The sequence below is a fragment of the Chelon labrosus genome (assembly GCF_963514085.1).
Source record: "Chelon labrosus genome assembly, chromosome: 5".
In the NCBI taxonomy this organism is placed as follows: Eukaryota; Metazoa; Chordata; class Actinopteri; order Mugiliformes; family Mugilidae; genus Chelon; species Chelon labrosus.
Genome location: NC_140341.1, coordinates 26,746,494 through 26,818,582, shown reverse-complemented (window position 1 = coordinate 26,818,582; position 72,089 = coordinate 26,746,494). Strand labels below are relative to the sequence as shown.

General features: G+C 40.7%; 2 protein-coding genes and 1 long non-coding RNA gene across 3 annotated transcripts; 2 read left to right on the top strand and 1 right to left on the bottom strand.

Annotated features, from left to right (window-relative positions):
• Window positions 1-403: 403 nt before the first annotated feature.
• On the top strand, window positions 404-13,095 carry LOC311487851 (integrin beta-2-like; the record flags this gene model as incomplete). The annotated part of the gene is made up of 14 exons (XM_084544250.1): window positions 404-452; window positions 2,425-2,522; window positions 3,588-3,789; window positions 3,905-4,075; window positions 4,822-5,063; window positions 5,398-5,556; window positions 5,659-5,754; window positions 5,851-5,940; window positions 6,048-6,185; window positions 7,070-7,260; window positions 8,398-8,630; window positions 11,278-11,497; window positions 11,609-11,820; window positions 12,046-13,095. 14 exons carry the CDS (start codon window positions 404-406, stop codon window positions 12,285-12,287), a joined length of 2,343 nt encoding a protein of 780 aa, XP_084400376.1. The 3' UTR covers window positions 12,288-13,095.
• A 10,980-nt stretch (window positions 13,096-24,075) lies between these two features.
• On the top strand, window positions 24,076-56,958 carry LOC311488042 (integrin beta-2-like; the record flags this gene model as incomplete). Its single annotated transcript, XM_084544545.1, has 17 exons — window positions 24,076-24,229; window positions 24,443-24,609; window positions 29,202-29,489; window positions 29,575-30,006; window positions 46,505-46,706; window positions 46,822-46,992; window positions 47,737-47,978; window positions 48,286-48,444; window positions 48,547-48,642; window positions 48,733-48,822; window positions 48,930-49,067; window positions 49,914-50,104; window positions 51,337-51,569; window positions 53,620-53,839; window positions 53,962-54,173; window positions 54,390-54,556; window positions 56,182-56,958. 17 exons carry the CDS (start codon window positions 24,076-24,078, stop codon window positions 56,263-56,265), a joined length of 3,246 nt encoding a protein of 1,081 aa, XP_084400671.1. The 3' UTR covers window positions 56,266-56,958.
• A 2,971-nt stretch (window positions 56,959-59,929) lies between these two features.
• On the bottom strand, window positions 59,930-71,641 carry LOC311487852. Its single transcript, XR_014699059.1, has 3 exons — window positions 71,484-71,641; window positions 60,714-60,770; window positions 59,930-60,116 (listed from the first exon to the last, which is right to left on the bottom strand). It is a non-coding gene; the product is annotated as an uncharacterized lncRNA (long non-coding RNA).
• Window positions 71,642-72,089: the final 448 nt, after the last annotated feature.

Genomic DNA, 72,089 nt, shown 5'->3' with positions numbered 1-72,089 from the left:
GACAATTTTAAAAAAAATGTGTATATATATATATATACGGGTAGATCACTTTGACTTGGTCATTGTAAAAGTAGCTCGCAAGCCAGAAAAATGTGGGCAACCCTGATATAAGGGATACTGGAGCTTGGTTGGGGTGGTGGGACTGCTTGCGGCGGGCGCCGGAAAATTTCCCTTATTTTTAAATCCAAAACTTGACAGGTATGCCATCGACCGGTTCGTGGTACATTTAGATCGGTCCAGGGGCTTGTGTATCGATGCACTCACATCTTTTAAATCAAAACCGATTTCCGATTCATATCGGTAATTTGTTACATCCCTAGTATTTTCAGGAGTAGTATTTTAAAGTAGCTGTTTTGAAGTGATGGATAATGTTCGCAAAAATCTGTTGTTTTGTCACCAGGGCATGGATTGGTGTTTGCTGTTACTTCTGCTGCTGCTGATGGAGCAGAATGGTAAGCTTTAAAATGTAAAAATTAGATAATTCAATTGCAAATTAATAAGCCTGTATTTAGTTTGCTTTTGTAGATTGTAGATTCTCACTGAAGACATTAAAACTATGAATGAATACAAAGTACAAAGTAAACAAAAAAAGTGTGAAATAACTCCAAATATGATTCAAATGGTGGCTCCTCAAAGTAGCCACCCTTTGCTTTGTTGACAGCGCTGCAAACCCTTGGACTTCTCTCAATGAGCTTCATGATGGAGTCACCTGAAATGGTTTTCACTTCTCAGGTGTGCCTTGTCAGGGTTCATTTGTGGAATTTCTTGCCTTCTTAATGGGGTTGGGACCATCAGTTGTACTGTAGTCAGGTTGGTACACAGCTGACATTCCTATTTGACAACTGTTAGAATTCATATTATGGCAACAACCAATCAGCTAAGTAAAGAGAAATGACAGTCCATCATTACTTTAAGAACTGAAGGTCAGTCAGTCAATAAAGTGCACAATCTTTAAATGTGTCCCCAAGTGCAGTTGCAAAAACCATCAAGCGCTACGACAAAACTGGCTCACATAAGGACCGCCCCAGGAAAGGAAGACCAGGAGTCACCTCTGCTGCTGAGGATAAGTTCATCCGAGTCACCAGCCTCAGAAATCACAAGTTAACAGCGCCTCAGATTAGAGCCCAGATCAATGCCACACAGAGTTCTACTAACAGACACATCTCTACATCAGTTGTTCAGAGGAGACTGTGCCAATCAGGCCTTTATGGTAAAATAGCTGCTAGAAAACCACTACTAAGGAAAAGCAACAAGCAAACGAGATTTGTTTGGTCCAAGAACACAAGGAATGGACATTAGATCAGTGGAAATCTGTGCTTTGGTCTGATGAGTCCAAATTTGAGATCTTTGGGTCATTGTCAACAGGACAATGTCCTCAAACACACCTCCAGGCTGTGTAAGGGCTATTTGACCAAGAAGGAGAGTGATGGAGTGCTGCACCAGATGACCTGGCGTCCACAGTCACCTGACCTAAACCCAATCAAATTGTTTTGGGATGAGATGGACCACAGAGTGAAGGCAAAAGGGCCAACAAGTGCTCAGTATCTCTGGGAACTCCTTCAAAACTGTTGGAAAACCATTTCAGGTGACTACATCATGAAGCTCATCGAAAGAATTCCAAGAGTGTGCAAAGCAGTAATCAAAGCAAAGGGTGGCTATTTTGAAGAATCTAAACTATGAATCATATTTAGAGTTATTTCACACTTTTTTTGTTTACAACATAATTCCATATGTGTTAATTCATAGTGTTGATGTCTTCAGTGAGAATCTACAATGTAAATGGTCATGAAAATAAAGAAAAACCATTAAATGAGAGGGTGTGTCCAAACTTTTGACTGGTAGTGTACTGTCTAAAATATATACATTGGTATCACAATGACCACAGTCCAGTTGGTTCCTCACAGGCATTGTAGAGTCTGAGGGCCTGAGGGACAAACGACCTCTTCAACCTGTCCTGTTTTGTGTAACAAAACAATAAATTTTCATAATAAAGATGTTATTCACTTCTACTGCCAGTGGTCATAATGTTATGCCTCATTGCTGTATATCCCCCTATTATCCCCCTATCCCTACCCACTACATTTAATGTGTACTAGAGATATTTTAAAAAGACTTTATAGACAATATATTTTCTGTACCCGGCTGGCCGTAGGCAGATGGGTCCCTCCATATGAGCTGGGTTCTGCCCAAGGTTTCTTCCTGTTAAAAGGGAGTTTTTCCTTGCCACTGTCGCCTTCAGGCTTGCTCTGGGGGTTTCAGGCTGGGTTTTGTAAAGCGTCTTGAGAGGATTTGTATTGTTATTGACGCTATATAAATAAAATTGAATTGAATTGAATATGTCTTCATTGTCTATATTAAAGACATTTTAAAAAGATTTATTTAAATGTGTGATCATGTTGTACAAATTAGTGGTTTTCTTTGCAGGGCTGTGTCAACAACAAGACATTTGCACGAAGTCAGTCATCAAGTCCTGTAGCGACTGTATCAGATCTGGGCCATTCTGTTCATGGTGCCAACAGCTGGTGAGAGAGTTACAAAGTTTATGTAAAATCAAATACAAGAAGTGGGTACTGATTTGTCCAGTTTTGGTCAGTAACGTGGCTTCAGGCAATTTAAACACAACAAGCCACCATCAATTTCTTTATTACCTGATGCAACTCACCTCATCCTGCTGCAGGCTTCATATTAACAGAACTGTCTTTGACTATAAAGACACCATTCAGATACACTCAGTATAATCAGACTTTATTAGTTATATTTAGGTAATAATATTTAGATAGTATCTTCATAAATCAGTTTTTATTTCACAGTTAACTTTCAAGATATTTTGCTTTGTGAACTTTGTGAAACTTGGCTCATAACGCAACCACAACAATGTTCATTTTAGTCATAAACCCATAGAGTCATTCATTCATATTCTGTCTTCTGAAGGGTTGCGGGATGCTGGAGCCTATCCCAGCTGTCATTGGGTGAGAGGCGGGGTACGCCCTGGACAGGTCTCCAGTCCATCACAGGGCTAACACAGAGAGACAGACAACCATTCACACTCACATTCACACCTACGGCCAATTTAGAATCACCAGTTAACTTAATGAGCACGTCTTTGGATGGTGGGAGGAAGCCGGAGTACTCCACACATGCAAACTCCACACCGAAAGGCCCAGTGCTACATGCATATTAAAATGAATCTTCACAGAAAATTGACACTTGAATATGTATCAGCGTTATATTAACTACCTAAAATAACAGACAACATCCTTAAACAAAAATTATTTGGGGTGTATTTTAGTATTTTAGTTTGGCTCAAGTCCCATCTACTAACATGGAGGAGGTGGAGCTTATGACCCATACTGCAGCCAGACACGAGGGGGAGATCTAGTTGCTTTGGCTTCACTTTGAGGAGCTGTTCTATCCTCCATCTTTATACAGTCTATGGTTTGAATTAATTATTTTGCCTGCAGTTCTTGCTGATGTTCTGCATGCTTATTGAGCCGTTTGGTTTGAGAACATGGCAACATGTTAAAAGCACATTATATTTTTAGTTTGAAAGCCAATCCCAATCTATTATTGTCTTCATTTTTTTGCAGAATTTCACCAAACCAGGAGAGCAGGAAACAGTGCGGTGTGACACCATAGCCCAGTTGATAGCTAAAGGCTGCAGAGATAAAGACATCGTCTCTCCTAAGAACTCTAAAGTCATTACCAAGCGAGAACCTCTGTCTAACTCATTTGACAATAGAGAACCAGTCCAGATGAGTCCACAGAAAATTAGCCTGAAACTGCGACCGGGTTTGTGCAATCAGTTAATGCTAAACTTTGATCTACAGGCTGTGTTTGTTTCCATGTCACTGCCAGTCTCTACATTTCAATCAAACAATCAGAGTTTTCCCATCTGTGTGTACAGGGCTTCCGGAAACCTTCCGTGTTTCTTTCAAGAGAGTTGAGGGTTATCCAGTGGACCTCTACTACCTGATGGACCTGTCTTACTCCATGAAAGATGATTTGCAGAAAATCAAAGAACTAAGCAATGATCTTTTTGCCGCTCTGAAAAAAATCACTAAGCATGCTCAAATAGGTAATATGATGGCGATGTTATTCTAATAACATAAATCATCTATCTGATGCACTGTAGAATACAGACATAACTTACAGTGTTATTTTTTATATATCACTTAATATCTTTGGGATCTCAAAGTTTCCTATTAAAAGATTTAAAGATTATCTCAACCCAAGGAGCAGGACATCCTCATTAGTCTTTAGTTTAGGGCATATAATTAAAAAGTACTCTGTGGTGTGACAATAACTTAGACATGCAATTCGAGAATCACGAATCAAGAGTCTTTATTGTCATTATGAGAACATAACGAAATTTTGCGGAGACTCCCGTCTTTAGAGGCACACATATAAATAACACAACATTAAAAAAAAAAACACTTACGAAAAATGTAAAACACTCTTAAAAGAAGAAAAAATGTAAATTAAGTGCAGCTTAGTGTGAGTCCTGTTATGTCAAATGTTGAGTTACAGACTCTTCACTGACCAGGCTGAAGGTGGTATAGTAGACAGTGGATGCTGTGCAATTTTAACAATGGTTAGGCTAAAAAGTATGGGAGTAGCAAAGTCTTGTCTGCTGCAGGTTCCACTAATTTTTTTTCTCGTTCTCTCTCTCTCTCTCTCTCACCAACACATATTCCTGAGTTGTACAATTTACACAAAACGTGTGTGTTTTTACACATTTTATACATTTCATTTGTTTGAAATGTCTGACACATTAAAAAACTAAAATGTGACGAGTAAAGCTGTAGCTTATTATAATTACAGGATTTGGTGCCTTTGTTGATAAGACAGTCCTTCCTTACACCAACACCAAAAAGGAAAGACTGGAGAAGCCATGTGATGAGAATGACCAGCAGTGTCAGGCTGCCTTTGGCTACAGACATGTGCTTAGTATGACAGCAAAGGAGGAGGAGTTCCAACAAAAAGTGGCAGCTCAGTTCATTTCTGGGAACCTTGACTCTCCTGAAGGGAGTCTGGATGCCATGATGCAGGCTGCTGTATGTGGGGTAAGGACCCATTTGAAACAGATAAATATGTATTGTAAGCGAGACAAGGTACAAACTTGATGTTTTAAAGACTAATATTAATATTAATAGTAATATTTCTTCCAATGGCCTGACACAGTTTAGTAGGAATTGTGACTTTATGTCTAGAGTCAGAACTGTCTTCTCTGGGCTCCAAAATGTAAACTAAAGCATAGAATTGTGGTGCTTTTGCTGCTTGGTGGTGCAAACTCTTTTGATAGGTGATTTTACAATGCCACTGATAATGATCTGTTATGTAGTGTCCTTCACTTTGTTAAAGTGTTCCCATTAAAGAGTTGACCATATTTTTGTTTAGGACAAAATCGGTTGGAGAAACAGCAGCACTCGGCTTATTGTGCTGACCACTGACGCTGGATTCCACATGGCTGGGGATGGAAAACTGGCTGGCATACTGGAACCCAATGATGAACAGTGTCATGTGGAAGACAGTGTTTATGTCCAGAGCAGTGAGATGGTATGTGTGGAATCATGACAGTTTTGTTCAGTGATTTGACTCATCTGATTATGTAAGCGGTGTAAGCAATATTTGAAAGATTTTACTAATTATTATTTGCAGGACTACCCATCTGTTGGACAACTTGCTATGGTGTTGGAAAAGCACAATATTCAGCCAATATTTGCAGTGACAGAGAATGTCAAGAGTGTGTATACGGTAAATTAAATCAATTCCCTTTGGTACACCTTACAAAGGAAACATTGTATTACCGGTAATCAGATTCAAATTTAATTTCCATGTTTTATTTTCCAGGAACTCTCCAAATTGATTCCAAAATCTGAAGTGGGAGTCCTGTCATCAGATTCTAGAAATGTTGTTCCGTTGATTGAAAACGCCTACTATGTAAGTTGATCTTTCATTGTGCATCAGTTTGCCACCTTTGAGGGCACATGTATCTTTGAAATCTGTATTGTGACCAATACGTTCTTTCTTACTGATTTTTATGGCAGAAGTTGTCCTCTAAAGTAACCGTGACCCATGACAGTCTTCCTGACAATGTAAGAGTTGTCTATACCCCTGTATGCAGTGATCCAGGACCAACAGGAGACAGCAAAGGAGTTTGTAACAATGTGCATCCAGAACAAACGGTCAGTGTTGACAGTGTTGTTCACAAAGTATATAACGCTCACAGCTCTTATTACATTTCAGATTCGGATGCTTAATTGTATTAGGTGCTGCCCTTGTGTAATTGCAATTCTTATTAACTATCATGCATTCATTGTATAAATCTGTATATCCTGGTCCAGATCTGGTGGCCCCAGGCTAGATGATGTAGCTCAGACACCAGCTCTTCAGGAAAGATTCTAAACTATTCCAGTGCATGCTGTAGGCCAGGGTGTCAAACATATGGCCCGAGGCCTAAAACCAGCCCACCAGAAGGTCCAATCTGGCCTGTGGGATGAATTTGCAAAGTGCATTAATTATAATTGCAAATTTTCAATAAAAATAACTGCTATTTATAATTTGTCCACTAGGATCAGATTGTTTTAGTAAGATCTGTGGACATAACATGTCAATGTGGTCCAGAACTGAACTGTAGCAGCAGTGCACCAAAATTATTTTCCTAAAGAAATTTCAAGTTGTTCCTAAAATGTTTTGTAAAAGAATAGTTCATTAAATGTTAATATTGTCATCATGTACTTTTTTTGCACTGAAGCAAAGGGAAACGTTGTTGTTATTAGGTTATTATGTTTCTGGTCCAGCCCCCTTGAGATCAAATTGGACTTAATGTCCTGAACTAAAACAAGTTTGATACCCCTGCTGTAGGCCATAGTTTGCTAATGCAAGCAAAACCACACCTTGGCTGGTTTTGTCACAAAACAGAATAAATGAGGAGGCACACACCTTGTGGAAACCAGCACCAACTGAGAATGTGCAATCACAAAATGGGAATATTGTGCCTTTGGTTTTTCATGCCGTTTTTAATTCTTGCAAAAGTGTCTGACTCTCCAGTTTGAAATGCCCTTTCCAGATACATTTTGACGTTACTGTGACTGTAGACTCATGTATGGAGGACAAGTCTTTCACTGTCAGACCACTGGGCATTAAAGACACACTGACAGTGACTTTATCTACCAACTGTGAGTGTCCATGTGAAAACTCTGATGGCAAAAATCACCAAATTTGCGCTGACAGGGGAAGCATCATCTGTGGTATTTCCAGGTAAGCTTTTCCCTCCCACACAATGACTGTATGCGTATGGTTTGCGTATTTTTGGTAATTAGATTTTACTGTTATTACTAGAACTAATACTTCTTAGACCACTAATCTTGTGTCAAAGAAACTTCCTGAGAAACAAAATATGACTTTTTGCCTTACTTTGATTTGGAATACATTTTTTTGTTTGACGATTAGTTTGTGAGACTGAAAATAAGCCTTTTTCCACAGCCACTGGGTTACCAAATACTACACAGTAAAAGTAGTTCTTATTGTGCAAGTAGTGTCAGAAGTACTTATTCCAAAAATATTGGAATATTAAATTCTGAGACTGGAGTACTCTACAGAGTTATTAATAGTATTTCTGCAAAATGTGCCAATTTCATTGGCGTACTGTAAGTGACCTGTATTACTTCTGGCTGGCTAAATTCTTAAAGCCATTGGAATTAGTTTTGTTTTGATTTGTTTTTCTGTATTGAACTGTCATCTGTTGACTTGTCTTTCATTTTTAGTGAACATGCATTGTTGCGTTCCTTAATCCCGATCAACAAAAATAAAAACAAGCAATATCCTATTGATTTAACCTTGATTTGTCCATTAATGGAAATAACAAAAGTGAGACTATTGCTGTGACATGTGTCCCATACTGTATTTAAAAGTCACTTCCAACCGTGCCTCAGACTTATTTGATGGCAATTAATTTAAATCTTAGATTGGACTAAATGAAAGTGAGAGCTGACTTGACGGCAGTGTACTGCTCCATTTTGTTACATCAAGGTTGCATTTTTGGTGATACAGTTTAACATTTAACGACTTTACACAGGTCCATACTTTTTCAATATGTTTTTTCAATATATGTGGTTCAGAAAATACACCTCCTTTTCACATTTTCCTCTGGAATAATATTTAAACAATAATATCAAGATTCCTCATTATTCATGAAGGAATAGCAGGCCTGGCTCTTTCCAGCACTTTTAAAATGAGTTTGTTTTACCTGCACACAAAGAGAAATATCCAGTCCTCAAACAGTTTGTGGATGACTGAACAATTTTGAAAAAATATGATTGTATGTTCTATGAGAGGGTGCATCTCATAGAGAGTGTTCTAACAAACCATCCATCTTTTTATCTTGTCCTTATTCAGCTGCAAGGAGGGTTTCATTGGTCAGTTCTGCGAGTGTTCCATTGGCGATAAAGACGAAAACTCCCTGCGACCATCCTGTCAGAGGAATAACGGCACTGAGTGTGAGGGTCGAGGGGACTGTGTGTGTGGCAGGTGCCAATGCCACGACACGGAGAAGGGCACCAGTTACTATGGTGAATTCTGCGAGTGTGATGATGATAACTGTGAAAAGTTCCAGAATAAGCAATGTGGAGGTACGGTTGCAATCATTTTGTGTTACAGCTTTTTGTTTAATATTTTAAAACATTTCTCACCAGAGACATTGTTCGCTGATTTTCCAGTTCTTCCCTGCCTAATCAACCAAAGCCAAGGTCACTAGGAGGCTTTAAGGATTTGTTATTGCATAAAAATATAACTTAAATAACTTAATGTTTGATAAAAAGTTGTGACTGTATGTGGTGAGTTGGTTATTACAGTGTAACAACAATAATGGTTTATAAACTCACTATGGCATCCATATTCATCTCATAAGTGAACAGTAGCAGTCTACTGTACAATCACTGTGTTCTCACTGTTACAAGGTAAGCAGGTTGCAGTGGAGATTGTATTATTTGATGTGTTGTTGTCTTCACTATCAGCATTATCCAGAAAGTTGAAAAAAAGTAAAGGGAGACCAATCACAGCACTGTTCAGGTGGATGTAGGACGAACATGAGAAATCCTTTAATTAACTAATAATTTCACACTCCCTGACAGATGCAAATACATTTATTAACAGGACACGAGAGAATGGGGATGGATGGATTAAAGGAGTAGAGATGAGTGGAGACAAATGGATGGGATGAATGAGGTGGGATGGGGAGTTGGGTGATGGTCTTCAGATGTGAAGAAACCCAGGATGTGAGACTCTCTGCTCCTTGTTTTGTAAATGCCTTTCATTAGATGAACTTGTCTGATGTCATTGAGGTGGGTGAGACTATAACCTTGGCAGGCTTGGGAAATAAGCAAGCTGTTTTCAAGTATCATGAAGTCATGGAGGGAAGGACCACTGGCAGACTGTGATAGGAGTACAAAAGACAACCTCATGGGCAAATTGCGTAGCTGAGTTGATTGAGAAGGGAAAGCTGACTTAAAGAACTGTGATCTGGTAAGAGTGGGAAAATCATGATACAGTACATGGGATTAGTCCATTACTACTGTAAGACATGAACGTCAGTCAGTCCAGAAACCCGTCAAATGCAGGATAGGAAGACTTGGAGTGACCTCTGCTGTAGAGGATAAATTACCAGCCTCAGAAACCACAAATTAACAGTACCTCAAATTAGAGCTCATTTACATGCTTCACAGTTTGCAACATCAGCTGGGAGAACATGAAGAAGAAGAAGAAGAATAACAACAACAAGAGAATTGCTTGGGCCAAGAAACCCAAGGAAGACTCTGACTTTTTGAGAGACAGATTTCTACATGTGTGGATGAGGTGGTGTGATGGTGTTAGGGTCCTTTGCAGATGATTGTTGGTGATTTATTCAAAATTCAAGAAACACATGACCAGCATGGATCACAGCATTCTGCAGCAACAAGCCATACCATCTACCATCATTTGTTTTTCAACAGGACAATGAACACACCTCCAGGATTTGAAAGGGCTATTATACCGAGAAGGAGGGTGATGGGGTGCTACATTAGAAGACCTGGCCTTCACAGTCACCCAACCTAATTTTATATGGGATGGTTTGGGTGTAGCAAAGTGAAGTGAATGCAAAGCATTCAACAAGTGCTCCATGTCGAAAGACACATCCTGTGGTTGTGAAAAAGATGTTAGTCTGTATGAGAAGGGTCAAATCATTGGCATGCATCAAGCAGAGAAAACATCTAAGGAGATTGTAGAAACTATTACAATAGGGTTATGAACTGTACAACACATTATTACAAACTCGAAGGATAGTGGAGAACCATCGTCTTTGAGGAAGAAATGTGGTTGGAAAAAAATCCTGATTGATCGTGATTGGCGATCACTTAAACATTTGGTGAAATCAAATCGAAAAAAAGCAACAGTAGAACTCAGGGCTATGTTTAAGAGTGAGAGTAAGAGCATTTCCACATGTGCAATGTGAAGGGAACCCAAGGGATTGAGACTGAACAGCTGTGTAGCCTTAAGAAAACCACTAATCAGTGAGGCTAACCGAAAAAAAAGGCTTCAATTTTCTAGGGAGCATAAAGATTGGACTCTGGAGCAACGGAAGAAGGTCATGTGGTCTGATGAGTCCAGATTTATCCTGTTCCAGAGTGATGGGGGCATCAGGATAAGAAGAGAGGCAGATAAAGTGATGCACCCATCATGCCTAGTGTCTACTGTACAAGCCTGTGGGGGCAGTGCTATGATCTGGGGTTGCTGCAGTTGGTCAGGTCTAGGTTCAGCAACATTATGTGTCCAAAGAATGAGGTCAGCTGACTACCTGAATATACTGAATGACCAGGTTATTCCATCAATGGATTTTTTTTCTTCCCTGATGGCACGGGCACATTCCAAGATGACAATGCCAGGATTCATGGGGCTCAGATTGTGAAAGAGTGGTTCAGGGAGCATGAGACATCATTTTCACACATGGATTGGCCACCACAGAGTCCAGACCTTAACCCCATTGAGAATCTTTGGGATGTACTGGAGAAGGCTTTGCACAAAATCTGGTGACAGTGAAGAAGCTTATTGAAACAATGACACAGAGAATGCGTGCTGTGATCAAAGCTCAGGGTGGACCAAGGAAATATCAGAGTGTGTGACCTTTTTTTGGCCAGGCAGTGTATTTGGACACAACGACTCCACAGAGAAACTGCAAGATATACAGGGTAGAAATTATGTCAGTGCTCAGGAACTTTCCTCTCTGTTTGTCATTACTTGTAGGAAATGGTGACTGCAAATGTGGACAATGTAAATGTCATCCGGGCTTTGAGGGCACTGCCTGTCACTGCAGAAAGTCTGATAAGGCCTGTCATACCTCAAACAACAGTGTGTGCTATGGCAGAGGGTCCTGCGTGTGTAACCGCTGTGAATGTATAGAGGGATACCAGCCTCCACTATGCCATACATGTCTTGGCTGCCCAGACCCATGTCAGACCAAGCTGTAAGTTAACACATTCATTCTGCTATCACTTCACCAATTTACAAATACATAAATAAATAAAGTATCTCCACTGCAGACCTATAATGAAAACTCACTGAACTTTATTTTCAGGAATTGCATTGAATGTCTCGCCTTTGGCTCCGGTCCCTTTCAAAAAAACTGTAGCATCATGTGTATTAACACCACAGCAGAGATGGTAGACACATTCACCCTAGCAACCAAGGAGTGCCAGCAGAAGGACAGTGAGGGATGCTGGATCAAATTTAAGCTGGACCAGTTGGTTGGAGAAGATAACTACAAGGCTGAAATTTTGAAACAGAGAGGTAAGCTGCCAGTGAAATAACAGAAAACTCAGACTTGGCAAACTCTTTATATAAGAACACTCTTCTTGTCTCAGCACCCTGTAAACACATTATTTGACAAGTACTGTATGTGGTCACAAATCCAAAGTATTGGACACATTAACATATTAACCCCTTTCTTTCAAGTTCAGTGTGTTTGAATTGTGTGAAACCTTCTGCTATTTATAACTCCTACATACTGTCCAGAACCACCCAGTGTTATAGCTATTATCGCAGGCTCCATCGCTGGGGTGGCTCTCATTGGCATTCTGCTGCTGATGCTCCTCAAGATTCTCATCTACATGAAGGACCTGGAAGAATTCAAGAAATTTGAGAATGAAAAGAAGAAATCCAAGTGGGCAGAGGTGAGAGAGAGTTTGTGTGAAAGTCTTTTTTTTTTGTTATTGTTTCACAACAAGTTGTTGGTATTTTTGTTTCTGTATCTATAGTTTGTTGTTAAGCAAAATACAGTGAATCATGCCTCCTTTTAGATTTGAATACCTAATAGGCCTCAGATAAACATTCAGATTGTTCTGTCGTGACACATGTCTATTGCTTGATTGTGTTATTATGTGTCACAATGAATAAAAACTGTAGGAGTCAGGACTGGAAGTCAGGATTATGTCATTGTTAACTTTATAGCAGGAGACCAAGGTTCTGCATAAGGTTGGCTTGGTACTGATCCACCAGCACTCTAGTGCTCCAGTGTTACCCCCTGACTGGACAGATAGTCCATTTAGTTTCTCCTCTGCTCCACTGCTGTAGATAGTAAGTTGTATTCTTTATTTTGAAAAGGATCTCTGTGCTACCACAACACTCACTATGTGAACAGTAGCATGGCAGTGCAATCCTGTATGAACTCTGATATGTCTCTGATTGATCCGCAATAAGAAATTAGGGGTCGATTCTGCATTTGCAGATTTCTGTATTGAACTTCTGATGGAATCCTGGATGCATTAGTTCCAGAAGACAATGAGACAATTAGTCGTTGTAGCATAACACATTTGCAAAGGCAAATCTACCAGGGAATGTATTTGTTCAGTGTAAACAGGATGCAGGGATGGATGTGAACATGGTTGTTTTAGGAATGTAGAAATCCTGAATCTTTGTTTGAAATAGCAGGTATGATAATTCCAGAGGGTTGGTGTCGAGTAGTCCATTTTTCTTCTGATGTATTTCAGCTGTTAATGGCAGTATATTGAAATCTAGTTATCAGTGTTACATATCAGGGGAGCTAGATGGTGACACTTAAATGTTGTATTCAGAAAACTCACAAGTATTAGTCTTGTTCAACCGTCTTCTCCAACTATATGGTAAATGGTCTTGCTTTTATATAGCACTTTTCTACCAATTGGTACTCAAAGCGCTTTACAGTCACAGACACATCTACCCATTCACACACACACACACACACACACACACACACACACACACACACACACAAACACTAGTGCCATGCTCTGGGAGCAACTAGGGGCTTCAGTGTCATGCACTTCGGCATATGGCACGTTCCGGGGATCGAACCGCTAGCCCTCTGGTTTGTGGACAACCTACTCTACTGAGCCACAGCCGCCAATTATAACCTTTATTTAACCAGATAAAAACCCCATTGAGATCAAGACCTCTTTAATCTCATATTGTCCCTTTTTTTTGGTTGACATGTTGTGGTTTTCAATATTAATATATAATAATTTATATAATAAAATTCTCAGATGACTATGGAAAACCAAATTAATTAGATTATCATCACCAGAAATAGAATTAGACAGCTGAGCTTGGATCTTGTAAGTGACTTACAGAGAACACAGCCCATAACTTGTCAGCACTGATTTCATTGTAAAAGTGTACTGAATTGTACTGAATTAAGCAACAACAGTGTGTCTGGAATAGTGCTGTGGAAATATAAATGATTCAGAATATGTGGCCTTTGTAGTAGAGGTAGTAATCCTGATCCAGCCTTTTTAATAAACAAGGCTTTGCAGTTTCAACATGGCTGATGGAGAGATTACCTAGGCAGTATGTTAAAAAAAAAAAATAATAATTTTTTTTTTTTTGCGTTTAATACCGCCTTGATCAAGGTTCTAAGGGGGCAATGCATCCCACAGGACGGTGGTCAACGGTCTCGAATGACGGACAGCAGAACTTAAATAAATGCAGAAATGGCTGGGACACTTCCAAGACGACAGAACAGCTAGTCGAGTAGCTATATTTATTGACTGCAGGTTGGTTTGTGGAAAAATGCAATGAGTTAAAAGGATCTGACTTCTCCATCATCATTCTTTATTCATGTCACAGCAGTAAAGTCGGCCAGTCGACCACCCCTACTGGCCACTCGCTGAACAAATATGGCATGGCTGTGTTGTTTTTAATAACTGATTATTATCAGAGGCAGACAATATCACTGAATATATCTAGTATACACCGATCTGGCATAACATTATGAGCATTGTGGAGGTCTGAATCAGGCCTCCAAAACAGTTGTGACTCATCAGAGAATGGACATGGTCCTTCTGAGGGTGTCCTGTGGTGTCTTGCAACAGAATGTTTTTAGTAGGGGCCTTTGGGTCCTGTGGGTGGAGGGGAGGGGCCTCTGTGGATCATCCCACAGATACTTGATCAGTTTGGGATCTAGTGAATTTGGAGGCCTGGTCAACACCTTGTGCTGTTCTTCATGTTTTTTGAGTTGTTCCTAAAGCGTTTTTGTGTGTGTGTCTGTGTCAGGCTGCATCGTGCTGGGGATGGCTGCTGCCATCAAGGAGTGTCATTGCTATGGGGTGGGGGTGCCTGGTCTGGTCTAGGTGGGTGCTACATGTCTAAGTAACATCCACACGAATGAAAGGTCCAAAGGTTTCCCAGCAGAACATTGAATTGTCACAAGATGGTCAATGTTATTTACTTCACCTGTCAGTGGTTTTAATGTTGTGGCTGATCGTTGTATGATGACTATGTCTGAGGGTTACATCACGTTGTATATGTTACAACAATGATAGTTGTGGATGATATACTGACATCACAATACTGATTCACTGGGAGTGAACCACGGGTTGCTAACAACTTGTGGAGGTGAACACATGTGCAACACATAAGGATGTGCCTGAGAGCACCACTTATACCGAAAATTGTGTTATAATCTGAGTCTTCCGAGTGACGTGACATCTGAAATAAACTGATTCAAGACAAAAGGTACTCAAATCTTTAAACAAATCTTTCTAATCACTGGGCTTTATTTGTTAACAGGACGCCAACCCGCTGTACCAGAATGCCACTGTTGGGATCTGAACCTGGTGGTGCATAATCAGGTAACCACATGGCTGCTTTTGTCTTGGGAACAAAGGAGCCCTGGAAAAACTCTATTACCCACAATCCTCCAGGTGTGAAAAACTGACCAAGCAGTTCACTGGCTGACAGTGGCATGTGACCTATGAGGTCATCAGGTCATATAAAATGCACCGTTTGGCCTTTGTTCTCTCTCTTATTCTCTACTCTTCCACCTCTTCAACTCCACACCTCCACGTGGAGACCCCCAGCTGCTAAGCTGCAGCTGGGCGCCAGGTAGTCTGCTAACAAAGAGCAACTACTTGCAGGCCTGTTCTCCATACAGCAGCGAAGCGAGTTCCTGCTGAGGAATCTACACCAGCTTTTTAGCCAACAACAGAAGGTTTGCAGGCTAAACTCCCAAACAACAGGAGCCACACGGCTAGTTAGCACCGAGCTGCTAACAAGCCACTTCAAAGGACTTCAAGGAGCGGCCAGTTTCCCCTCCAACGTCTGCCATCAGGAAAACACAGCAAGGACTACAGCTTTTCCCAGTTTGGCCTTCCATCAGGAACTGCCAGCTAAAGGAGCAACACACCAGAAATTGACTTTTCCACCAAATCTGGTAGTATGACCTGGGCCTAGTTAAGCTAAGCAAAGCATAGAACTTAAACTTTGATTTGATGTGATATTTGTTTTATTGAGTGTTTAGTATAGTGATTTGATGTTAGTTTAGATTATGCAACACATAGACTCAGGGTCTCTTGCATGCTAAACTAACCATCCTTTCTCTAACCTGGCACTTCTTATCACATTCTCTTATCACATTCCACCAAGGCATTTGGCCAGCACACGGCACATGAGTGTCCCCACTCAGCAGCCATTGTTTCCTTTGTGTTCAAGACCTCAAGGCCCAGCGGCCATCTTGACACGCCCACAACCGGCGGCCATCTTGGCACGCCCACAACCGGCGGCCATCTTGACACGCCCACAACCGGCGGCCATCTTGACACGCCCACAACCGGCGGCCATTTTGGCTCACACACAACCAGCGGCCATTTTGGCTCACACACACACACACACACACACACCTGTATTGAGTACACTGTAGTTAGCTTGTATGTTTACTTTTATTCTTGTTAATAAATGTCTTTTAAACATACCTGTCTGTTTAATATTGCACAAGAGTGAATGTTGCCAACCTCTACACTGTCAAGAACTCCAAATTCCTTCAACTGTAACTAGTTGTTAACATGGTAATTTTGGTTATAGTTATTAAGTTAATTATTAATCCGAACTCCAAATTGACAATTTAGTATAATTTATGAGACTGTTTTGATTAATTGGCTATCTTTTCCCTTCCTAGAAGGGTGGTGCCCCGAGGTGATCTAGTAATTCAGATCCAATTATTTAATAATAAATAATTATTTTTGATAATTATTAATTATTCATGATAGCCAAACCCCAATACTGAGTGCCTTAGTACCAGGCCCAACAAATGGTGCCCCGTGTGAGGCAGAGTACTGTTGGCAATTATTCATAATTGTGCAATATTAATTTCAGCATAACTTTGGCCAAAGCCAAAAATATTTTTGAACAATTTTTAGACTTGCCAGTCTTAACGTTCAATCCCACTAGTCTACCACAGGAGTAGATGTCCAGTTGTACTTACAAACAGGTGCAGTGTGGTGATAATTTATGAAATTCATAAATTGATAAATTATTAATAATTCGTTATTAATAACTACCGTCTTAAGTCCCATTGTGCTACATTAAGAGTTGCTTTTGCTGCTAGCTAATTCAAGTTGAACCTACTTTTCGTAGTAAGAATTTCTGCATTCGAATACCACGTATTCATGCAATCCAGTCAAGCTGTTTCCTGTTAATTTAAGTGCTCCCCTGTTGAATTAAACCACAGCGTGCCACCGGCCCTGTGTGAAAGAACTTGTGCCGGCTGTTACTGCCATGCATTTCAGCCTAAGTAAGATAAGGAGTCTGAGATAGAGCCACAGTGTGCTACCAGCCCTGTGAAATATAAGTTATATACTTAGCTGCCACTAACACGTGTTACAGCCCAAGTTAACTTTAAGAATCACGCCTCTAACTGTCACTGCCCTGCATTTCAGTTACTGCATGTTGAGTTTTGGTGAGTAAATTTGCATTTACTGTTACCAAATTTGTTGTGCCCACTAGAGCCACTAGATGGTGCCATAGCTACCGTTCTAGCCTCTCTCTTAGAAGCTACATAGCTACTTAGCATAGCATTGCTAACCCCATTGCTTTGTTGTTGTTGTTTTTGACACCTCCTCCTCCACATAACAATGGAGAACCCCTGTGTAGAGCAATTCATTTCCTCCCTTGCACAGAGCCTAAACCCAGGCTACCCTGAATTCATTAACAAGTTGAATTTCAGTGAGTGCAGGGATGAGATAGATTCTCTACTGAAGGACAGGTGTGATGCACAGACTGCATCCAAAGGCCCATTGTTAAGATGTTTGCTTCTGAACTTCCACAGGCAATCCAGCCTTGCCTCTCAGAGCAAAGCAGCCTTAGGAAAGGAGGTAGAGTCCCTTAAAGCGCAAACTGCTTGTCTCCTCCATGAGGTACAAATGGCCAATAAGAAAGCTATGCGCTACTTAGCAGACCTGCACTCAGCAGAGTCCGATCTTTGTGCACACAAGGAAGAACTGCTAAGGCTTAAATCAGGTTGTCTTTCCCCACCACAGTCATTAAGCCAATGTGATTCTGGTTATTCCGATTCACACTCCTCCTGTAGTGAAAGGTTAACGCCCTCTACAGTTAGAAGATGGGAACAATTTCCAGCCGACCCTAAGTTCCTGGGAATGGAGTCAGGTCCTCAACCTCCTCTGAGAGACCGAGGTAACAGTTACCTGACGTCCCATCTCTCTGATATAGACCGTGAAGAGATGTGTAGTTTATCCTCCAGCAGATATTCTGCCCAATCTTCTTTTCAGTCTATGATGCATGAGACTTCCATCCGTGCCCATCTCTCCGAAAGGGGGACTACAACACCACAGGTTTGCCCAGCCCCCGCCTATCCACCAGAGATAACTTTTGCACGTGATGCACCTGCCCGGACACCACAGTGTCCCCGCTTTAAAGTGCTTGAGTTCCTTGCCAAGGACATTGAACATTTTGATCCAGACAGCTGTGATCATAACGTTGACAATTACGTTAGGGATTTAGACCATGCCCTAATTGATTTGCCCCATGCAACCCAAAGGGAGAAGGTTAAACTTGTATGGAAAACAAGCTCTAAAGCTGTCCATAAGTTTATCCAATCACAACCTCCCACAGTCAGAGATGACTACACAGAGCTCCGTCAAGCACTACTAGAAGAATTCTCTTCTACTGCTGATGAGATTGACTCAATGGTTGCAGCCCTCCAAATTAAACATACCCGTCATGAGCATCCTAGAGATTATTACAAACGTTTGAGAGATGTGTACTTTCAGGGCAAGAATGCACCAGGCTTAGAAGAGAACTCCACCTTCAAGTCTTTATTCTTGCAGAACCTTCACCCATGTGTACGCACTCACGTTGTACTCATGACGCGCCAAGGTGACCCCTCGATGCAGGACATCAGGAAGATGACACAGGTGGCTTGGGAAACTGTTGTCACTTCCAAAACAAGAGGGAAGACAGTTGAGCCCTCCAGCTCAACCACCAAGGCATCACCCCGATCTACCACCTTTAAACATCACCCTCACAACAGACCAAAGGGGGTTGATAAAGGGCCACACAGGGACACTGAGCGTAGCCGCCATGTCCGCCAGCTTCCCCGAGATAGGCATTCACACAGTCGGAGCTGTAGAAAGCCTTATTCTGAAATTATGGCCCAGCAGTATGATCAGCCAATAGACTGCTCAGACGATGATCGCAGCATCTCTGAGTGCAGTTTAGATGATCATAATTCAGCAGACAGTGACAATGCCTCTGAATACCTCTGTGCCTCTGGCTACACGGAGCGTTACAACCCTGAGCCACGAGTCCGGAAAAACTTAAGGCACCTCAGATTCAGAGTTCCTTCCTCACAGTTATAACAGCACGGTCCATCCCTGTACTGCCAGTAGGTACTAAGTACTTTACTTTTATGCAGTTAAGTAGGCAAACTTGTGATTTGTTAGCAACAGCCGCAAACTCCATAGTTTTCAACTCAATAATAGTCACACCTGCCACTATTAGTTGAGAAAAGCCTAAATTCTGATTAGACCCACTGTCTAACTTTGCAATTACACCTGAACCAACTCCTTGGTAGTATTTTGCAATTTATACATGTCCTTATTCAACACAAATTTTAGGACACATTCGAACAATGATACAGCCATTGACAACCAGGATTTTTAAATGTGATGACATCCTTCCGCAGCAACATCTGCATGAAGGACAAAATTGTTATTTCTGTTAAGATCAGACCGAGTACTGCATTGAATAATAATTATTCTAATAGGATCCAATGAGTGAACCACAAAACTCTTGGACATTTGGAAATGGTTTTATCATTGTAGGTGCCACTCTCTTTCTGTATCTTACCCTAACAATTTACATCACTGACATTCTTCTCTTTCTCACTAACACGGTTAGTAAATGTCAATGTGCTTATGTGTATTTCAGTTTTTCACCTGATGATTTTGTTTTGCTTAGCTAAGATAGTTAGCATTTACCACAGCCCAGTTGGTTAACAGACTGCCCAGACGTCATTACTATGAATGAACTTTTCCAACTTGGATTACGCACGGACACTTGTGCTCTCACGACCACACATCGAGTGAGATCGTGAGACCAAAGGGGGGAATGTTGGGATCTGAACCTGGTGGTGCATAATCAGGTAACCACATGGCTGCTTTTGTCTTGGGAACAAAGGAGCCCTGGAAAAACTCTATTACCCACAATCCTCCAGGTGTGAAAAACTGACCAAGCAGTTCACTGGCTGACAGTGGCATGTGACCTATGAGGTCATCAGGTCATATAAAATGCACCGTTTGGCCTTTGTTCTCTCTCTTATTCTCTACTCTTCCACCTCTTCAACTCCACACCTCCACGTGGAGACCCCCAGCTGCTAAGCTGCAGCTGGGCGCCAGGTAGTCTGCTAACAAAGAGCAACTACTTGCAGGCCTGTTCTCCATACAGCAGCGAAGCGAGTTCCTGCTGAGGAATCTACACCAGCTTTTTAGCCAACAACAGAAGGTTTGCAGGCTAAACTCCCAAACAACAGGAGCCACACGGCTAGTTAGCACCGAGCTGCTAACAAGCCACTTCAAAGGACTTCAAGGAGCGGCCAGTTTCCCCTCCAACGTCTGCCATCAGGAAAACACAGCAAGGACTACAGCTTTTCCCAGTTTGGCCTTCCATCAGGAACTGCCAGCTAAAGGAGCAACACACCAGAAATTGACTTTTCCACCAAATCTGGTAGTATGACCTGGGCCTAGTTAAGCTAAGCAAAGCATAGAACTTAAACTTTGATTTGATGTGATATTTGTTTTATTGAGTGTTTAGTATAGTGATTTGATGTTAGTTTAGATTATGCAACACATAGACTCAGGGTCTCTTGCATGCTAAACTAACCATCCTTTCTCTAACCTGGCACTTCTTATCACATTCTCTTATCACATTCCACCAAGGCATTTGGCCAGCACACGGCACATGAGTGTCCCCACTCAGCAGCCATTGTTTCCTTTGTGTTCAAGACCTCAAGGCCCAGCGGCCATCTTGACACGCCCACAACCGGCGGCCATCTTGGCACGCCCACAACCGGCGGCCATCTTGACACGCCCACAACCGGCGGCCATCTTGACACGCCCACAACCGGCGGCCATTTTGGCTCACACACAACCAGCGGCCATTTTGGCTCACACACACACACACACACACACACCTGTATTGAGTACACTGTAGTTAGCTTGTATGTTTACTTTTATTCTTGTTAATAAATGTCTTTTAAACATACCTGTCTGTTTAATATTGCACAAGAGTGAATGTTGCCAACCTCTACACTGTCAAGAACTCCAAATTCCTTCAACTGTAACTAGTTGTTAACATGGTAATTTTGGTTATAGTTATTAAGTTAATTATTAATCCGAACTCCAAATTGACAATTTAGTATAATTTATGAGACTGTTTTGATTAATTGGCTATCTTTTCCCTTCCTAGAAGGGTGGTGCCCCGAGGTGATCTAGTAATTCAGATCCAATTATTTAATAATAAATAATTATTTTTGATAATTATTAATTATTCATGATAGCCAAACCCCAATACTGAGTGCCTTAGTACCAGGCCCAACACCACCACCACTGTGGCCAACCCCACATTCACTGGAGAATGAAGGAAAAACAGCAGATAATTCAGTACATTTTATAGTGTCTGATTATTTGCAAATGTCTACATTCTCAGATGTTTTTACTGCGACTACTGCTCTCTTACTGGTGAATTAATATGTTAGTCTACACACAATATGGTAAATGGTAAATAGCCTTGCTTTTATATAGTTCTTTTCTACCTATTGGCACTCAAAGCGCTTTACAGTCACAGACACATCTACCAATTCGCTCACACAAGCACACACACATTTACACACCAGTGCCACGCACTGAGAACCGCTCTATCTACTGAGCCACAGCCAACACATAATTGCAGTTGCATTGTTTTGTCCATCAGCTATTCACTTATTAGCTCACTGCTTATAATATTTATACAGTAGAAATACAGTATTGCTTTAAATATTTACAGTAATACACTTTATATTGGTACCATATGTATAGAAAATGCAGACTATAGTGATGTATAAGCACAGCTTTTCTTTGGCATGTACTCTTCAGATAGAAAATGAATAAATAAAGACATTAAATTTACAATGTTTGTTTTTTAAATGGCACAGAGGAAAAGTGGGATTTAAACTACAAGGACTGATCTTCAGGCCAACAGGCCGCAACAAATACAATATTCACCTCTTTTTAGTTCTTGTTTGATCTCTGCCAACTCCTTGTAAAACATGGCTCTTTGTAAATTCTCAAGCTGTCATCTGTTTCAGAGTGACGCTGTAGGTGATTCAAGAGCAGCACATCTAATATGCTGTAATGTAGCCACCTACTGGTTACATAGTAGTCTAACAACACACAGGCATCACTGTTAAACCACAGAACTAATCTATCTTGAAGTTACACGAAAAAACAAAACAAAAACAACAAAACAAACAAAAAAAAACCCAGATAAAAACAGAATCCCTCAGCAGACTACACTCTTTCTACAATCAAAAAACGATCTATGAAAATCTGTACATCTGCATGGCACTCTGTAGAGTTCAGATTAGATTTCATCCATTCTAGATGATCTCATGTTGTGAAAATATTTGCGTACTGGAATGTTCAGATGAGATGAATATGCAAAGGGAGATGAGCCATGTGTGAGAGATCAGAGAATCAGATCTCTCTGACCAACCTGTTCCGCCTACCAACAGGACTAGGGTTGCAGGCACTAAATGATGGGCTGACACCAGCCAACCGTTGGCTTGGTGTCCTAAAGGGGAAAACGTTGCTGCTGAGATAGAGGTGCTGAGGCAGAGGAAGACGCTGAAGCTAAAGACATCGACTTCCATCTTGGAAGTGGATGAAGGGAGGGACAAGATGCAGGGATGAAATAAAAGAAGACAGCTGAGATGTAAGTATGTATATGGTCAGTTTGTACCCTGGAGCTATCAGGCTGCCTCATCTGCTGGCCCAACTATTCATGGACTAAGTGACTCCTGGCATATATCTGGACTCAACGACTCCACAGAGAAACTGCAGGATATGTGGGATATGTCAGTGCTCAGGAACGTTCCTCTGTTTCTCATTACTTGTAGGAAATGGTGACTGCAAATGTGGAAGATGTAAATGTCATCCAGGCTTTGAGGGCACTGCCTGTCACTGCAGAAAGTCTGAAGAGGGCTGTCGTACCCCAAACAACACTGTGTGCTATGGCAGAGGGTCCTGCGTGTGTAACCGCTGTGAATGTAAAGAGGGATACCAGCCTCCGCTATGCCAGACATGTCTTGGCTGCCCAGACCCATGTCAGACCAAGCTGTAAGTTAACACATTCATTCTGCTATCACTTCACCAATTTACAAATACATAAATAAATAAAGTATCTCCAGTGCAAACCTATATGAAAACCAGTAATGTGCAGTGAGGTCCATGGCTGGGTAGGCAGGATCAGCCAGAGCTTAAATCGCATACAAAAATATATATTATGTAGAACTCAATATTAAAACCACTGCAAAGTCAGTCAAATGCCGCTGTCAGAAATGTAGCTAATTACTGCCAATTAATTTTCAGAGACGTACATTCACCTGCATTTCTACAGGATTTACAGCGGAACATAGGAGCACCCAGTTAAAATGACTTTTTTCCCCCTCAAAAGTCAAGGTTGAAAATGTTCTCAGCTCAGAAATCTCCCATCTTCGCTAGCCGAAAACACTGCACAGCGGTGACGACAGCATCGCGAGACCTTTTGGGGGGTTCGGGACATGTCGGGATTCCCGCCGAGATTCCCGACATGTGCCGACTCGGACTGTGGAGGCAGAGAAGCGTTGTGCCTCAATGAAGCCCATTGAAGACGGCGTGACAGACTACGCATGCGCGAACCTCTTAAACTGTTTGCGTTCATTTCACACAGGGCAGAACAAGCTCTCCTGAGTAGTGGCATTCCTTATATCGTTAAAACAACACATTTCACGTTTTCATTTTTTAATTTTAAAACAATAAATCAACAATCAAAACAAAATTATAAAAAATATTAAAAAATATATATTATTTTTATTTCTTTTTCTTTTTTCTCATTAGCCTAGGTGAGGCACTGCCTACCCTGCCTCACCTGACTGCACACCTCTGATGAAAACTCTAAACTGCCTCACTTAACTTTATTTTCAGGAATTGCATGGAATGTCTCGCCTTTGGCTCCGGTCCCTTTAAAGAACACTGTAGCATCATGTGTATTAACACCACAGCAGAGCTGGTAGATACATTCACCCTAGCAGCCAAGGAGTGCCAGCAGAAGGACAGTGAGAGATGCTGGATCAAATTTAAGCTGGACCAGTTGGTTGGAGAAGATAACTACAAGGCTGAAATTTTGAAACAGAAAGGTAAGCTGCCAGTGAAATAACAGAAAACTCAGACTTGGCAAACTCTTTATATAAGAACACTCTTCTTGTCTCAGCACCCTGTTAACACATTATTTGACAAGTACTATATGTGGTCACAAATCCAAAGTATTAGACACAACATACTAACCCCTTTCTTTCAAGTTCAGTGTGTTTGAATTGTGTGAAACCTTCTGCTATTTATAACTCCCACAGACTGTCCAGAACCACCCAATGTTACAGCTATTATCGCAGGCTCCATCGTTGGGGTGGCTCTCATTGGCATTCTGCTGCTGATGCTCATCAAGATGCTCATCTACATGAAGGACCTGAAAGAATTCAAGAAATTTCAGAATGAAAAGAAGAAATCCAAGTGGTCAAAGGTGAGAGTGTGAAAGTCATTTATTTATTTTTGATGAATTTGTTATTGTGTTGTTGTGCATCACAATGAGTAAAGACTGTGGAACATAGCCGCAACATATATCCCTTGTTTACATTGATTTCATTGTGAGTTGAATTAGTAAGCCACAACAGTGTTTCTGGAATAGTGCTGTGGAAATATAAATGATTCAGAATATGCTGCCATTGTAGTAGAGGTAGTAATCCTGACTCAATATGGCTGATGGAGAGGTTACCTCGAACCTGAAGACTCTCACATATCTGCAAATCTAGACGACATACGTGAGTCCATGGCAACAATGAAAGAACAACTGCAAAAGTTAAACTTGTTGACGTCTGTGTGAGTTTCTTCAGAATTAGTGGAATGCCAAATTCTTTCCAGCTTTGGAAGTGACTGCTTGCTTTGAACTGCGCAACTGTGAATTATACCAGGGAGCAAGCCTTCCCGATTCATGACCTTCTTCTTCAGAGGGGCAACTAAGTTTACAGCTGTACTAAGCGACGCTGCAGTGTCATCAACAAAAATAAATAAATAAAAAATTGTGTAGCCCTGTCCAGGGTGTACCCCACCTCTTGCCCGATGACAGCTGGGATAGGCTCCAGCAGACCCTGTGACCCTTAACAGGAATAAGCGGTTACAGAAGATGAATGAATGAATGAAAAATTGTGTAGGTGTTAAATTGTGGTTGCTGTCCACACATCATTGGCACATGGCACTGAGGTAAATAATGAAGGAATTAACTCCTGATATCTAGTTACAGCGTCATCAGATAAGTGTCTACTGTAATGAAATGTCTTTCCAATTTCTCTGTAATCCATTATTGTAAATTGTGATAAGGAAATGATCGGGGGATCGAGGGTTATGAATAAATACTGTCAAACCTTCAGTTTCTATGCCTTATGTTAGTACAAGACCTAAGGTGTGATTAAAGGAATAAGGAGCAGGTGGGTGATACACCACAACAAAAAGAATCGGTTTATGTGTTTTCCAGTCTGGATGAGCAAGACTAAGAGTAAGACTTTCAAATGAATTAAAGCTGTGCTTAGGTCTAGGATTAACAGATAAATCAGAGAGGAAGATTGCTGCCACTCCTCCTCCTCTACCTATGCTTCAAGGAATGTGATAATTGCTATGACTGGGTGGTGTAGGCATATTCATCATCCTGCAGCCACGTTTCAGTCAAACTAAATAGATCAATCTGAAGATCAGTTATCAAACCATTCACTAAAAGAGATTTAGATGAGAGAGAGCTGACATTTAAAAGACCATTTTTAATTTTCCTATTCTCTTCATTGATTTGTATAAGGTTCCTATGAATAACTCTTCTTTTGATGTTTTTTGATTTAAAGAATCTGGGAGCAGACAGAACATCTATGGAGCTGGAGAGTTTTGAGTATGTGACAATAATAATAATAATAATAATAATAATAATAATAAATTTTATTTAGAAAAGCGCCTTTCAAGGTACCCAAGGACACTGTACAAATTAGGTATAGGCAAGGAAGGACATAACATAAGGTGAACATGGATACAAGGATACACGGTGCATAGAATGGCAAGACGCAGAGGAACATAAAACATAAAACACCCTCAGAGACACACAATAGTACACTGAGCACAAAGTGAAGACCAATTGTAGAGAAAAAAGACTGATAAAAAACAGGGAAAATAAAATAAGATAAAAGAGGCAGTACAAGTAGAGATCAGAAGATGTGTTTTTAATTGAGTTTTAAAAGTGGACATACATGCACTTTGGCGCATCACAAGCGGCAGGGCATTCCACAGTTTAGGACCTGCCACACTGAAGGCCCTGTCACCCATGGAGCGAAGTCGCGTTGTGGGGACTGCTAACAGACATGTGTCTGTAGAGTGGAGGGTGCGGGATTGCAAGTATGGGGTAAGGAGATCCGATAGGTAAGATGGGGCCAGATTGTGTAGGGATTTATAGACTAAGAGAAGGATTTTGTATTGAATGCGGTAGTGAACAGGAAGCCAATGCAGGTGCTGGAGGATGGGAGTAATGTGATCCCAGGACCTGGTGCGGGTGAGTAGCCTTGCAGCAGAATTTTGGACATACTGCAGCCTGTTTAGGGTTATAGCCGGGATGCCGTACAGTAGAGCATTGCAGTAGTCAAGCCTAGATGTGATGAAGGCATGTATGAGAGTTTCTGCTGCAGATGCATTGAGGGAGGGTCGGAGTTTGGAGATGCTTTTGAGGTGGAAGAAAGACACCCTGGTGATATTTTTGATATGTGACTCAAATGAGAGAGTAGGATCAAGCATTACGCCCAGATTCCTAACTTCAGCAAAGGTTGTAGTGAAATAGCCCGGGATAGATAGCTGCAGATGTTCAAGTTTTTTTTAGAGTGTTAGGGGTGGAAATGAGAATAGCTTCTGTCTTATCTTGATTGAGTTTGAGGAAATTTTGAGTCATCCAGTTGTTAATGGCATTTAGACAGCTGACCAGATTGGATAATGATAGTATGTGAGCGGGCTTGGTGTGAATGTAAATCTGGGTGTCATCTGCATAACAGTGAAAATTGAGCCCATGATGTTGTATTATGTGGCCTAGGGGAAGGATATAGATTAAAAACAGCAGGGGGCCAAGGACAGAGCCCTGGGGGACACCATGTGAGACGGGTGAATTTGGAGATCTGAAATTCCCAATTGAGACAAACTGTTCTCTGTCAGTGAGGTATGACTTAAACCAGGACAGTGGAACACCAGTGACACCAAGCAAGGTCTCTAACTGAGTGAGTAGGAGGTTGTGGCAAACAGTATCAAAAGCAGCTGTGAGGTCAAGGAGAATGAGAATGCTGATATGGCCTGAGTCAGCAGCTAATAGCAGGTCATTGACAACCTTAACCAGTGCAGTCTCAGTACTATGCATGGCCCTGAAACCAGACTGAAACTTTTCCCAGAGGCCATGGCATGTGAGGTACTGTTGGAGCTGGCTGGCAACTGTGCGCTCCAGGAGCTTTGCAATAAACGGGAGGTTAGAAATGGGCCGATAGTTCTTATAATCCTCTGCGGCTGCCCCAGGCTTTTTCAAAACAGGAGTGATGGCTGCTGTTTTGAGAGGCAGAGGAACAGAGCCCAGAGAGAGGGAGGAGTTTATTATTTGTGCCAAGAGAGGGCAGAGGGCAGGTAGGCCGGCCCTGACCAATGACAATCCTATAGAAGCTGTAGACAAGTGTGTAAGACTACAACTCTGCCTCCTGGTATGAACTCTGGGTTGTCAGTTGTTTTAATGTTGTGGCTGATGGGTGTGACTATGTCTGAGGGTTACATCACATTGTATATGTTGCAACAATGATAGCTGTGGATGAGTTTAGGGGAGGTTAGAAAACTGGGTTGGTTTTGGGCTATAAATGGTAACTTGGTTTGTGTCTCTGTCTTTTAATTTGGTTAATAACACAAATGAATTGAACAAATAAACACAGCTTTGCTTGTGTCATCCATGGGCTACTATTGATTGATTGATGGCTTCAATACCAGCATGTATTACAGTGTTTTAGTTCGGCCTGGGCCGAACTAAAACACTAAAATACACGTCAAATAAATTTTTTTAGGTAGTTAATACAATACTGATGCATATCAGTATTGTATTGAGGGAAGTGTACAACAACAAAACTGCTATAACGCCGGATCACGCCGGATCGTTAGCGCGCCCTGAGACCATTTTAGCGGTTTTTGTCCCACAAATCGAGGGTGTTTCTTAGTGGATTTTACTTCTCGTTTAGTTCACTATCGCAGTTCTTCCGGATTCGCAGAAATCGCTAGCTGTTTAACCCGACATACGCTGTTTGATACTGTTCGCCACCGGCGTCTCAGCCTATTAGCTGCGCCGGCTAAGGTAACCGCTACCAGCGCTCAGACCAACAGACAGCACTTAGCTAACTGCACCACCAACATTTCAGCATCGGCTGCGAGGAACTACAACTTTAACCATCTGATCCACTTACCGAAGCCGAATCAACGCAGCAGGCCCAGAAATGGGCCTCTGCCGGTAAGTACTGATCCCTCCTACACTCCACTGGTACTCACTGCTAGCCTACAGCAGAGTCTGTTGCTACCTCACGCTATCGCACCAAAGACCTCCTTACTGGCCACAGCTTTTTCCCCAGGAGGAACTACAACTTTAACCATCTGATCCACTTACCGAAGCATCTGATCCACTTACCGAAGCATCTGATCCACTTACCGAAGCCGAATCAACGCAGCAGGCCCAGAAATGGGCCTCTGCCGGTAAGTACTGATCCCTCCTACACTCCACTGGTACTCACTGCTAGCCTACAGCAGAGTCTGTTGCTACTTCACGCTATCGCACCAAAGACCTCCTTACTGGCCACAGCTTTTTCCCCAGAACCCTCCACCCCTGGACGAGTCATGCCGCCACTCACCTCATCTCCAGGATGCGACAGTTGTCTCCACAAGTCACAGACCATCTCTGAGCTGGAAGGCAGAATCTCTGCTTTACATCAAATCATAAATGAAGCAGAATTCATGGACTCCATGTATCCTGGTGCGACTGCATTGTCAATCTCTAATGACTCTGTTGTCGTCCTGGGCAAGAAGTCTGCTCCTCTATCCACTGAAGAACTTGATGAAACTGTCCCCGCTGCTACCACTGATGTCTCTGCTGACCACTGGGATCACCGAGGAGCCAAGCCAAAGGTTCTACTGGGACCAACCTCCACCCCCGGCGAATGGACCGTTGCCGGCAGAGGCAGACATGGTGGAAAACTCCTCAATCGCCCCCACCCACCTAAAGCCCGCAAATTGTCCACGTCCAACACGTTTTCCAGCCTAGAGGAGCAGGAGCAGGACCTCCCTTTGCCCCCATCATCTCTTGCCCATCTGGTCCTGCTCACGAACTGCAACTTCCTCATTACGTCATCACAACAAACGACAAGTGCACCTATCAAATCTCCGCCCCCTTCCTCAGTCCTCACAACCTATCATGAAGCAACGTCACCTGAAACTGGCTCTGCTCAACACCCGCTCACTTAACAATAAAGGTCTCATTCTGAACGAATTCATAACTGACAATAACCTGGATTTCCTCTGCATCACTGAAACTTGGCACAAACCTCTGGACTACTTTTCTCTCAACCAGACCACACCGACCGGATACACCTACATGGACAAACCCCGATCTGAGGGGCGGGGAGGTGGTGTAGCAGCATTCTACAGGAAGGACATTAAAACATCCACCATCTCCATCCCTGCTGCTCGCTCCTTTGAACACCTCACGTTCAAACTCTCTGGTCCCACTCCTCTGGTCACTGCCATCATCTACCGCCCTCCCAAACCAAACCCCTCCTTCCTCTCTGACTTTTCTGACTTCCTCACCCAGTTATCGGCCATCTCACCTTCCGTTCTTCTTCTGGGGGACTTCAACATCCACATTGACACTGACTGCAAATCTGCCACTGAATTCCTGGAACTGCTACACTGCTTCGACTTCACTCAACACGTCAACTTTGCCACCCACAGCCGTGGTCACATCCTGGACCTGGTCTGCTCCACTGGTCTCACCTTACATCACCTCTCCAGCGTCAACCTCAACATCTCTGACCACTTGGCAATTATCATGAACATCAACATCCCCATTCCCACCGCTAAGGACAAACGGACAATATCTTTCAGAAACCTCAAATCCATCTCCCCTTCAGCCCTTTCTGCCTCTCTTGCTAGTAAAATATCTGCTTCCCCCCCTCCGTTAACTGACAATCCCTCTGACCTCACCAAATTCTACAACGTAACACTCTCCTCCTGTCTCAACCAGCTAGCCCCCATCAAAACTAAAACTGTCTCCTTCACCCACTCTGCCCCCTGGTACACTCCTGAACTACACAAAATGAAATCACAAAAACGACAGCTTGAAAGACTTCACAAGAAAACCGGTTTAACTGTCCATCTACAAGCCTATACAGATTACCTTCAGCAGTACAAGGATGCTCTCAGTACTGCCCGATCCACCTACTACTCTCACCTCATTCACTCTGGCTCCACCAACCCCAAGGCTCTGTTTTCTACAGTAAATAAACTCCTCAAGCCCAGCGACAATACCTCCAACTCATTCACCACTGACAAATGCAACTCCTTTCTCTCATTCTTCCAAACAAAAATCGACACCATTTACAACAACTTGTCCTCCTCTCCTGCCTCCACGGCCTGCACTCCCACTCCCTCACCTGCTCCTCCCCTCCTCACCTCTCAGCCTCTGTCTCAGTTCTCCCCCGTGTCACCAGGGGAGCTGCCCAAAATTATGATAGGCATGAAAACCTCTACATGTGTTCTGGATCCCATCCCATCTCACCTCATTAAGGACTCTTTACCAGCCATCTCCACACTCATCACAGAAATCATCAACTCCTCCCTCAGGTCTGGCTCAGTCCCCCGTTCACTCAAACTGGCTGCTATCACCCCCATCCTCAAAAAACCTGGACTCAACCCTGACATCTTGTCGAACTTCCGGCCCATCTCCAATCTCCCCTTTCTGTCCAAAATACTGGAGCGTATTGTCGCCACACAACTCAAAGCCCACCTCTGCTCAAATGACCTGTTCGAACCATTTCAATCCGGTTTCCGTTCCCAACACAGCACCGAAACAGCCCTCCTGAAAGTCACAAATGACATCCTCCTCTCCGCAGACTCCGGCCAGCTCACCATCCTCATCCTCCTGGACCTCACTGCAGCTTTCGACACCATAAATCACACCATTCTCCTCTCCCGCCTTGAGTCCTCCCTCGGCATCACTGGCACTGCACTCTCCTGGCTCAAATCATACCTCTCAGACCGACAAAAATTCATCCACATCAACAACTGCACCTCCTCCACTGTTCCTCTGTCCCAAGGTGTCCCCCAGGGATCGGTGCTTGGTCCTCTCCTCTTCATACTTTACCTGCTCCCCCTTGGCAACATCATTCGCCACCACGGTCTCCATTTCCACTGTTATGCTGATGACGTCCAGCTTTATATCTCCACCAACTCCATCACTCCCGCCACTCTTTCCACTCTCTCCAATTGCCTCGCTGACATCAAATCCTGGATGCAGATCAACTTCCTCAAACTAAATTGTGACAAATCAGACCTAATCATTATCGGCCCCAAATCCCTCAACAACACCACAGACAGTTTCCGCCTCACCATCGACAACTCCACCTTGTCTCCATCCCCCAACAGCCGCAACCTCGGAGTCATCTTTGACAGTAACCTCTCCTTTGATCATCACATCAATCAAATCACCAGAACTGCCTTCTTCCACCTCAAGAACATTGCCCGACTCCGTCCATCACTCTCCTTCTCTGCTGCTGAAACCCTCATTCACGCCTTCATCACTTCCAGAATTGACTACTGCAACAGCATCCTCTATGGCACACCATCCAAAACTTTAAATAAACTTCAGTACATCCAAAATTCTGCTGCACGTCTGCTCACCCACACCCGCTCCCGTGATCACATCACTCCTGTCCTCCAGAAACTCCACTGGCTCCCAGTTCCACAGCGTATTCAGTTCAAAATCCTCCTCCTCACACACAAAGCCCTCCATAACCAGGCCCCTTCCTATCTCACTGACCTGCTCCATCGCCACAATCCATCCCGCAGCCTCCATTCATGTGACGCAAACCTCCTTACTCCACCACTCAAGACCAAGCATCGAACCTGGGGCGACAGAGCCTTCTCTGCAGCTGCCCCCTCCCTCTGGAACTCTCTCCCCAAACACATCCGCGACTGTACCGACCTTCCTACCTTCAAATCTCTGACAAAAACACACCTTTTTAAAATTGCTTTTAATGTTTAGCTCAGTTTATTGTGTTTTTGATGTTATATTTCACATTGTTTTGCTAATTTGATGTTCTTTTTATGTAAAGTGTCTTTGAGTATCTTGAAAAGCGCTTTTAAATAAAATGTATTATTATTATTATTATTATTATTAAAATAACATTAACCATGTGGAGGTGAACACATGTGCAGCACATAAGGATCTGTTTGAGAGCACCACTTATACCGTATACTGTGTTATAATCTGAGTCTTCCTAGTGATGTGACATCTGAAATAAACTGACTTAAAGACAGAATATACTCAAATTTTTAACAAAGCTATCTAATCACTGGGCTTTATATTTTATATTTTATGTATACATTCACATTTTATAGTGTCTGAGTTGTGTCTTTGCTTTATATTATTTGCAGATGTCTACATTCTCAGGTGTTTTTACTGTGAATACTGTTCTCTTACTGGTTAATTAATATGCTAGTCTACACACAATAGACCCATAATTGCGGTTGCATCGTTTTGTCCAACAGCTATTCACTTATTAGCTCACTGTTTATAATACTTATACAGTAGAAATACAGTATTGCTTTAAATATTTACAGTGATACACTTTATATTGGTACCATATGTATAGATAATGCAGACTAAAAAAAAAAATGTTTTAGATGTTAGTCTGGCTTAACATTATCTGTTGCACCTCCAAAACAAAGAGCAAGACAAACGTTCATCTTTATTTATTTTACTTTATATTTGCAACATACCCTCATTTCAGCGGCACACATCCACGCACAACTTCAACCACAACAACTCAAGACTACCGTCTTTCTTAAAGAGACAGCGCTATTTTTCTAAAGGTGCAGTGCATCAATTTTTCTTGATAAAAATAAAAACAAAGATGGATAGAGCTTTTAACACTGTAGCAACAATTAATATGACTTAGGATAGGTAGATCACTTTGACTTGGTCATTGTAAAAGCAGCTCGCAAGCCAAAAAAGTGTGGGCACCCCTGTCCTATAGTCTTCAATGGAACATTGGAACTGAGTCCATTCTATATCTAGTTTGATATGGGTGTTTTACATACAGTTCAACCCCAGAGGTTACATGTGAAAGAAGAAACATTCAAGTTTGCAGTTTGCACTGATTTGAAGTTTAAATAAAGAGCTTATGGCTTGAGGCACATCGTGGGCTGTTTTATTTCTTCCCTTAGGGGAGCAGAATATTTGTTGCACAGTTTGAACATGGTGTTTTTAGATGTCCATATTAAGCAAAGTACATCTATACAAACTATATGTATCATAAACAACAGAGGAGAAAAGAAGGTATCGGATTGATATCGGTATCGGCAGATAGGCCTACTCCAAATTGCAGTATCGGTATCGGTATCGGACATGAAAAAGTTGGATCGAGCTATCCCTACTTTTTAGTTATTGTTTGATCTCTGCCAACAGTACAATCTGTACAACTGTACAATCATGCCAAGTTTCGTGAAATTCGGGCTGTAGGGGGCTACATGTTTATATCTCACAGAGGCCTACCACCACAGTCAACTGCTTGAAATTTGACTATAATAATCTGTGGACAACTCCTTACAAACCCACCAAGTTTCGCAATACTGTCTATAAGGTGCGCTACTGGTGACTTATGCCTCTGCGTCCTGCTAGGGAACGACTTCGCCGTACCACACCCCTTCATGATCGCTTGCGATCATCCAGGGGTCCATGCAAACGAAGTTGCAGGAACCCTATTGATTTTGTTGCAATTTTATTATTATGATGATGATGATGATGATGATTTCTCTTTGCTTGCGATCATCTAGTTCTGTCTGTTTTTGTACAATTGAATTTGTTATTATTTTTATAAGTGATTTTATTGGTTGTTGGACTTTATTGCTGTTCTTGCACTACAAATTATTTTTGCACATTGCTGTTGCAGTTTTTTTAAACCAAAAATAAAGCAATAAAGCAAATACATTGTCTACTGTTTTATTTTTGTCACTTTTAGTAAGACTAGATGATATTCAATATTAAACTCAGTGCTTGAGTTTGTTGTGTTGTCATGGTGACCACTGTAGCGCTAAACCCAGAGGAAGTCCGTCAGTCGTTACAAAGTTGCGACAGTTTAACCGTACATTCACGCTGTTTTATCTGTTTGTGTTTGCAGATGAGTGAGTTGCAACAAAAATAAACCTCATTACACCTGAACGAATAGGATAACACTGCCAGAGCTGCAGATGAGTTTATAGGTGTGTGAATGATCAACAGTCAATATTATTGGCAGAAATAGAGGGCTCCAAAATCAAATATTGCTTAAGGGCCCCATGGAGGCTTGGGCCGGCTCTATACACAGTAATATTATTTGTTATTGTATTTTATATTTTATATTGTATATTGTATTTTACATAATATGAGTGTACAATATCTTTGATATCTTTAAAATGAACAGTCGATAGATAATGTGAACGTGTGTCATAACGTGAAAATGAAAGTGAAAGTGTGAATGTAATGTTGCTTAAGTAGTTCTTTTTCTTTTGGGGTCCGTATCACGACTTGAAGGAAGAGTTGTGATTTAAAAGTGCAAGTATTTATTTATTTATTTTTTTTGGCAGAGACGCATTCCGATAACAGATGCGCTTCCTTATAAACAATTTGGCGCCTCAGTGACAGACTTAGCAGCGCCCTTGTTGGTCATGTGACTTTTTCTTAAAGCAATACGTCACATGCGCCGACACATCAGTGTTGCTGCAACCATCACTAGCTACTACGACTCTGTGACTCGGTTTTTCATTACCAGTTTACATTACAGGTGTTTACCGTTCTCTTAAATTCACTCATACTTCCCATCATGAAGGTGTAATCTTTAATGTAGACCGGATTTTCCAGATTTAGCAGAACTGTCAACCCCAGACCTGTGCTCCATCTACCAGTTTCTGGTAAGTTTGACTTGACGTAGAAATCGCTTGTTTTAGTCAAGAAACTGTTGGCTGTTATGATCCTTTTTGCCTTTTATTGTTCCATCCTGTTTATTCTCAAAGGAAAACGTGAATGTGTCACGTTGCAAGTAAAGTCTGATAGAGGAAGTAATATACTTTGCATTTGATATCCATCACATTTCATATTGTGATCAGCTTTTCCAAAATGATACAAGTCAGAGAAGTCAGATTAATGTAATAAACAGCACAACGGCAGTAGTTTGTCACAGTTTGATAAACTATATTAATACATAAACTACATTTTGGAAAAATGTTTTCATTAATGATGATTGTATCAACAATCAAGAATCACAAGTCTTTATTGTCATTATGAGAACAGAATGAAATCTGACTCCTGGCTTAAAGGGGGTCTAGCGTTTTTTTACAACCTGAACCCTATTTCTGGCATAAAATACGATTGTTTACAGACCCATATAACTCTGGTGTTATTTGGAGTCCCTCGGAAGATATTTAGATAAATAGATAGATAGATAAATAGATAGATAGATGGTTTCTTTATTAATCCCAAACTGGGTGATTTCACTGTTGCAGCAGCAATGTACAGGCACTCGACACCATACATAAAATATAACAAAAAGCTAAAATCAACAATAAAAAATAGAGAACTAAAAAAAATTCTATACACAATATTTACAAAATTATAAGCTCCGTGAATATTAAAAATAAGTGAATTTTAAAAAATTTAATTAAATTGCAATGAAATGCTATGAATTTACCAGTAACCAAATAAACATGTGCAAATGTGCAAGAAAATCAAAAGTCCAGAGAGTCATCTGTCTCTGTCTGGGCAGGAAAGATTTCCTGTAGCGTTCTGGAGAGGGGTGGTCAGGGTTATCCATGATTGATAACAGTTTGTTCAGAGTCCTCTTCTCCACCACTGATTCAAATGTTTGCTGTCTGCAGCCAATGATAGAGCCAGCCTTCCTGATCAGTTTGTTCAGTCTGTTGGCGTCACTGGCTGTAATGCTGTTCCCTCAGCAGACCACAGCAGGTAGAAGTGTGCTGGCCACAACAGAGTGGTAAAACATTTCCAGCATCTTGCTGCACTCATTGAAGGACCTCAATTTCCTTGGGAAATAGAGTCTGCAGCAGCCCTTCTTTTACACAGCTGTGCTGTTGGCCCTCCAGTTCAGTCTGTTGTCGATGGTCACTACCAGGTATTTGTAATCCTCAACCACCTCCACATCCCTACCAAGGATGCTGAGGGGCAGAGGAGCTGGTATTTCTTTATTTTCATGATTATTTTCATTGTAGATTCTCACTGAAGACATCAAAACTATGAATGAACACATATGGAATTATGTAGTAAACAAAAGAAGTGTGAAATAACTCAATATGATTCATATGCAGAGCCATGGGGGGGGGGGGGGGGGGCTGATGGGGATATGACGGGAGTATTTTCGTGGGCTCCAACCCCATTAAGAAGGCAAGAAATTCCACAAATGAACGCTGACAAGGCACACCTGTGAAGTGAAAACCATTTCAGGTGACTGCATCCTGAAGATCATTGAGAGAAGTCCAACGGTTTGCTGGGATAGACTCAAGCCCCCCGTGACCCTTCACGGGACAAGCAGTTACAGCAGTTTTTAATCCAAGATATATATTCACAAGCAATTACATACCATGGTATTAAGCAATTAATTTTTGTTTTATTAAAGAACAAGTGTGAGTAACAAGAACACTTGTTCCGTCCCTCTCCTCTCATGTTCTCCCCTTCTTCTTCTCTTGTGTTCTCTCTCTCTTCTGTTCTCTCCCTCTTTCATTACCCAAATTGCATACACATCTACTCAAAACCAAATCCAAAAGTGCTCTTCCTACTGTCTTTACATGAAACAAATTCTTTGCTTTCCTGTTCAGCATGTCATGCCTTTCCTTCTGAATATGGCACACAGCCACACTATTCAGGCGTGTTTGTGTCATTGTACTCCTGAGCCATGTCTTCAGCCTCTGGAGCCCACTGAAGTCTGTGGTCTTACATAGACCTCTGGACACATACCCTGCCTCAAAGAGGCCACAGACCTCTGGACACATACCCTGAAGAATACCAACAACATCACTGCTGGACTGGAACTTATACTTGGTTCTGAACATTGCAAGTTGTATCTTCAGGCTTTCTGGGTTCAGCTCTGGGTACTTTTTCACAACATCGTGGATCTCTCCAGTTAAGAGGACTTGCTCCAAATTTCTGATCATTCTCATTCCTTCCTGCTCAAATCGTTCTCTAATCTGGATGTCTACCACATCAAGAACTTGTAGTACTCTGTTCTGTAGTACTCAGAGGGGGTCGCATGCACATGTGCAGGAGCAGTGCCGGTAAAGTGCTGAGGTGGCTTATGGTGACATGGAGATGCAATTGGCGTTAGACCAAGTGTTTCACACATCTGTGATGTTTGAACAGTTTGGAAACTGTCTGGGTTTCTTTCACACAGGCGACAGCAGAAAGATAAGATAAGATAAGATCAGACAAGATAAGATAAGATAAGATAAGATAAGACATGTTTATTAATCCCACGTATGGGAAATTTCCATGTCACAGTAGCACGGAATTTGGCAAATATATATACAGAAGACAATGACAACTTTGACATGGTTAAAAAAGAGTTACCAAAAAGAAACACAATACAAATTTGAAAAAATATATACAAAATAACAATGCTCTGAAAAATATATAGAGAAAAAACTAAAAATATAAAGACATTCTGTATATACAGTTCGCCAACAGTACTATAAACTCTACAAATAAATAATTGCTTAAGCTATGAGATGGTGAGGTAGAGGTTTTGTGCAAAAAGGCAGTGCAAAAAAAAGCGGATTTATTTGCGCAAAAAAAGACAGTTACTATTTACTCAGGCTGGTGTCGTACAGCCTGATGGCAGTTGGAATGAATGACCTGCGGTAGCGTTCCTTCTTGCAGCGTGGATGCAGAAGTCTGCTGCTGAAGGAGCTGCTTAAGTCTGAAACAGTCTGATGCAGTGGGTGAGAGGGGTTGTCCATGATTGATGTCAGCTTGGCTAACATCCTCCTCTCACCCACCTCCTTGATGGAGTCCACAGAGCAGTCCAGGACAGAGCCGCTGAAGTCAATCACCACCTCCTTTGTCTTGCTGGCGTTGATGTGCAGGTGGTTCAGAGCACACCAGTCCACAAAGTTGGCGATGACCTCCAGGTACTCCAGATTGTTTCCCTGAGATACACGCCCGATAATGGCTGTATTATCAGAGAATTTCTGGAGGTGGCAGCTGTCAATGTTGTGTCTAAAGTCCGATATGTACAGGGTGAAAAGGAAGGGAGAGAGCACAGTACCCTGCGGCGCCCCCATGCTGCAGACTACCACATCAGACACACAGTCGCGAAGCCTCACATACTGCGGCCTGTTGTAGAGGTAGTCGATGGTCCATGCAGCCAGGCTGCTGTTAACTCCAGCTCCCTCCGGCTTCCCCCTGAGCAGTGATGGTTGGATGGTGTTGAAAGCACTGGAGAAGTCGAAGAATGTGACTCTCACAGTGCAGCATGGTTAGCGCCGTCAGTTCCTCCATCTTATTGGGGAGAGATCTCACGTTCCCCATAATAACAGACGGTACGCATGGTTTATACCGTCTGTTCTTCTCCCAGCACTTCACACCAGCTCTGCAGCCCCGTCTCCTTCTCCTTAATTCCACGGGGATCTCCGGTCGTTGTCCTGGGAGCACCCTCATGTTGCACAGTGCTAACAGCTGATCCCCGGTGTAAACAATGGAGCCCTGGCTGAAGGGGTCTCCGGATGCCATATTTAACAGGCAAAGAATTAAAAATACACATATTCCAAACCTCGCCAGATGTACATCCATAGGATTAAACGTCCGACTGAGGTTGGCGACAAAAATGACACGAGACTAGGGCTTTGACTCCGAACTTCGTTATTCGAATATAATTCGAATATTTAAAAAATTGAACGAATTTTAGGGATCTCTTAATATTCGAACCTGTATGGGAATTATTTTTTGTAAATGTGTTTGCTTGTAAACGTTTTCGATTCAGATTCCGAGTTTTTTTTTTTTCACGCCTGGTGAAGTAAAATTGCGAGCTCATTAGCAAGGCTATTGTTGGTCATCTGGGCTCCTGTAGGTAACGTTAGCATGCTAGGTTCCTGTAAGTTTGTGTATTTCCGATGGAGCGTTAACTGTCATAACAGCATCTTCTGTTATATTCTGCTCGTTACATCTTCATTCCGACACGGCATATCTTGTTTGCTTAATAATAAAAATTTTAACACGCATAAATACTCAGCCTTTCGTGCACGTAGTCTATTAACATTGACTGATACACTGCCCTCTGGTGGACAGAACATATAGAACTTAAGTTTGATACCAGTATCAGTCTTACTGAAGACATTTAATGGTCAAAATATAATTAATAAATATTCGAATATATTCGAATTTTAATATTAATAAACAAACGAACTTCGAATATGATTTTTGGGCAAAAGTCAAAGCCCTACACGAGACAGCACGAAAATACACAAAAACACGACGAAACTCTCGGAGCTACTGGCTGACTAGCATGCCATCTATAGTCTGTGTTCGTCGCTGGAGAGAAACATTGAGAGTCTCCAACTCTTCTGTTCTGCCCAAGAACAACATTTCCCTGCTGAAATTTGTCATATAGGCCCTGAGCCCTGCCTGCTGCATCTGATTAACCTGTTGCCATCTCACTCAAAGCGTACAATACATGCTCATATTGGTTTAGCACAGCATGTATGGCATCTTGTGGGACAAAGAGGTCTTATAGCCTGCTGTGGCCTATCCTCAGTTTTTACGATTCCCTTGAAGATATCCTTCTGCTTGCCCGACTGGCCAAAAAAAACTTCCAACTCATGAACCCATTCCATGGAGTTACGAATAACAGCTGAAGCATTACAGGATTGCTGGGTGATGAGGTTCACGCAATGTGCACCACAGTGCACATATGGAGCAAGCGGTTGCTCTCTCTCTGAATGATGGCCTGTCCCACTGAATATTTACAGTGGAGGTGCTGATCAAGTTAAGGAACTCATTTTGAATGGTTCCTGATATGTAAACATCCTTTTTACTTGCCAACCACTTGGAAAGGCTTCAAAAGAGGTGGCTTTCCTTCCGCTGTCTGCTTCCGCAAGATTTCCCTTGCTTGAATCATGACCACTGAGAGCTAAACAATGTCTTGCCAACAACTGTACAGCACCAATGATTTTTAAGAGGCATGCCCTTGCTTCCTCTTGTTTTGATGCAGACATACTAGCCAGCTGACAGTGAACTGATCTGTCCTCATACAGATAAGTGGTTATTGCTGTCTTGTGTCTTGTGACAGTCAGACTTTTCATGTTTACTGAATCGCTCAATAGCCTTTCTCCAGTTCTTGAAGCCTGTTGAAATAAATGCAGGTTCTGCATTCTTTGCCAGTGGTGAGGTATCTTTGTGAAATGCTTTACAACAGTAAAAACACAGAACACCTCCCACACCAGGACTAAAATGGAGCCATGGGAATCTTGTGTACCACTGAGTTCGGAAGGTAAGGACATGGAAGTGTTGAAATATTTTATGTAAACTTAGAACGAACCTCTACAGCCTTGATTTTCATGAGGATCTGCTTTTTATTAACTATTTGACATATATGTTGTTGTTCTAATCTGTTTTAACCAATCTTTCATCCTAGCCTTTATCCTACTTTATATTATTATTTTATTTATTAATAGTTTTATTGCATTTCATTGTCTTCATTTCTATTCTTTTATAGATTCTGAGAACAGTAACAGGGATGAGTTGATGTAGGGGATTTTCTTCATTGAAAAGAAGGTTTTAAGCTCCAACTAATAGCTTTAAGTTACGTAAATGAACACCTACATGGCATTAATGCAAGATTAGTACAACTATAAAATTGAATTAGTGCATTTATGGATTGACAGCTAGCTTAACTGTTTCCCTCCTGTCACATAACCACTTACATGACAACTTGACTTGAAAAAGAAGTCAATCTTCTGCTGCCTCTTCTTTTTTTGGCATTCCTAACGAAAAGAATAATGATGATGTTGAATAATATCAAAATCAATGGCTGGCTCTAGAAAACTGTGAGTTACCACTAAAGGTTAACTACCATTTTTTACAACTTGGATCTTATTTCTGGCATATAATACGATCCTTTACTCATCCATATAACCTTGATGTCATTTTTAGTCCTTCGGAAGATATTTAGCTCCAGTGGAGCACCGCGTACATCCAAACTCATTCATTTCATCAATATTTTGTTATGATACGTTAGTGCTATTCCCTGTTCAGTCCGGAGTTACCTGTTATCTATTCGAGGATGTGCAGCGGTTTGTTGTTCTTTGGCCAGTTGTTCCTCTCTCTGCCTACGCATCCTTCTTTCATCGAGCTCCTCATTGGTATACTCTGGCTCAAAAAGGTAAGGACGTCCATCATAAACAAAGTTGTCGTCCACAACCTCAGAATCGGAAAAATATTCAGCCATGTTGCAAAAAGCTAGCAGTAGCAAATTACATTACATCATCCAGGTCAGAGGTTAGTAGGTCAATCTACAGACCCCGGATGATGATAACAGGCAACTCTGGACTCAACGGGGAATAGCACTAGCGTATCATAACAAAATATTGGTGAAATGAACGAGGTTCGTGGCAGATAATGCGTTATTTAGAGGCTGCGTTTCGGTGCCCCGATCACTCCCACTATATGGATATACACGGTGCTCCGCTGGAGCTAAATATCTTCCGAAGGACTAAAAATGACACCAAACTTATATGGGTGCGTGAACGATCGTATTATATGCCAGAAATAAGGTCCAGGTTGTAGAAAACGGTAGTTCCCCTTTAAGAGGCACACATATAAATAACACCACATTTACTTAAAACACTTATGAAAAATATAAAACACCCTTAAAGAAGAAGAAATGTAAATAAAGTGCAGCTTAGTGCAAGTCCAGTCTATGAGATGTTTTGTGTGATTGTCCTACTGCTGAGGACTGGTGGTTTGTTTGATTGTCATGATAGTAGGTGAGTGTGTGTGAGAAGGTGAGTGGGTGTGTGTGTGGATGTGTGTGTGTGTGTGTATCCTATGCATACTCACATCTAGATGGGACTTTTTTTTGTTCCTAAAGGGACTGAAAGCTTGGCATCATGATGGCGACGATGATGATTTCAACTCAGTTAAAATGAAATGATGTGTAGTAGATGCACTCTGCCAGCAGAGGGTGCAAGTCAGCTTAGTTTGATACAATATTTTTGGAAAGTTGCAATTAACCTTAAGGTTAATTTTTTATCTATAGCACGTGCTAAAGATAAAAAGATGCAATATACATTTTTGTATTATATATGGATCATGCAAAATGAGGGTCGATTGTGCATCAACAGCTTTATAATATGAAATAATTTGATCATCTTCAGAACTGAAGAAGCTACTCGGATGAGTGGTGAAACGTCTTCTGAACAAACTCTACAAGTCCAGTTGCCTTTTTTAACCTTTTTTGGATATACCATGACCTGGATGACTGAGAACCTTCACAGATATTTTGAGTAGTAGTATTTTAAAGAAGCTGTTTTAAAGTGATGGATAATGGTCGCAAAAATCTGTTGTTTTGTCACCAGGGCATGGATTGTCGTTTGCTGTTACTTCTGCTCCTGCTGATGGAGCAGAATGGTAAGCTTTAAAATGTAAAAATTACATAGATAATTCAATTGCAAATTAATAAGCCTGTATTTAATTTGGTTTTGTAGATTGTAGATTCTCACTGAAGACATCAAAACTATGAATGAACACATATGGAATTATGTAGTAAACAAAAAAGTGTGAAATAACTCCAAATATGCTTCAAAGGATGGCTCCTCAAAGTAGCCACCCTTTGCTTTGTGGACAGTGCTGCAAACCCTTGGACTTCTCTCAGTGAGCTTCATGATGTAGTCACCTGAAATGGTTTTCACTTCTCAGGTGTGCCTTGTCAGGGTTCATTTGTGGAATTTCTTGCCTTCTTAATGGAGTTGGGACCATCAGTTGTACTGTAGTCAGGTTGGTACACAGCTGACAGCCCTATTTGACAACTGTTAGAATTCATATTATGGCAACAACCAATCAGCTAAGTAAAGAGAAACAACAGTCCATCATTACTTCAAGAACTGAAGGTCAGTCAGTCTGGAAAAAATCTTTAAATGTGTCCCCAAGTGCAGTTGCAAAAACCATCAAGCGCTACGACAAAACTGGCTCACATAAGGACCGCTCCAGGAAAGGAAGACCAAGAGTCGCCTCTGCTGCTGAGGATAAGTTCATCCGAGTCACCAGCCTCAGAAATCACAAGTTAACAGCGCCTCAGATTAGAGCCCAGATCAATGCCACACAGAGTTCTACTAACAGACACATCTCTATATCAACTGTTCAGAGGAGACTGTGCCAATCAGGCCTTTCTGGTCAAGCAGCTGCTAGAAAACCACTACTAAGGATAAGCAACAAGCAGAAGAGACTTGTGCTGCAAACACAAGGAATGGACATTAGATCAGTGGAAATCTGTGCTTTGGTCTGATGAGTCCAAATTTGAGATCTTTGGGTCATTGTCAACAGGACAATGTCCCCAAACACACCTCCAGGCTGTGTAAGGGTTATTTGACCAAGAAGGAGAGTGATGGAGTGCTGCACCAGATGACCTGGCCTCCACAGTCACCTGACCTAAACCCAATCCAGATGGTTTGGGATGAGATGGACCGCAGAGTGAAGGCAAGACAAGTGCTCAGCATCCCTGGGAACTCCTTTAAGACTGTTGGAAAACCATTTCAGGTGACTCCATCATGAAGCTCGTCGAGAGAATTCCAAGAGTGTGTGTAACAGGGGTTATGTTTCTTGTTAAATTGCACAAAATGTATTTATTTTTTTTGTTTGTTTAACATACCTGCTAATTGTGAGCTACTTCTCCTCAGGCGGAACTTCAGTTAGCCTGTGTTCCCTGTGTTCCCTTTTCGGGGAACTCCATATGTCTATAAAGGGCCTTGTACCGCCAAAACTCTCCCTCTTGTCTTTGGTTTCTGTGAGAGAGGTGAGCAGTTTCTTTCTCCATTTGTTTCATGCCTTACTGGGCCTCGTTTAATGGGGTAATGTTAATGTATCTGTGTTATATCCACATTTTAGGGGCTTGCTTGAGGGAGATCGAGCTAATCAGCCGTTTGTTTTATTTCATCTTTGTTGTCAGAATAAAGACGATTGAAAGGACATCGCTACGTCTCCCTCTTTCACAAAAATAATAAAATATAAAAACGAAAAACACAACGCAAGATTACACCGGTTACATGTGCAAAGCAGTAATCAAAACAAAGGGTGGCTGTTTTGAAGAATCTAACATATGAATCATATTTAGAGTTATTTTACAATTTTTTTGTTTACTACATAATTCCATATGTGTTCATTCATAGTGTTGATGTCTTCAGTGAGAATCTACAATGTAAATGGTCATGAAAATAAAGAAAAACCATTAAATGAGAGGGTGTGTCCAAACGTTTGACTGGTAGTGTACTGTCTAAAATATATACATTGGTATCACAATGACCACAGTCCAGTTGGTTCCTCACAGGCATTGCAGAGTCTGAGGGCCTGAGGGACAAACAACCTCCTCAACCTGTCCTGTTTTATGTAACAATACATTACATTTTTATGATAAAGATGTTATTCACTTCTACTGCAAGTGGTCATAATGTTGTGCCTCATTGCTGTATATCCGCCTATTATCCCCCTATCCCTACCCACTACATTTAATGTGTACTAGAGATATTTTAAAAAGACTTTATAGACAATATATTTTCTGTACCCGGCTGGCCGTAGGCAGATGGGTCCCTCCATATGAGCTGGGTTCTGCCCAAGGTTTCTTCCTGTTAAAAGGGAGTTTTTCCTTGCCACTGTCGCCTTCAGGCTTGCTCTGGGGGTTTCAGGCTGGGTTTTGTAAAGCGTCTTGAGACGATTTGTATTGTTATTGCCACTATATAAATAAAATTGAATTGAATTGAATATAATGTCTTTATTGTCTTTATTAAAGACAACATAGGCATTTTAAAAAGATTTGTGTGAATGTGTGATCATGTTACTTGTGGTTTTCTTTGCAGGGCTGTGTCAACAACAAGAAGTTTGCACAAAGTCAGGTGTCGACTCCTGTAGCGACTGTATCAGATCTGGGCCATTCTGTTCATGGTGCCAACAGCTGGTGAGAGAGGAAGTTTATGTAAAATCAAATACAAATATACTAATAATATTTGGATAGTATCTTCATAAATCAGTTTTTATTTCACAGTTAACTTTCAAAAAGATAATTTGCTTTGTGAACTTTGTGAAACTTGGCTCATACTACAACCACAACAATGTTAATTTTAGTCATAAACCCATAGAATTATTCATTCATCTTCTGTTACCGCTTGTCCTGTGAAGGGTCGCGAGGGGTGCTGGAGCCTATCCCACCTGTCATCGGGCGAGACAGCTGGGATACACCCTGGACAGGTCTCCAGTCCATCACAGGGCTAACACAGAGAGACAGACAACCATTCACACTCACATGCACACCTACGGCCAATTTAGAATCACCAATGAACCTAACGAGCATGTCTTTGGATGGTGGGAGGAAGCCGGAGTACCCGGAAGAGAACCCACGCAGACACAGGGAGAACATGCAAACTCCACACAGAAAGACCCAGTGCTACATGCTAATTAAAATGAATCTTCACAGAAAATTGACACTTGAATATGCATCAGCATTATATTAACTACCTAAAATGACAGACACATCCTTAAACAAAAATTGTTTGGCGTGTATTTTCGTATTTTAGTTTGGCCCAAGCCCCATCCACTAATATGGAGGAGGTGGAGCTTATGCCCTATACTGCAGCCAGTCACTAGGGGGAGATTCATTTGCTTTGGCTTCACTTTGAGGAGCTGTTCCATCCTCCATCTTTATACAGTCTATGGTTTGAATGCATTATTTTGCCTGCAGTTCTTGCTGATGTTCTGCATGCCTATTGAGCCGTTTAGTTCGAAAACAAGGCAACATGTTAAAAGCACATTATATTTTTAGTTTGAAAGCCAATCCCAATCTATTGTTGTCTTAATTTTTTTGCAGTATTTCACCAAAGCAGGAGAGCAGGAAACAGTGCGGTGTGACACCAAAGCCCTGTTGATAGCTAAAGGCTGCAGAGATACAGACATCATCTCTCCAAAGAACTCTAAAGACGTTACCAAGAGCGAACCTCTGTCTAACTCATTTGACAATAGAGAACCAGTCCAGATGAGTCCACAGAAAATCACCCTGAAGCTGCGACCGGGTTTGTGCAATCAGTTAATGCTAAACTTTGATCTACAGGCTGTGTTTGTTTCCATGTCACTGCCAGTCTCTACATTTCAATCAAACAATCAAAGTTTTACCGTCTGTGTGTACAGGGCTTCCGGAAACTTTCCGTGTTTCTTTCAAGAGAGTTGAGGGTTATCCAGTGGACCTCTACTACCTGATGGACCTGTCTTACTCCATGAAAGATGATTTGAAGAAAATCAAAGAACTCGGCAATGATCTTTTTGCCGCTCTGAAAAAAATCACTAAGCATGCTCAATTAGGTAATATGATGGTGATGTTATTCTAATAACATAAATCATCTTATCTGTTGCACTGTAGAAAACAGACATAACTTTGCGTTCTCAAAGTTTCCTACTAAAACATTAAAAGATTATCTCAACCCAAGGAGCAGGACATGAAGATTTAAATCCTCATTTGTCTTCACTTTAGGGCATATAATTAAAAAGTACTCTGTGGTGTGACAATAACTTAGACATGCAATTCAAGAATCAAGAATCAAGAGTCTTTATTGTCATTATGAGAACATAACGAAATTTTGTAGAGACTCCCGTCTTAAGAGGCACACATATAAAAAACACAACATTTAAAAAAAACACTTACGAAAAATATAAAACACTCTTAAAAGAAGAAGAAATGTAAATTAAGTGCAGCTTAGTGCGAGTCCACTTACAGTATGTCAGATGTTGAGTCATAGACTCTTCACTAGTCAGGCTGTTGGTGGTATAGTAGACAGTGGATGCTGTGCAATTTTAACCATGGTTAGGCGAAAAAGTATGGGAGTAGCAAGGTCTTGTCTGCTGCAGGCTACACTTATTTCTTGTTTCATTCTCTCTCTCTCTCTCTCTCTCTCTCTCTCTCTCTCTCTCTCTCTCTCTCTCTCTCACCAACACATATTCTTGAGTTGTACAATTTACACAAAATGTGTGTTTTTTTTGAAATGTCTGACACATTTAAAAAACTAAAATAAATGGGATGAGTAAAGCTGTAGCTTATTATAATTCCAGGATTTGGTGCCTTTGTTGATAAGACAGTCCTTCCTTACACCAACACCAAAAAGGAAAAACTGGAGAAGCCATGTGATGAGAATGACCAGCAGTGTCAGGCTGCCTTTGGCTACAGACATGTGCTTAGTATGACAGCACTGGAGAGGGAGTTCGAACAAAAAGTGGCAGCTCAGTTCATTTCTGGGAACCTTGACTCTCCTGAAGGGAGTCTGGATGCCATGATGCAGGCCGCTGTATGTGGGGTAAGGACCCATCCAAACAGATAAATATGTATTGTAAGCGAGACAAGGAATACAAACTTGATGTTATAAAGACTTGGTAACATTTCTTCCAATGGCCTGACACAGTTTAGTAGGAATGTCTAAAGTCAGAACTGTCTTCTCTGGGCTCCAAAATGTAAACTAAAGCATAGAATTGTGCTGCTTTTGCAGCTTACTGGTGCAAACTATTATGATGCTTTTACAATGCCACTGATAATGATCTGTTATGTAGTGTCCTTCACTTTGTTAAAGTGTTCCCCATTAAAGAGTTGACCATATTTTTGTTTAGGACAAAATCGGTTGGAGAAACAGCAGCACTCGGCTTATTGTGCTGACCACTGACGCTGGATTCCACATGGCTGGGGATGGAAAACTGGCCGGCATACTGGAACCCAATGATGAACAGTGTCATATGGAAAACAGTCTTTATGTCAAGAGCAGTGAGATGGTATGTGTGGAATCATGACAGTTTTGTTCAGTGATTTGACTCATCTGATTATGTAAGCGGTGTAAGCAATATTTGAAAGATTTTACTAATTATTATTTGCAGGACTACCCATCTGTTGGACAACTTGCTATGGTGCTGGAAAAGCACAATATTCAGCCAATATTTGCAGTGACAGAGAATGTCAAGAATGTGTATACGGTAAATTAAATCCATTCCTTTTGGTACACCTTACAAAGGAAACATTGTATTACTCAGATTAAAATTTAATTTCCATGTTTTATTTCCCAGGAACTCTCCAAATTGATTCCAAAATCCGAAGTGGGAGTCCTGTCATCAGATTCTAGAAATGTTGTTCAGTTGATTGAAAACGCCTACAATGTAAGTTGGTCTTTCATTGTGCATCAGTTTGCCACCTTTGAGGGCACATGTATCTTTGAAATCTGTATTGTGACCAATACGTTCTTTCTTACTGATTTTTATGGCAGAGGTTGTCCTCTAAAGTAACCGTGACCCATGACAGTCTTCCTGACAATGTAAGAGTTGTCTATACCCCTGTATGCAGTGATCCAGGACCAGCAGGAGACAGCCAAGGAGTTTGTAACAATGTGCATCCAGAACAAACGGTCAGTGTTGACAGTGTTGTATATAAATGCTTACAGCTCTTATTACATTTCAGATTCAGATGCTTAATTGTATTAGGTGCTGCCCTTGTGTAATTGCAATTCTTATTAACTATCATGCATTCATTGTATAAATCTGTATATCCTGATCCAGATCTGGTGGCCCCAGGCTAGATGATGTAGCTCAGACACCAGCTCTTCAGGAAAGATTCTAAACTATTCCAGTGCATGCTGTAGGCTAAGGTGTCAAACATATGGCCCGAGGGCCAAACCCAGCCCATCAGAAGGTCCAAACTGGCATTAATTGCAAATTTTCAATAAAACTAACTGCTATTCATTCAGATTGTTTTAGTAAGATCTGTGGACATAACATGTCACTGTGACCCAGAACTGAACTGTAGATAGCAGCAGTACACCAAAATTATTTTCCTAAAGAAATTTCAGGTTGTTCCTAAAATGTTTTGTAAAAGAATAGTTCATGAAATGTAAATATTGTCATCATGTACTTTTTTTGCACTAAAACAAAGGGAACCGTTGTTGTTATTTATAGGTTTATTAGGTTATTATGTTTCTGGTCCAGCCCCCTTGAGATCAAATTGGACTTAATGTCCTGAACTAAAACAAGTTTGATACCCCTGCTGTAGGCCATAGTTTGCTAATGCAAGCAAAACGACACCTTGGCTGGTTTTGTCACAAAACAGAATAAATGAGGAGGCACACACCTTGTGGAAACCAGCACCTACTGAGAATGTGCAATCACAAAATGGGAATATTGTGCCTTTGGTTTTTCATGCCATTTTTAATTCTTGCAAAAGTGTCTGACTCTCCAATTTGAAATGCCCTTTCCAGATACATTTTGACGTTACTGTGACTGTGGACTCATGTATGGAGGACAAGTCTTTCACTATCAGACCACTGGGCATTAAAGACACACTGACAGTGACTTTATCTACCAACTGTCAGTGTCCATGTGAAAACGCTGATGGCAAAAATCACCAAATTTGCGGTGACAGGGGAAGCATCATCTGTGGTATTTGCAGGTAAGCTTTTCCCTCCCACACAATGACTGTATGCGTATGGTTTACATATTTTTGGTAATTGGATTTTACTATTATTACTGGAATTAATACTTCTTAGACTACTAGTCTGATGTTAAAGTAATTTCTTGAGGAAAAAATATGACATGGCTTACTTTGATTTGGAATAAACATTTTTGTTTGACGAGTAGTTTGTGAGCCTGAAAATAAGCCTTTTTCCAGCCACTGGGTTACCAAATACTACACAGTAAAAGTAGTTCTTATTGTGCAAGTAGTGTAAGAAGTACTCATTCCAAAATATTAGGCTCCTTAGTTACGTAAGTTATTTTACACAAAATGAAAACAAGTCTCAAACTCTGAGACTGGAGTACTCAAAAGCTACAGAGTTGTTAATAGTATTTCTGCAAGATGTACTAATTTCATTGGCATACTGTTAGTGTCCTGTATTACTTCTGGCCCGCTAAATTCTTAAAGCCATAAGACATAGGGGTTCAAAGTTGTTTTGATTTGTTTTTTATAACGAACTCCAATCCTTCATTTTTAATGAACATGCATTGTTGCGTTCCTTAATCCCGATCAACAAAAATGAAAACAAGCAATATCCTATTGATTTAATTTTGATTTGTTCATTAATGGAAATAACAAAAGTGAGACTACTACTCTGACATGTGTCCCATACTGTATTTAAAAGTCACTTCCAACCGTGCCTCAGAGTTGTTTGATGGTGATTAATTTAAATCTTAGATTGGACTAAATGGAAGTGAGAGCTGACTTGATGGCAGTGTACTGCTCCATTTTGTTGCATCAAGGTTGCATTTTTAGGACTTGTATTTTTGATCTAGTCTAACCTGTTTGTTTAATATTTTGTGATATAAAAATTTAACAACAATTTAACATTTAATGACATTACACACTACACAGGTCCATACTTAGGTTTTTGTCAGTATTTGTGGTGCAGAAAATACACCTCCTTTTCACATTTTCCTCTGGAATAATAATTAAAGAATAATATCAAGATTCCTCATTATTCATGAAGGAATAGCAGGCCTGACTCTTTCAAGCACTTTTAAAATGAGTTTGTTTTACCTGTACACTAAGAGAAATATCCAGTCCTCAAACGGTTTGTGGATGACTGAACAATTTAGAAAAAATATGATTGTATGTTCCATGAGAGGGCGACTCTACAGAGAGTGTTCTAACAAACCATCCATCTTTTTTATCTTGTCCTTATTCAGCTGCAAGGAGGGTTTCACTGGTCAGTTCTGTGAGTGTTCCATTGGCGATAAAGACAAAAGCTCCCTGCGAGCATCCTGTCAGAGGAATAACGGCACTGAGTGTGAGGGTCGAGGGGACTGTGTGTGTAGCAGGTGCCAATGCTACAACACGGAGAAGGGCAGCAGTTACTATGGTGAATTCTGCGAGTGTGATGATGAGCACTGTGAAAAGTTCCAGAATCAGCAATGTGGAGGTACGGTTGCAATTATTTTGTGTTACAGCTTTTTGTTTAATATTTTAAAGCATTTCTCACCGGAGACATTGTTAGCTGATTTTCCAGTTCTTCCCTGCCTAATCAGCCAAAGCAAAGGTCACTAGGAGGCTATCAGGATTTGTTATTGCATAAAAATATAACTGAAATAACTTAAAGTTTGATAAGTTGTGACTGTATGTGGTGAGTTGAATGTTACAGTGTAACAACAATAATGGTTTATAAACTCACTATGTAACTCATGGCATCCATATTCATCTCATAAGTGAACAGCAGCAGTCTACTGCACAATCACTGTGTTCTCACCATTACAAGGTAAGCAGGTTGCAGTGGAGATTGCATTATTCGATGTGTTGCTTGTGTTATGTTGTCTTCACTATCAGCATTATCCAGAAAGTTGACTGTTCCACTGTTCATGTCTCCACTGTTCACGTGGATGTAGGATGAACACAGGAAGTCCTTTAATGAACTAATAATTTCAGCTCTTAGAGCACACTCTAACAGATGCAAACACATTTATTAACAGGACACAAGAGAATGGGGGACGGATGGATTAAAGGATTTGAGATGAGTGGAGACAAAGGGATGGGATGAATGAGGTTGGATGGGGAGTTGTGTGATGGTCTTCAGATGTGAAGAAACCCAGGATGTGAGACTCTCTGCTCCTTGTTTTGTAAATGCTTATTTACATGTGTATGGGGGGGGGGCTTTGCTGATGAGTGTTGGTGATTTCATCATTCAAGAATCACATGACCAGCACGGCTATCACAGCATTCTGCAGCAAAAAGCCATACCATCTGTTTTTTGCTCTTAGTGCGACCATCCTTTGTTTTTCAACAGGACAATGACCTGAAACACACCTCCAGGCTTTGTAAGGGCTATTAGACAGAGGAGAGTGATGGAGTGCTACATTAGAAGACCTGGCCTTCACAATCACCCAACCTAATTTTAATTGAAATGGTTTGGGTGTACCAAAGTGAAGTCGAGGCAATGCCTTCAACAAGTGCTCAACAACGGTGTGAAATCCTTCTAGACTGTTGGAAAACCTTACCAGGTGACTACCTCATGAAGCTGACTGAGAGAATGCCAATGGGTGCAAGGCTGCCATCAAAGCAAAATAAATTTAACTGGAAAAACATAAAATAGAAAATATATTACACCGATCTCACCCCGCTCATAATAAGTGTGGTGGTCAGGAAATCATTTGACAAATGGGACTTTCTAGCTGCAAAGGGCTTCTGATCTGGGTATGAGCACAATGAAGTGTCAGATTCCAATAGCCCACAGCTCAATCCTCTATTGAGCACACCCAGAGTAGAACAGCCAACATCCATTTTGCACCTGTGTAAAAGGAAATAACTCTTCATAGCTAGAAAGGCTAGAAAGCTAGGAAAAAATATACACCAGGTCTCTACTAAATAATGCCGAGCACAAGCTCTAGATTTCATCCATTCTAGATGATGTCATGTTGTGAAAATATTTGCGTACTGGAATGTTCAGATGAGATGAATATGCAAAGTGAGATGAGCCCTGTGTGAGAGATCAGAGAATCAGATCTCTCTGACCAACCTGTTCCGCCTACCACCAGGACTAGGGTTGCAGACACTAAACGATGGGCTGACACCTGCCAACCGTTGGCTTGGTGTCCTAAGGGAGAAAAGGACAGGTCAGCAGGAAAAGGAATGCAGTGGAAAGAGGACACTTTATTGTGTGCTGCTGCTGAGATAGAGGTGCTGAGGCAGAGGAAGATGATGAAGCTAAAGACATCGACTTCCATCTTGGAATTGGATAAAGGGAGGGACAAGATGCGGGGATGAAATAAAAGAAGACAGCTGAGATGTAAGTATGTATATGGTCAGTTTGTACCCTGGAGCTATCAGGCTGCCTCATCTGCTGGCCTAACTATTCATGGACTGAGTGTCTCCTTGCAGATATCTGGACTCAACGACTCCACAGAGAAACTGCAGGATATATGGGGTAGAAATTATGTCAGTGCTCAGGAACTTTCCTCTCTGTTTCTCATTACTTGTAGGAAATGGTGTGTGCAAATGTGGAAGATGTCAATGTCATCCGGGCTTTGAGGGCACTGCCTGTCACTGCAAAAAGTCTGAAGAGGGCTGTCGTACCCTAAACAACACTGTGTGCTATGGCAGAGGGTCCTGCGTGTGTAACCGCTGTGAATGTAAAGAGGGATACCAGCCTCCGCTATGCCATACATGTCTTGGCTGCCCAGACCCATGTCAGACCAAGCTGTAAGTTAACACATTCATTCTGCTATCACTTCACCAATTTACAAATACATAAATAAATAAAGTATCTCCACTGCAGACCTATAATGAAAACTCTAAACTGCCTCACTTAACTTTATTTTCAGGAATTGCATTGAATGTCTCGCCTTTGGCTCCGGCCCCTTTGAAGAAAACTGTAACACCATGTGTAATAACACCATAGCAGAGATGGTAGACACATTCACCCTAGCAGCCAAGGAGTGCCAGCAGAAGGACAGTGAGGGATGCTGGATCAAATTTAAGCTGGACCAGTTGGTTGGAGAAGATAGCTACAAGGCTGAAATTTTGAAACAGAAAGGTAAGCTGCCAATGAAATAACAGAAAACTCAGACTTGGCAAATTCCTCATATAAGAACACTCTTCTTGTCTCAGCATCCTGTTAACACATTATTTGACAAGTACTATATGTGGTCACAAATCCAAAGTATTGGACACATTGACATACTAACCCCGTTCTTTCAAGTTCAGTGTGTTTGAATTGTGTGAAACCTTCTGCTATTTATAACTCCCACAGACTGTCCAGAACCACCCAATGTTGGAGCTATAATCGGAGGCTCCATCGCTGGGGTGGCTCTCATTGGCATTCTGCTGCTGATACTCATCAAGATGCTCATCTACATGAAGGACCTGAAAGATTACAAGAAATTTGAGAATGAAAAGAAGAAATCCAAGTGGTCAAAGGTGAGAGTGTGAAAGTCTTTTTTTTTTTTGTATTTTTGATGAATTTGTTATTGTGTTGTTGTGTATCACAATGAGTGAAGACTGTGGAACATAGCCGCAACATATATCACTTGTTTACATTGATTTCATTGTGAGTTGAATTAGTAAGTAAGCCACAACAGTGTTTCTGGAACAGTACTATGGAAATATAAATGATTCAGAATATGTGGCCATTGTAGTAGAGGTAGTAATCCTGACCCAGTCTTTGTAATAAACAAGGCTTTGCAGTTTCAACATGGCTGATGGAGAGATTACCTAGGCAGTATGTTGTGCCTGTAACTCCCAAATATACCGCTAGACTAAGTCTGATCGGTGCAATAGGTGATTAATCAATACATCAGTATACATAAACCTGGAATCACTTGAGGATGAGGCATATTAAGAACTGGAGGCCCACACTGACGTGATTTACTCATAAATGCCTTGAGAACACGACAACAAACAGCAGGAATGAGTTTAAATCAAGCGAACCTCAAGACTCTCACATATCTGCAAATCTAGACGACATACGTGAGTCCATGGCAACAATAAAAGAACAACTGCAAAAGTTAAACTTGTTGACGTCTGTGTGAGCTTCTTCAGAATTAGTGGAATGCCAAATTCTTTCCAGCTTTGGAAGTGACTGCTTGCTTTGAACTGCGCAACTGTGAATTATATCAGGGAGCAAGCCTTCCTGATTCATGACCTTCTTCTTCAGAAGGGCAACTAAGTTTACAGCTGTACTAAGCGACGCTGCAGTGTCATCAACAAAAATAAATAAATAACTGAAAAATTGTGTAGCCCTGTGATTGACTGGCAACCTGTCTAGGGTGACAGCTGGGATAGGCTCCAGCAGACCCCGCGACCCTTAACAGGATTAAGTGGGTACAGAAGATGAATGAATGAATGAATGAATGAATGAAACATTGTGTAGGTGTTAAATTGTGGTTGCTGTCGTCCACATCATTGGCACATGGCACTGAGGTAAATAATGAAGGAATTAACTCCTGATAGTTACAGCGTCATCAGATAAGTGTCTACTGTAATGAAATGTCTTTCCAATTTCTCTGTAATCCATTATTGTAAATTCAAATGTTATGAGGAAATGATCGGGGGATTGAGTGTTATGAGTAAATACTGTCAGACCTTCAGATTCTATGCCGTATGTTACAAGATCTAAGGTGTGATTAAAGGAATAAGGAGCAGATGGGTGATACACCACATTTTTATGTGTTTATGTGTTTTCCAGTCTGGATGAGCAAGACTAAGAGTAAGACTTTCAAATGAATTAAAGCTCTGCTTAGGTCTAGGATTAATAGATAAATCAGAGAGGAAGATTACTGCCACTCCTCCTCCTCTACCTGTGCTTCAAGGAATGTGATAATTGCTATGACTGGGTGGTGTAAACATATTCATCATCTTGCAGCCACGTTTCAGTCAAACTAAATAGATCAATCTGAAGATCAGTTATCAAACCATTCACTAAAAGAGGTTTAGATGAGAGAGATCTGACATTTAAAATACCACATTTAATTTTCCTATTCTCTTCATTGATTTGTATAAGGTTCCTGTGAATAACTCATCTTTTGATGTTTTTTGATTTAAAGAATCTGGGAGCAGACAGAACATCTATGGAGCTGGAGAGTTTTGGGTGTGAGACAGTCCTAGAGAAGCTGCAGACAAGTGTGTAAGACTACAACTCTGCCTCCTGGTATGAACTCTGGGTTGTCAGTTGTTTTAATGTTGTGGCTGATCGGTGTGACTATGTCTGAGGGTTACGTCACATTGTATATGTTGCAACAATGATAGCTGTGGATGAGTTTAGGGGAGGTTAGAAAACTGGGTTGGTTTTGGGCTATAAATGGTAACTTGGTTTGTGTCTCTGTCTTTTAATTTGGTTAATAACACAAATGAATTGAACAAATAAACACAGATTTGCTTGGGTCATCCATGGGCTGCTATTGATTGATTGATGGCTTCAATACCTGCATTGGTTAGAGAAAATAACACTAACTTTGTGGAGGTGAACACATGTGCAGCACATAAGGATCTGTTTGAGAGCACCACTTATACCGTATATTGTGTTATAATCTGAGTCTTCCTAGTGACGTGACATCTGAAATAAACTGACTTAAAGACAGAATATACTCAAATATTTAAACAAATCTTTCTAAGCAACGGTCTTTATATATTATTTTATGTATACATTTACATTTTATAGTGTCTGATTTGCGTCTTTGTTTTATATTATTTGCAAATGTCTACATCCTCAGATGTTTTTACTGTGAATACTGTTCTCTTACTGGTTAATTAATATGCTAGTCTACACACAATAGACAATTGCAGTTGCATTGTTTTGTCCAACAACTATTCACTTATTCTCTCACTGCTTATAATACTTCTCGTCTTCTTCTCGTCCTCTCCCGCTTATCCGGGTCCGGGTCGCGGGGGCAGCAGCTTCAGCAGGGAAACCCAGACAGCCCTCTCCCCAGCCACTTCAGCCAGCTCCTCCGGAGGAACCCCCAGGCGTTCCCAGGCCAGACGAGAGATATAATCCCTCCATCGTGTCCTAGGTCGGCCCCGAGGTCTCCTTCCGGTGGGACATGCCCGAAACACCTCTCCAGGGAGGCATCCGGGAGGCATCCTTACCAGATGCCCTAGCCATCTCAACTGGCTCCTCTCGACGTGGAGGAGCAGCGGCTCTACTCTGAGCTCCTCCCGTATGTCCGAGCTCCTTACCCTATCTCTAAGGCTGAGCCCGGCCACCCTGCGAAGGAAACTCATTTCGGCCGCTTGTATTCGCGATCTTATTCTTTCGGTCATTACCCAAAGTTCATGACCATAGGTGAGGATTGGGACGTAGATCGACCGGTAAATTGAGAGCTTCGCCTTTCGGCTTAGCTCTCTCTTCACCACGACAGACCGGTTAAGCATCCGCATCACTGCAGATGCCGCCCCGATCCGCCTGTCAATCTCCCGCTCCCTCCTACCCTCACTTATAATACTTATACAGTAGAAATACAGTATTGCTTTAAATATTTACAGTAATGAACTTTATATTGGTACCATATGTATAGATAATGCAGACTATAATGATGTATAAGGACAGCTTTTCCTTGGCATGTGCTCTTCAGAGAGAAAATGAATAAATAAAGACATTAAATTTACAATGTTTGTTTTTTAAATGGCACAGAGGAAAAGTGGGATTTAAACTACAGGAAATTATCTTCAGGCCAACAGGCCGCAACAAATACAATATTCACCTCTTATTAGTTCTTGTTTGATCTCTGCCAACTCCTTGTAAAACATACCTGGCTCTTTCTAAATTCTCAAGCTGTCATTTGTTTCAGAATGACGCTGTAGGTGATTTAAGTGCAGCACATCTAATGCTGTTCAGTACATTTAATAACATGTTCAATTCATTACGAATGACGGATTATATAAGAAAATATTAATTTTCACTATTGGAATGATATGTATCAAAGATGAAAGATTTCCCTGTTTCCCAGTGACATATCAACGCACCACGGATTTGTGGATCTGCGTGGCTCTGAGCATCGTGATAACAGTATCAAACTCATGCAGCCTGATCTGTGTGTATCTGACAATCCATATGTGCATTAGACATTCGTAAGCATTGAAGACTTTTGAAGCTAAAATTATGAGCTTTGTGAATGCAAATTAATTTTGCAATTAAAAATATACAAATCAATGTGTGCATTTGTGATATTATTTTGCTTGGTAGTTGTGTGTGAATTTGTCACCACCAAAATTCACACACAAATTCTTTGTGAATTCTACACTATGGACAAAAAAGTCTTAGACAACAGATCATGTGTGGTGCCACACTAATGAAGCTGGTGCAGTAGATACCAGTGGAGGATTGATCCAAATATCGATACCAATATAATGAGATCGATACTTCAGTTTCTCTCTTGTACGACTGCAGTGGTTTGCTTAAAGAGGCGACCTTGTTTACATCAGTATTTTTTTCTGGGGAAATGGCGCTTTAATATTGTAGAATATAGCGGAGACCTGAGACTACAAAGCAACCAATCCCTTTCCACCTAGACAGGAAGTGAAGTGGGAAGGAAGGAGATAAATGGGACACACCTGAGGAAAAAAATCTCTCAGTCAACTAAGCCGCATGGAGGAGAACTCAAGAGTGAGACTAACAAAAGATAACTAACGGAAAATCGAGCTTTTGGAAATTTTAAGTTTAAAAGTAAAATAATTAATTACTTATTTCAAAGAAATAAACGAAGATCAAACCAAAACCAGCTGGATCCACCTAAACTGTTTCGGAGGAAAGTTGCCGGTGAAATCCCAGGGGTCGGTCTTTCATGTGACATTGGATTGACTTGCTTTCCCACGGTGGAATTACCCGCCCTTCAGTTAAAATTTTTCTTAATAACTCTTAATGGACACTTTTCTTTCGAAAGTTGAAGAGTAAACGTTCGATGTATTTTCTTTTAATTATAATTGGTTGTTATTTTGACCATATTGTGAATTTATGGGAATTTCTGTTTGATTTATGACCTTTTGAGAAAATGTGTTTGGTATTGATGACATGGCATATTAATCTGGTCTTTATGTATGTGAGTTATAATATTGTTTCAATACATCTAATTTAATTTATTGAACAACACTGAAACTGGTGGTGTTTTTGTTTATCCCTTTCGTAGCAAAGGTATTGAGTTAACCAGGCTAACTTTATTAAGAAGTTTGAAATTGAAATTGAAATTGGCAGGTTGAAAAAATAATTTACTCTCCTGTCTGGCACCCAAATATAATTTTGACTAAGCCTACGCTAAAATATGTCCCGGACTTATTGATTAGTTATTATGCTTTTGTAGGCTGGTACTTTTATGTTCAGATTTGTACAAAGGGGTATTATTTTAAGCCCAGTTGCTAGGGTACTACCACTATCTACACTGATGAGGAGCAACTGGGTTTCAAGGAGCGAAGTTGGCTATAATGTTGCAGTTCTCTCACTTGAAGGCTGAAGCTTGAAGCTGACAAAAAAAGTCAGCTTCACTCAAAAAACGTCTAACCACATCAACAGGTAGCGGTCATATATCTACCACATAGCAAATTGATAAATCTAAACTGTGGAATAAAACGCCACAATGAATGTTTCTAACTGTTACTGATAGGGTGACCAGATCCCAATTCACCAGATGTGGGACAAAGGCTACGTTTGTGTGGGACAGTGTGGGACAATGTGAGATACCAGTGCATCAAGGTCCCCTAAAAGAACTAACAGAAAAAATAAACATTTCTATTCTGCCCCTTTGCTTATAACATTACTATGCTTTGCCATCTGATTGATTCAGTAGCACATAACAGCCTTTTATGTGTGGTTGTTCAAGACACACTGAAGGCATGATGCCACCATAGGTTTGCAGAGAACTACATACAATATGTACACTTGAAAGGGGTGGGGTGGTGGTGTGGGGTTGTGAGGGCCGCTGTAATCCAGTGTCCATCCTCACGGGAAGAAACTCCCTCCAAAATAGTCAGTCGAGCAATCGTTTCAGTCCTACAACAGACATATCATGAAAATGTCATATCTTGGCCACATTGGTTTGATCTTTAGAGTTATCATTAATTAGAGACATGCAGAGGCTAACATTCACATACAGTATATTAACAATAGGCTATTTACCGAGCCCTGTTCTGTTACAAGTATGTCTAGGTGGGCTATGGGATAGAAAATGTTGAGAACCCCTGGTTTAGGCTAAATAATTGTGATTTCAGTTTTGACCTAAATTATGGTTATTATTCCATTATTGAGCAGCACAGCAACGAAAACGGCAACAGCACAGCTGAGGTGTACAATACATCCAGTAAAAAACAATAACTGTTGGGAGTAACTGTACATTGCTGTGAAACAGACACACATAGTAAATGTAGGGAACAAACAGGGATATACATTTTGATTAAATAAGGGATTGATGAAGCAGTGGATTTTAGTATGTAAGGTAATGTTTGAGTAGTAAGCTAGTTAGATCCATCTGCTCATATATTGTGTTCCTGATGACAAACTTCACATGACTGAGACCAAAGTGAACTTCAGCTTAGAACCAAATTATAGATTACATATTAGGGTGATGATGGTCAAGGTTTTACTGTGTACCTGTGTTGGAGCTGTGAACTGGACAGGATCTGGAACGTGCGTGGGACTGAACATTGCCTGTGGAACAGATAATCATGTAGGGAGCATTAGTTTATAGACAATTTGAGGACCCTGCAAACAATACATAAAATGACAAATATGTATTAGACCAGGTTGTGATCTAGAGACTACTGTGCAATGTGAATGTATCGAGTCAAACTTTAGTTTAAAAGCATAATTATATCCGAAGCGCCACCTTTAAGCTTGCGTTGTTGTTTTCAGGTGAAATGGCCTTTTGAATGGGAATGCTAGGAGTACTACTATTTTGATACATGATCGCGTCAAATTGCTATTTTAAAAATACTAAGAAGGCTGGACACAACATGAAACCTTGATCGAGGTATCATCAGTGTCTCTACACATAAACTCGAACATTGAACTGTGTACACAGAGTTTACTAAAAGAGAGGTTGTGAACAACTCACTTGGTTTTTCTGCTCGCCACCATCTTGCCAGTCAAGGAGTGAGTTGTCCAAACCCTTTCTTTTTAGTAAACTATGTGTACACGAACAATGTTCTCAATGCTCGAGTTCATGTGTAGAGACACTGATGATACTTCGATCAAAGTTTCAAGTTGTGTCGAGCCTTCTTGGTGTTTTAAAAACTACTATTTTGACACGATCATGTATCAAAATAGTAGTTCCCCTTAGCATCACCATTCAAAAGGCCATCTCACCCGAAAACGACAACTCGGACAAGCTTCCCTTACGAAACAAAAGTATATTGCAATATACTAGAATTTATATTGCAATACATTAGGAAATATATTTCAATACATGAGAAACTTACCCATATATTTTAAAATATATAGCAATATATGGATGGACAAAGTATTGCTATGTATTGATTAATATATTTTTGAATAAATTGCTGTGTAAATGAACCTATATTACATTATTGCTTGTATGTTTATTGAAACAAAGTATTTTTATGAGTTAAGCAAGCTCCAGGCTCCAAATCAACATTTTGCATGACAGTCATATTTTATATTATAAATCCATATGGATAGACCATATATGGCTATGTATTGATTCATATATGGTAAAATGTAGGTGCCAGAGTATTATAAAAGAAATCATTAACAACAGCAAAAAGTACAAGAGTCCACTTTTTATTTCCCCACATTTCATCCTCATCATTATATTCTCATGACATTTCATCCTCAACATTGCATTTCAGTCCTCCACACTGGAACGTGGAGGAATACATGCATAAAGGTTGGCATAATGTGGCAGATCAACTAACATGCATTTCCTGTTGAATTTCATCACATCAAAAACCTGTTTCCTGCCCTGCAACTCTCTTTTCAAGCCAACTACATTTTCTAAATGTAGCAGTGAACTTTTTGATTTGTCATACCGTCTTCCAACAGCAAAACATTTTCTGTTATCAAGTCTCTCAACCAAAATGTAATAATACACAGTGATTATGTGTCCATTATCCAACAAAACAGTGAAGCTGTTCCTTTTCCTTACTCTAGTGAACTGCTCTGAGTAATACAGTTCTCCTTTGACCAAAATTCTACTGAATATTTTCACAACTGTATCCGTGGTGACTGAAAGTGTCTCTCTCATAGCCAGTATCTCTTCATTAGTAAGTTTTCGTACAAAGTGTAAACCAAGGGTCACAACTTGATCTGCAACTCTTTCAAAATGTTTCAGCTTTTTTTCACCAGTCAAGGTGTTACATAACTGTATACATTTAGGCACAGCATTTCTTAGTGCATTGTTTTTCAAAAGAGGCAAAACTTGTCTATATGTGAATTGTTTCATTATTTGTAGGGGAACACATTGTGTGCCATGAAACATCTTCAGTATCTCCCCATTAAAAGACTCAAAAATATATCCTGAATGTGCCCACAAAGGTCCCCAATTTCTGACAGAGTCTGGCAAATGAAGACATAAATGTACATTAAATGACACATTTGCCTTTCCATACAGTGTTTCAAACTGTTTGACAAACTCAACAACTAGCCTTTCACATCTTTTTAACCCCTCTGATGTGACAGTGTCCTTACATAGCAAATACATGAAGGTGACAAGGATTAACCAGTGCTGGTAAAATGCATGGGGAAGTATTCCCTTTAGCACAAAGATGCCATAAAAAAGTAACCAGTTCTGCCATTCACTGGCTTTCCAAAACTTCCTTTGCTGAAAAGAGCGGGGCACTCTTGTGATATTGCAAGGTGGTTTAATTCTCAAGAGTTGTTGGTCGAGTTCAGGAACACGATTACCAATATAATATGGCTCCATATGGTTTTCACTATCCAGCCACAGGCTTGTCATTTGCCGAACAACTCCAAGATGTACATTATGCATATGGTCAGGAGGCATTCCTGATATGATATCAAAGTGTGGGATGTTGACAAGACACGTGACCCCTTTAATGCCTCTCACAGATTGTGTGGTGCGCACAGCCTCCCTTGCATCAGTTAGGGTTGTAGCATGATCTCTTTTTGGAACATCTTTGTATGGATAAACCCTAACAGTTCCATTTCCTTTTGGAACTTGTTCACCAGGATGGAGGCAGAGGCTGCAACCATAATGACCATTAAATTGTGTCATATTTTGCAGAATGGGCCTGGCAACTGAATCACACATCATAACAGCTGCTATCACTCTACAATGATTCACAGTGTTGTTTCTGTGTAACTTGAAGCCAACAGTTGACAATGACTGACACTCTTTTGTGAATGGTTTTAAAAATGTATTAACATTTGGCTTTTTAGTACCAAACCATAGGCCAAAAAGTAAAACATTCTCTTTACGGACATGATAAGGAAGCTCATTTACCATCCCTTGTAATGGCCAAATTGCATACTGGGATGATTTGAATACTGGAACTCCATCACAATTTAATGTTAAGGAGAATGCATGAGGACTGTCTAGTGGGCCACCATCTTTGTTCAGATTCTGATACATTTTACCGCAACATATGTCATCATAACTTTCTGAATTACATGTGACATTTCCTGACTTGAGACAACATGCAATATCGTCTCTTTGAAGAAGATGTTCCAGTTGTGTTTGAATGGGTAAGTATAGGAAGAAATTTCCATTCTTCAGTGAGCTGTTTCTATCCCATGCAGAGTTACATACAGAACACTGCCCTTCAGTGACTTGGTCGCCAATGTAATATTCACAGTTAGGACAATATATGTGACATTCTAGGTGACCTTGTGTTGGTGTTAGCTCTTTTAGGAACAGATGCTTTGAAGTTAGAACATTTTCTGGACAGTGGATATTAATCAAATCTAAGAGATCAGACAGGGCCACACCAGTAAGTGAGTGTCTCAAAGCATATGAAAGTATAAGTAAAAAACTCTGAGCTTTTGTTAGTTGTGAGCCTGTGTAAAGAGGCTCATCATTTACTGGAGGAAGCCTTTCATTAATGTCTACTCCCAAATGTGATTCTTCATTTACTGACTTGTCCGTGCTGTCTTCCATGGGAAATTCTTCTCCACTGCCAATGGATTCAGAGTCAGTAAAAGACTGCAATAGTGGTTCAAACATACCAAGGTCAACACTGTCCTCAAAACTGAAGATCGATGACTCTGTTGTTTGGCTCAAATTTGGTGGTAGTTCATCAGATTCAGGGTCTGTGTGCAGGCTCTGTAGGGGGAAAATACAAGCCCAAGGAAAAGTTGACAGACATAAGCTGCTGTGTTGGCTCCAAGGGACTCTCTTACAAATGCCAAATGTCTGCAAAGTGAGCGGAACAGTTCAAAACAATATTCTAGTCATCCAGTATTGATGTCAAAAGTAAATTATACTTACTGTAATGTCTTCTGAGCCATTGTCAGAGTCGAGGTCAGAGGACTCCTGATCCAGTTTCTGCTGTGTGAGAATAGAGAACAGTTTAAGACAAAGCATATATATGGCATACATGGATGATTATTTTGATTGTGTTTTATAATTCAACGTTATTTAGCAATTATAAGGGCTCCAAGGGACTCTCTTACAAATGCCAAATGTCTGCAAAGTGAGCGGAACAGTTCAAAACAATATTATAGTCATCCAGTGTTGATGTCAAAAGTAAATTATACTTACTGTAATGTCTTGAGAGCCATTGTCAGAGTCGAGGTTAGAGGACTCCTGATCCAGTTTCTGCTGTGTGAAAATAGAGAAGTCTTAGAGGAAGTGCTATCAGTGAAACAGTCAAACACAGAGCAGAAGATTAGTAGTAGTTATCAATAGATTACTTACCGTAATCCCACCACCATCATGTGCATCTTCTGAGCCATTGTCAGAGTCGAGGTCAGAGGACTCCTCATCCAGTTTCTGCTGTGTAAGAATAGAGAACACTTTAAGACAAAGCATATATATGGCATACATGGATGATCATTTTGATTGTGTTTTATAATTCAACGTTATTTAGCAATTATAGGGGCTCCAAGGGACCCTCTTACAAATGCCAAATGTCTGCAAAGTGAGCGGAACAGTTCAAAACAATATTCTAGTCATCCAGTGTTGATGTCAAAAGTAAATTATACTTACTGTAATGTCTTCTGAGGCATTGTCAGAGTCGAGGTTAGAGGACTCCTCATCCAGTTTCTGCTGTGTGAGAATAGAGAAGTCTTACAGGAAGTGCTATCAGTGAAACACAGAGTCAGAAGATTAGAAGATTAGTAGTAGTTATCAATAGATTACTTACCGTAATCCCACCACCATCATGTGCATCTTCTGAGCCATTGTCAGAGTCGAGGTCAGAGGACTCCTCATCCAGTTTCTGCTGTGTAAGAATAGAGAACACTTTAAGACAAAGCATATGTATGGTATTCATGGTTATACTGTATATACGCATACATACATGTTGGATATGCATTGCATTGTAAATAGGCTGTACTTCATCAATATTTAATAAATCCTAACAAAAAATATACTTTGTTAAAAAAGGGCCAAATGCCAACGGCCTGCAAAGTGGATGGCAAAGATCAGATTTTACCACCAAATGCCTCAAATGGAGGGCTTTCCAATTATCCCACTCAACAGTTGGTCTGACACAGGACTTTGCTCAACTTTCTAAATAGATACTAATCAAGAAAGATATATTTCAATGAACTGGTTAAAATATGTCCATTTAGTGCAGCATACTGTCCAATGTCTACAAAATACATGCAAAAGGTCATGTTCACGACTCACCATTTCCTGCTTTGACTGATGCATCTTGATGGCCTCAATCAGTTTCCTAGAATAAGAATTGCATTATTTTAATGAGTATCTATCAGAGGCTGTCCTGAGCATACAACATTTATGTGACACTGTTTATGTGACCCCACCCCTCACCCCTCTGATCTCTCTCTCTGCACCCTTAACTGCTTCATCATCCCTCGTAGCAAAAAACACCACTCTCCGTAATGTTTGCGAACCAGTGTGCTGCATCATGCTAGCTACGTTTAGCTAAGTCGCAAGCTTGTAAAAAGTCACACAAACCACGAAACTACAACAGTAGCCTAAATACAGAACAACTATTTAATAATGTAATTTAACTAGACTAGGTTGGAGTAAAACACAAACCTCCTTTTCCAGTATCTCCTTGTTCTTGATGGAATCTCGTATTCTGAGTCTGGGGAAGTGTATTTCCTTCTCCTTCGGTCCATGCCTGCCTCTCTTCTTCTGGTGTGATGGAGTGATGGAACAACGGAACCCTCCACAGCATCAAAAAGACCGCAGCAGTGAGGACTCGCTTGGTTTCCACAGGTTAATATCCCATCCGTTTCTCTATGTTTTGTACAGTGAGCACATGATTGTAAAGCAAGACTAAAACGTTAACTAAGAGAATCTAAAAATGTAGTTTAAATTAATTAATAAATTAAATAGATTTGCAACACTACCCAGAATCCTACAGTGTAAAAGTAACGTCTCTGATTGGTCGAGCTACTTGTTACCCATAGTCCCTGTGGTGGTTTTATGAGCGCGAAGAACGACAAGCTACCATTACGGGTTCTACCACTCTGCGTATTCTCTGCGTGTTTCAGCCGTCGGTGAGAGGAGAAAATGAAGTTTGCTCTTGTGAGCTGGTCAAAGGGGAATGATGAAGGCGCCCTTAGCATAGTCCCCGTAAGTTGGATAATAGAGTTCGACCCTGAAAACACAGGAAAAGAGTATCTCATTGAGTGCCGCAGCATCGGTGCGAAAAGGCCTTCTAATGGGTGGCCAGTTGAATCAGCACACATCGTGCAGTTGGCAGGCAAGTACATGTGCTTATCATGATGTCTTTATACTTCATTAGTCATACAATATTAATCATGATAGCAATTAACCTGTTGAGGGTTTTGCATCATTGGACAAGTAAGGTTAGCTTTGGGACCATGAATGAAGCGGGATTAGGCCGAAAGTCACGCTGCCGACCGTTAAGGGCTGATAGTCAAGGAAGTCCCGCTTCATTTGAACTTCTAGCCAGCTAGCTAACATTAGCTTTAGCTAACTAAGTATGTCCTATTCTGTAATAATAAAACTAGCTAACGGCCATTAGTCATGAGTCTGGCTTCATATGAATTTTGAAAAAGCATTGAAACATTAATTAAACACTTTGTAAAACATCAATTAAATCTAAATTGAAAAATGTCACCTAAGATTTGAGTTGATTTGTAACTAAGAATTCTTAACTGTCACACATAAACATTGTTAGCCAACATTGTACAGTTAGTAAAAGTCAGTGTGGTGGCTGTACATTGTGAAATTAAAGGAGAGGTTTGGTGTGAATCAGTCAATAGCCCTGTTTTTTGAGGTGCTGTTATTAGGCTAAAGAACGAGAACATTTGATACAACATAGACCAAATACTGAACTGGCAATTAACAGTGAATGGACCATAGTAACTTACGTTCAGTTTCATTTTGCTGTGCCCCATTCAGTTAACATTAGTTATTGGGGTACACTCTGTCCCCGTTTGGTCTGCAGCCTCTAACATAGTTTCGTAGGAATTTAATTCTGTCTTGCTACTATTTTTTTAACAACAGAAAAAGAGTCTACACTCAAAATTGCTGAGCGGAAGCTTTTGGAAGAGGACCAACCAAAGGGCAACAAGAGAAAGAGGTTACCCAATAAACTCTACCTGAACACCCAGGAAGAATCTGTAGGCCGAGTTGCCAAAAAGGTAAGGGGTTCTTTTTATGGCAGCTGTTTTGATAATATATTTTAACATCTCTGATTTTTGTACTCGGTTGTGAGCCAGCCATCAAACAATAGAAAATAAAAAGTATTTGCTGTAATCATTTTGGGACTAGCGGCATGGTGGCGTAGTGGCACTGTCGCCTCACAGCAAGACGGTTCTGGGTTGAAACCCACTGGCTGGCTGAGACCTTTTTGTGTGGAGTTTGCTATTTTCTCTGGGCACTCTGGCATCCTCCCACATGCCAAAGTTTGGAAGCATGTTAGGTTAATAGGTGAATTAGTTAATTGGTAAATTGCCCATAGGTGTTTGTGTGTCTGTATGTTAGTGCTAGTGGACAACTATGAATTTAAACACATTTAGCCGTGGGACATATAAAGCTTAATGATTCATTGTAATCCATGTATGGTTTCATTTTCCTAACTTTTGTGTGTATTGCTTCATACATAATTGATTTGATCATTTTTACCCAACAGAAAAACTACAAACTCCTTGCGGCAAGACAGTCTGAATTAGAGATTCTCTCCCAAGACGAGCCTAACTTCAGCCCAGGGGACACTGAGACACTTTTGGAGGAGATCAGGGCTCTAAAGGAAGAAAATCAAAGACTACGGGAGCAGCAGAGTGGAGGATCTCCTGCAGGCACTAAAGACCTCGAGAGCCAAATCAAGGCTTTGAATAAGGAAAATACAAGGCTGCGGAAAATAGCAGTTAAAGGTAACTATCTCTTTTAGATTAAAATAGGCATTGTTTTAGATTGTTTAAATCATTGTCTCCTCATTTTTGGTGTTATTCTTAAAGATATACATGTAGGCCTACCTGTGTCTACAATTTAGGGGAAATCTACAGATATAGACATCAGTAGGTGCAACATAGACCGAATTCGCGAACTGGCCGCTAACGCTAACAGATAGGGGCATATCAAAACGAAACTGACATGCCCCCATCAGTTAGCTTTGGCTGCTGTTTCGCTATTCGGTCTACCGTGCATGAAAAACTGTCATTCTCATACCTATCGATAGGACTTAGCAACGTGAATTAACAGGGCTACAACACACACTTTGAAAAATGAGTGGCGGTGTTTTTATGTATATATATATGTTATGTATTTACTACGTATTTGGAGTCCTGTTGTAGTAAATTCAGTGGGCCATATTTCCCAGAAATTCCATCACTCCTAGCGGTGGTGAAGACCCTCATTGCGGACAAAGTCACCAGCAGCTCCAGCTATGAAGGGGAAAGTGAATATGAGGCCAGTGTTGCTACACCATCACCTACTGCACCATCTCCTCCTCAACCCACATCTCCCACACCTTCCAAATCAACATCAGTAAGTACATTTTTGTAATAATCAATTAAAAACTTTGTCATTGGTAATTTTATTTTAAAAACATAAATTAAAAACATTCTGTCATTGGTGATTCTGTTTTTTGTCTTTTCTTCTTACAATTAATTAGGTGAAACTAGGGAATGATGAGTCCACGAGAGTGTCTGCCCATTGTTGGGAGACCGCTAAAGCACAACCTACAGCAAAAGCAATGGCCCGCACTCTCCTGCTGGGCCTCTTCAGCGTTGATGTCTTGCTGAAGTCCAACCTGACAGGAGGGGTCAACAAGGTGGACCCATCTGCTGAAAGACGTCAACCTCTAGACCCCACAAAGCTTAAAGCTTTACTTGGTAAGACTTAACAAATTTATTTTTAGAGGATGAATATATTTTGCATTGTATTGTAAATGGTAACAAACACTTTAGGACTGAAATATACATGACTTATAGTGAAATGGATGAATGAAAAGCTTTAACAGCTTTGATATAAAGCGATTTCTATTCTCTAGAATAGGCCTTTACAAACTCCCAATCACTGTCAGGCAAAGAGCCAATCAGATTGTCCAATTTCCTGAAGCCCTGCAGCATATGGCCTATTCACCTTCAATCAGCAAACGCTTGACTACGGCAAAGTACAGTTGCTCGCACTCACCACAATACTTCCTGGAAAAGAAAGTGGATACAGTAGTAACCTACTCACTCTAAAAGCCCCTTGGAGAACCCCTCCTAACTCCTTTGGTTTTCTGAGAAGCCAAATCTGATTTCAGACTGAACTATCTATAGGTAACCCCCTGAGGAGCGAGGAGTAGGCATGCTAGGAAATTACAAATATTGGGATCCACCTCATCTTTCCTTTTGCAACAATGACATTTGTCTTTCTTATGCTATCTTTTACAGATGCAGTTGCTGAGAAACATCCGGGGGTCAAGATTTCAGATATAAGAACCGCCATTAACAAAAGGATTTGTGAGTTACGGCACCAGCAGAAGATAAAGTCCACGGTCAATTGAATTATCTGAGTGGGCCTTTAGCATGTGTGACACTTGCTAACAACACTTTGTTTGATCGTTGTCCTTTTGTTTGATTGTTATCCTGTTTTTTCCTACTTTTGTTGTTGCACTGATTTTTTTTTTTAATTTATTTATCCGTATTGAAGAAGGTGCGCCTTGGAAATTTTTTATTTAAAGTGTTTTTGTTCACTTATAGTTGTGGATTTAAAATATGGCCTGTTTTAAAAAATAACATGTTTTAATGAAAAATAAACCTTATTCAGTTAAGGAAGTACTGTATATTGATGTATTATTCAATATATATTTTCAAATGTACGACAGAAATTGTACATTAGATTATCTGTGAAGATTCTCATTCATCCAGGTCATGGTAGTCAAAATAGTTAAGTTGTATACAAAGAAAAAGTCCAGTTGCATACAATTCAACACTGAGCACATTATTTAATATTTACCATAAATGAAATATATAATATGATAATTATATACAATATATTTAATATATATTTATATATTTTTCAACATAGTTAAGATATATGTTCCCATATAAATCTGATTATATTATCTTGTACATTGAGGTATAACTTCTCATATATTTTTACATATATATTTACATATATTTAAAATGCCTCTTCTGATATATAATCGCCCATAATATGGGACATATGTCAATATATTTAATAATATATTAAATAGTATATTAATGTATTTATTCAGTATATGAAATCGTATATTTATGTATTTATTCAATATATGAAAACGGCAATAATTGCAGTATTTTAATATACCCTGTAATATATCACTTACATATATAATATATCATTATATAATATATCCCACCATATATTACCATTTTAAATTCACAATATATGAATAGACCTGAAATATATTGTCATATAATATATTGAGAAATATATTTTTGTTGCGTAAGGGTTAAAAGTTGCGCTTCGGACGTAATTATGCTTTTAAACGAAAGTTTGATTCAGGTGCATTCACAAAAACACCCTAGGATGCATTTTGGCGAGAGTTATGCTTGAAGTTCTGCTTTAGTTTAAATTGAACGTAAATGCCGAAGTAACCACTGGTCCCTCAGATTCAAAACAAGTGCCGAACTTCACCTCTGCTAGCATGACTCTCCCGGCAAGCTACTGTAATTATGCTAACGTTAACGCTAGCTACCTACCTAACGTTTGCTGAAAACACATTCCGTTAAAGCATTTTCTAACCACAACAGACGTCATAGAATACAATATCTGATTAAAAACACTTCTACAATGAGTTTACTTACGTGTTATCCTCTAAGTTAGCCATATACAGTATGTAAGTTAGCAGCTAACGTAACCAGATAGCTTGAGAAACATCTTGTGTAACGCTAACCGTTAACGTTAACCTTAACGTTACTATCTCCAAAAAGTTATCCTAAACCGGATTAGTCTATGCATTCTACCAAATATCATCATATCATATCATATATCATCATATAAATTGTGGCATAGGGCGGGATCGGCAAAATGGTTCCTCACGGTTCCTCCGCCGATCTACGGAGTGCGCATATATGTTGGAGCGGCATAGACTCATCCCGCCGATGGTTTACCCACCTAAACTGACAAGTTGTATTTGGCGTGCAGGGGAAAAAAACCCTGCCGACACTTTGCCGCTGGTGCCCTCCAATTGCCGACGTCGGTAAGACCGACCGTGCTGTCTGGCTTCTATCGGAGTACTCCAGGTAGCAAAGCCGGGTTTCTTGAAATCGTGAAATGAGCATATCCCTATTTCTGAATTCGGGATATGGTGTTTACATGGACAAACACGAAAAGGGGATACTTCAATATCCCGATCAAAATCGGGATACTATACCCGCCAACGTGGCAGGTAGATTGACACTTTCACCCGC